This window comes from Gossypium arboreum, chromosome 5 (genome assembly GCF_025698485.1).
Source record: "Gossypium arboreum isolate Shixiya-1 chromosome 5, ASM2569848v2, whole genome shotgun sequence".
In the NCBI taxonomy this organism is placed as follows: domain Eukaryota; kingdom Viridiplantae; phylum Streptophyta; class Magnoliopsida; order Malvales; family Malvaceae; genus Gossypium; species Gossypium arboreum.
The window spans coordinates 80,002,349-80,073,902 of record NC_069074.1 but is presented as its reverse complement, the minus strand read 5'-3'; the positions used below and the strand labels follow the sequence as shown (position 1 = coordinate 80,073,902).

Sequence of the window (71,554 nt, the reverse complement as noted above, 5' to 3'; positions counted from 1 at the left end):
AATTGACTATTTACCATTTTAACCTTACTTAACTTTAAAAATAACAAAATTCCAAAACCATGCACATCCACTAACTAAATTAATGGTCGAATTATCATATAAGGACATCCACTGTAATGTTCTATAGATATTTAACACTTTTAGCTAATAGAACCCAATTTTTGCACTTTACGCGATTTAGGCCTTTTTCACAAATTGAGCACATAAACAATAAATTTTCTTAATGAAATTTTTATATCATAATTCTAACATGCTGTAGAACACAAAGTAATATTAAAAATAAATTTTACGAAATCAGATTTGTGGTTCCAAAACCACTGTTCCGATTTCACTAAAAACGGGCCGTTACACAAATAACTATTTTCAATTTTCCTCGATACCATACCTTGCATAACAAAATGCATATGTAAAAATTAAAATTATTCAATTTATAGAAATAAAAACATAACATGAACTAACTTAGTATGTTCCATATGAACTTTGTAACACCTTCTACCAGTATCCGTTGCCGGAATAGGGTACGAGGCATTACCAGAGTTTACTGAGCATTTTCAGATAATTCTGAATAATTTATTATTCATATTCTGAAAATAATCATAATGTCCCTCTATTGGGCCCTTGAAGCCCAAAACATACATTTAAACATTCAATTCACATTCATGTCACATAAATGTATAATTTAAACATTCAATAACTTAATTCAAGTTGCACGAACTTACTTCATTGCTTATTCGTATTTATAGTTTTATTAATCCGAAAACTTTTTCTTTTTCACGTTCAATTCTCATATTTGAGCCACCCGAATCTTTATAAATAAATTTGATCATCATTTTTATTTATTTCATATTCTAATACATTCAATTAATCTCTAGGAAAAATTACCATTTTACCCCTAAACTTTTGATTAATGACGATTTCATCCTTAGACAAAGAAAAATAAAGTTCTTGTAATTAAATCCTTGTTTCGAACCTAATTATTCTTATATATATTGATAAAAACCCATAAATTCTATAAAATAACAAAATTTTCCACAATTTCAACACTTTTTAATTTAATCCCCAAAATATGTTTTCACCCGATCTTGATCTAAATTAATAGTTTCATTCAATTTTATAATTTAACTAATAAAACAATTCATTTCCTTCATTTTGGTCATTTTGACATTTTTACAAAATTGCCCCTACAGTTTTTTTTCTTTTATTCAATTTAGTCCCTGAGTCTAAAACATACAAATTATCCATTTTAAATGCAAACCTATTAAGGGTGGCAACAAACAACAGTATGTATGTTACCCGGATGAAATATGAAATACTTCTCTAAACATTTCATCCCATTTGCTTCTGTTCGTTTGGTTACAACTCCTAAGTCTTTGAATCTCAAACTTACTTCATGCTTCATTCGGAATTATTACCTTGTTGCTCTAACTTCAACAAGAGCTTCATATTTCATCCGGAATAATTACTTTGTTACTCTAGCTTTAACAAGAGCTTCATATTTTATCCGGATAACTTAGTTATGTTTTTTTTTTTCTGTGTGAAAAACCCAACAAAACCCTTGCTAGCTGAAAATTCATATGTTTATTTTCTTCCTTCTCCTCTCCATTCCACATCCTAAAGTATATAGCATTATTATAAGTAACATTATCTATGATCTCACTATTTACTTATAAATTTATTTAAAGTTGTCCATTCGTGTCATAGTCACTAAATTATTTTTAATTTGAGCTACAGAGATTCAAATTAAGATCCGTAAATTTTTCCTGAAACTTGACTCACATATCTTTCCACCATAAAATTTTCAGAATTTTTGGTTTAGCCAATTAGTCCAGTTTATTCATTAAAGTTTCCCCTATTTCACTATCCGACAGTTCTGACCTCTCTTCACTTAAAATTAATTATCTTACAGTACAGAACTCGGATAATGTTCTCGTTGGTTTATCTTGAAAATATACTTATAAAGGATTCTAAAAATATAATTTTGAGTCTCTAATTATTTTTCTCCAAATTTTTGTGATTTTCCAAAGTCAGAACAGGGGAACCCGAATTCATTCTGACCTTGTCTCACAAAATTTATTATATCACATAACTTACAATTCAATTGCTTACACCGTTTCTTTTATAAGAAACTAGACTCAATAAGCTTTAATTCAATATTTTTTTCATCCTTTGATTCAATTTCTAAAATTTATGGTGATTTTTCAAAGTTAACCTACTACCGCTGCCCAAAACTGTTTTAGTTCAAGATGTTTATTACCATTTTTCCTCTAAATTTCACTCGTCATACAATTCAGTCATTACTCAATTAGCCCATCACTTAAGCTAATTTTTCTCAATTAACATTTTATTCCATCATTCTAAACTATTACACAACCTTTAAAAATCAGAATTTCAACACTAAACCTTAATTCACAACTTTTTCACAATTAGGTTCTAAAATCAATTTCTATTGAAATTACTTGATAAAATCATTAAACAACAAAGTAAAAGCTTCAAATCTATTTTAGTTCATCATAAACAGCCAACACTTATCAATGGTAGCTTTCAATTTTGTCCATAAAATCAAAAACTAATGAATTAAACACTTGGACCTAATTGTAAAAGTCACAAAAACATAAAAATCTCAAAGACAAGGGCAAGAATTGAACTCACATATGTCAAACTATGAAAAACAGCAACTTTCAGACCTCCCATCGCATTTTTGCTGAAGAATAATGATGATATCTCTAGATTTTTCAATTTTGTCTTGTTTTATATGCTTAATTTGCAAAATTTCCAATTCTGCCCCTTGTTCACACTTGATTTTTATTTTTCCTGCACACACATGCCGTCCAGCCCAATAATGGGTGTTTAATTTCCTATTTAGTCCTCCTTTAATTATTACTAGAGCTATTTAATCACATTTCATAATTTTGCACTTAATTCAATTTAGTCCTTTTTACCCAATTGACTACCAAAACCTTAAAATTTCTTGACAAAACTTTAATACTGACTTACTAACACTCCATAAATATTTCTAAAAATATTTATGGCTCGGTTTATGAATTTGAGGTCTCGATACCTCGTTTTCAACCAATTTACCTGATTAATTCTTTTAAAATCGCAAAATTCACTAATTCAAAAATTCTTTTAAATTCGCGCTTGGCCCATAATTATTATTTATTAAAATTTCTAAACTTACTCATTGGATTTTGTAATCTCGAATCACTGTTTTCTGATACCACTGGAAAATTTGGCTGTTACAAACTTAGATGGCAAAACAGTAACCAAACGAGCTTTTAAGGACTACTCGGTAATTTTTGTTTTTCTGTGACTAGCCTCAATTTGGTTCAATTCTTGATCTATACAATAATTTTTTTCAATTTAAAAATTTCAAACATCTCATATCATCCTATTATAAGCATGTATCTGTCCAATTTTATTTTTTGAATGTCCCTTAAACTTTTGCATTTTATTCAATTTAGTTGTCACGTCCCAAAACCCGGCTTAGTAGAAATTGGGTTAATGTAATCAAGAGTGGTCACGTCTTGTTTTTGAATTAAGGTTGTGAAAATTTTGTCAAGTGAATTGATCTGGTTCAGTGGTTAAGTGTGTTGTTTGTTTCTATGGGGTTCTAGGTTTGAATCATTTCCTTGAATTTTTATTAACTTTGTCCTAACCCCTATCTTTGAACTTATAGCTTATATATTATTTTCGTGCAACTAATGATAGAATGAGTTTGCTGATTCAGTGGTAAGGCTTTAATTTATCCTTTGGTCCTATGTTCGAGTCCTTGTGTGTGCAAAGTACAATTGTTTCTCTCTCCCACTCCCTTCTTGCCATCCCATTTTTCTAAACTTTTCAATTTTCCCTATTTTGCTTCTACAAGTTTTCTGTTGTGTTCTTTGTTCCTAGCATTCCACTGTTTTCTAGTTCTTGCTACTTTTCATTTCCTTTCTACTAAATACCATTATTTCTATCATTTTACTGCTCCATTTGTCTATCTTTTGACTTGGCATGAACTGGTGTTATTTTTGTTTTAGCCAATTCTGATCGTGGGTCGTAAGGATTTTTGTTTTAAGTTTGGTGTTTTGTTTAAGGGTTTTACATTTTTGGATAGGGAACTTGCTATATTATGGTTTAATTTTGGGTTATATGAAAGCATAGTTTTAGGAGAAGTTTCAGTTTAACTGATTTCGATTTTGTTTAGGCCAAAGTCTTGATACGAATATTCCTCCAATGAATTAAGTGTTGTAGGCTACTATTTCATTCAAGGGTAAGTGAATGATGCTTTATTTTGGGGCTATCTCATTTCATTTAGGCTTTTTGTTAGCTGTTATGCCTGAATTAGTGGCTTAAATTTAGTGAATCATTGCGAAATGGTTGGTTTTAAATGATGTTTTAGGTACTAGAATTACGTCTGTAGATTTGTATCAAAAATTGGCTAGGTGTGTAACGAAAAACAGAGAACAGAGCGTTGCTAAAAATTTCACAGTCGACGTTACATGGTCATGTGCCAGACTATGCGGGCAACACGGGCTGGGTTATTTGGGTCGTGTAGGCTACACAAGAGTGTGTTAGGACGTGTGGGCCATCAGACTCCCATTTTTCATAAAGTTTAGTTGAGGTCGTATTTAAAGTACAATTAGAGCTTAGTCACTTCATAGGTTCTATAATGCGATATGTATGTGATACGAGTATGAAAATTGATAATCTACTACTATTTATGTAATCTCTGAAAGCATGATTTTATGTTCTGATTAGCTAAGTATATACAAGTACTGCTAAGGTATGTTTTTGCTCAATTCCCATTGCATGTGACATTGTGGATTTTCTTATTTAAGTGATTTGTAAATACTGAAATATGATATACTTGTTCTACAAAGCATGAAATTTTATGCTTATTGGTTTCTATTAAAATACAAATGCATGTTTAGCATGCTTACTACTCTTTTTTTTATACTTGCACGCCATGTCACATTGCATGGGGTTGGGATAATATAGAAAGAAGAAAGTTCGGGCAGTTTAATGATCTACACCATCTGGTGGTTTAGCCACATATCTAGTTTGGCAGCTCGACTGCAAATATAGTGGCTTGACCACATATATCTGATTTGGCATTTTAACTGCAATTTGATAAGCCACCGTTGCTGAGCAACCCAGGTGGCAGGTCATCAATGCCAAGCAACCCAAGATAACTTAATTGGTGTGTTTTTTGATGGAATAGTTCTGGGAAGCTCCATTTTGGTGTCTAAGGGAGTTGGGTAGGAAGTTTTCTAAAAAATCTGCATTTTGTTTTCGAAAATTTTGCATTGATAGCAATTTTGCCATTCGAGTCTGATTAAACTCTCTGCGATACTTTGATCTATTTATTGTGCCATTTGTGTTCTCTGTTTTAGTTTAGTTACACACAGAGCTTTATAGCTCACCCGATTTTTCTGGCTCATCATGTATTCAGCAATCTTAGAATCGGACGATGTGCAAAAGCTCAGATTGGTTTCTCAGTAATTTAAGTATGATGGTTCATATTTTTAAACTACTTTGGACTTTTTGGGTTGTAAATCTATTTTAGACTTTGTTTTTGGTTTTTTTTTTTTTGTTCATCGATTTTTGGTATTCTTTTCACACAAAACTACAAAATCATAAGAGTTAACAAATTGAAAACTCGGTTTCAACTAAAACTTTGAAAATTTTATGTTGCTAGACTAAGGAAATGATTTAGTGATTTTTCTATAAAATAAGTGTTTTCGAGTATGAGATTTTCTAAAGAGTGCACGAAAGGTTTAACTAAAAATTATTATTTTCTAACCATTTGTTTTCTGAATCTTCGTTTTCCAAAATAAGATGTGTTACGGGAACAAAAGGTTAAATTTTTAAATTTATCAATGTCACATTCACACTTGAGTCATAACTTCTAAGTCGGGTGTGGAGTGTTACATTAGTCCCTAAAACCGAAATAGTCATATCTTTCAAATTTGAGCTTCGTTTTCTAGTCCGATTTCAATCTCATCCTTTATAAACTCTCTACTATCTATTTTTATCAAAGCCTCATAACAGCATTACAAATAATTCATTTTAGTCGTTACATTACAAACTTAACATTTAAACTTTACAAACTAGTCATTTTTCATATCTAATCTCAAAATCTAACAATTTAACATTAAAAACTTCAAGAAATCATCAATGGCAACTTTTGAAAACTTTAAAAGTTTTGCAAAATAATACATAAGCTAACTAAATCAGGTCTCCACGATCTTAAAAACATAAATTTTACAAAAAAAAGGGGCTTGAAATAGCTTATCAATCGAAGGGTTTTGAAACTTTTAAAACCTCTTTCTTCTCTTGAACATTCGGTGAAAGAAAGAAAATTGAAAAAATATAATAAATATCTCCTCTTTTTTTTTTACTTTTATGTTTTTTATACATTATTTTTTTAATTAAAAAATACACTTACCAACCATCCATCATCATTAAAACCCACCTACTAAATAAAAACAATGGTTTAATAATTAATGTGGTCCTCAAGCCTTTTATAAATTAAAATTCTATAATATTTAAAATTTTTACGATTTAGTCGCAAAACCTTAATTAATAACTAATTCGGCCAAATTACCCATCTAAAATTCAATTCACTTATAAAATAACTCTGTAAATATTTAATAACAATATTTACAAGCTTGATTTACAGAAACAAAGTCTCAAAATTGTATTTTTCGACACTACTGACTTTCGAGTTATTACAGTACAATTTGCTTATTCTATGCATAGGTACTAATAAATCTCAAGGTTTCAAGGAGTGAAATAGCATCTAGATCGCAGCTCTTGACTCAACAAGTTTTTATAGTCTCATTATGTTATCGATAAGTGGCATATAACTAAGGTTGAGTTGATATTAAGTTATGAAATGTCATTTTGATATTTAAGTTTGGAAATGTCACACTTGAATATGACCACTACGTATAATCTAATAGTATAGTGATATGGGTTTTTATCCAAGTAAATGACTCGATGTTAGACGTTTTAATGAATAGATATGAACTAGGAGTTAAACCTTATTAGGTGGTGGTAAGTTGAAAGTAGTGAATTAACATTTGAACTAACGCCCAAAGTGTGTAATGGTAAGAAATTATTTCTAGTCAATCACAAACGTTCAATATTTAAGATATAATATTTAATAAATATAAAAAAATAAAGCCTAGACAAATCACAAATTCTGAATTACAATTGAAAATAAAATAAATTAAGTTAGAGCTTTCTCAGCTTAAAATGAATGACAAGAAATGAAAAAACAAATGCAAACCTTAAAACGTGAAATCCCAAAAGATAGTTCTTCAGAAGTTGAACCCTAGCCTAAAGAAAATACATAAGAATTTATGATTTTCAGAAGTTGAACCCTAGCCTGAAGAAAATACACAAGAGTTTATGATGGTTCTTACTGAGGTATCCACCCAAAGATATTTAATAAAAATAAATCCTATTATAAATAATGAATTTTAATTGGAAACAATAGCCTTTTTTTATACTGGAGCATATCAAAATTGTATTAAAGAAAGGATAATTCCAACAAAATATTGTGACAAAACATCATAATCCCTTAAAGCTGCAAATAGTAAAAACTCAAAGTTACTTACAAACTTTCAAATGCAGAAATCTGCAACAAAGGAGAAATTATTTTATGGACCTAACTGGTCCAAAATGTGAATACTGTAACTTGATTATATAGATTTGAGGAGGTGTCCACAAGTATACGGATTAGGTTGTAATATAGTTTTACAACGAATTAGGTAAGTACTCCGAGGATCGTACCCAAGGGAGACGAGTACTAAATTAAAGTTAGCCTAAACGCAAATAGAATTAATTAGTAGTTTAACTAAATTATATTACGATAAAACATAAGGGAAAGATTTTAGGGTTTTTATAAATAAGTAATTAAACACTGCATAAATAAAAGGGACTCTAAAAAACTAATTTCTAAACTCAATCAAATTAAGATATGGGTGAGCAGCTCGCATTGGTATTCATAATCAACTATCGTCTTCGGCTTTCTTGTTCAACCAACTAGTCAATTCCCTAATAGGATCTTCCGATTTGTCTACTGAAATACTGAGTTGGCAAGAACTACTTATCTTCCGAACTCATAGTCCATATCAGCTCAAGGTTAACGTGTTCATGGATAGGCCATACTAAATTTGGGTTAATTCCCACCTTGATCACTTCTTAGGGTTATCAAGCCTAGGGTTTAGATTCTTCCTTTCCTAGACAATTGATTCGTTAAGAAATACCTACAAAACAGTTAATTATTCATACTTCCACACGCTAATCCCCATAAGAGGATTATTTCCTCATAGAATCCATAAACATAATAAACTTGATGATAAAGATACGCATGAAAAACAAATCAAGAATAAAGTTTGGAGAATCCTAATTATATTCGATTGATGAAGCACAAAAATCATCAAACATTTGATTATGTCTACAAATCAAGTTTTCAGAAGATCATGAACGAAAAGAACTAAAAAGAAATCTAAACCCTAGGAGAAAGAAAAAAAATTGAAAATTAAATTACAAAGAAAAAAAATTAGAATATTGAAAAGCTATCCATTAATAATTGTTTAATAGCCTATTTATAAAGTTAGGGTTATTATCGTCCTCAACCCTAGGTCAGCTGACACTCTCGTATTTAACTTTTGATTGTGTGGACCAAAACACCCCTGGGTTGTAAGTGTTTCCTATACAGGACCGATGTCGCGACACCCTATTGCCTGTAACAAGACATCAAAGGCAACATGCTCAAGTCTAGGGTAGCTTCAAGGGTGTGTCGCGACACCGAAGGTAGTCTCGAGATTCTTATATTCTGTTCCCTATGTTGTGACACCGAACTTCCCGTGTTACAACTCAATGACCAGTATTGAGTTTGTACACCCTCTGATGGTCTCCTGCACACTCGCTGAGGACATTAGCTCATCTTTAGGCCTCATTCACACCCTAAGGTCAATAAAAAACTCCAAATACACTTTTTTTATTGGATTTAAACTAAATTATAAAAACTTAACTAAAACATAATGAAAATACTTAGATTCAAGCTCCTCAAGTGTGAAAATTAATTTAATCTACTACACCAAATTACGATAGATCAGGACCCTTCCTACCACATTATCTATGGCCACTTTCTAATTATTTATTGACATTTCAACAATTTTTTTCAGGTCAATAACACATAATTTTGGTACTCTTTTTACTCTAAACCTTTAACTATAAACCCTAAACCCCAAACCCAAACCTAAGTCTCTATTCCTTGGTAATCGAAGCCCAAAAATTATTGAACTAGCCCATGTTTGACTAGCCAAATAAACAAATGACCTTGCATATTTCTATCTCTTCCGTACTTTTCTTCTTTATTTTTTATTTTTATAAGATAAGTATTTCGCATTTATGATAAAATCAATTTTATGAAGATTAATTCGTTGTCTGTTTCTGTAAAAAAAATCCTACCTAATTCACTAATTCGTGGGAAGCTAGTAAACCCCTATAAATGAAAAATGTTTTAATAGGAATCTCTGAATCCTAAACCTTGAACCCGAACCTCAAACCCCAAACCCCAAACCTAAATCCAAAATCTTAAACCTTAAACATCAAACTCGAACCACAAACTCAAACCTTGAACCCCGAAACTCAAACTCAAACCTCAAGCTCAAAGTTTAAGATTCTAGTTCGAGGTTTGGGGTTCAAAGTTCAAGGTTTAAGATTTATGGTTTGAGTTTAAGTTTAGGGTTTAAGGTTTAAATTTAAGGTGTGAGGTTCGTGGTTTAAGGTTTAGGGCTCAAGTTTAGGTTTAAATAGGTTTGGGGTTTAGGGTCTAGGCTTGAGGTTCAAAGTAAAGGGTCAAGATTCAGGTTTCAAGGTTCAGAGTAAAAAAGTTACAAAAATTATGTGCTAATGACATGGAAAAGTTGTCAAAATGTCGTTAAACAATTAGAAATAGACCATGACTAATGTGGTGAGAAGGGTCCATAAAATAATTTCTCACAACAAAGGTACAAAATATCACCAATATTGGACAAAATGACCACACCAATATTGTTACCCAAATTAAAAAACAAATTACTAAACTTCCTTATTTATGTTTAGCTAATCCAAATGTCATCAAGATAGTAGAAACAGAAGCTTCTGAAATAGGGTATGGTGGGATCTTAAAATAAATTAGGGGAAGAAAATAGCCAATAGTCCAGTTTACTTCCATACATTAAAATCCAACTCATCAAAATTATAGTACTATCAAAAAAGAAATTTTATCAATTGTTTTATGTATTACGAAATTTCAAAGTAATTTATTAAACCAAAAAATTCTTTTACAATTTGATTGCAAATTAGCAAAAGATGTTCAAAATATTGCCTCAAAATAGATTTTTGCAAGAAGGCGAGCAATTTTGATATTGAATACATCAAAGGAGAAACTAACTCTTTGTCTGATTTTCTCACTAGAGAGTTTGTTCAAGAATGCCACCCAAACTCAGAGACAAAGGAAAAAGAAAAGGAAAAATAGAAGAATTATCCACAAAAACTCAAATTTCCTCAAAACCAATTAAGTCATGGTGTGAAATTTGCCTTGAAGAAAAAAAAATAGGGATCATCATCTAAATCCTCAAAAAATGCATCCCTTCAAGATGCACCAGATCCAAATGAAATTGGTTCACAAATCAAGAAACGATTGAATGTAACACCTTATACCCGGTCTCGTCATTAACCCAAGCTATATGGTATTACAATTATAAAACTGTAACATTATTCATAATTTAATCAAACATAACCAAAATAGCTCATATGCAATCATTTTCATGCTATTTAATCAAATTAGAACCTAAATTGAGCTTATGGAACATTAAAAACAACTGGGATCAATTCTGGGTTAAAATGAAACTTTTACAAAATTTCGAGAACAAAGTGTAAATAGGAGTCATAGAGCAATGTGGCCAGGCCGTGTGAAAGAGACCAGCCCATGTGGCTAATCCACACGCCTGTGTTCTTAGGATTTGAATTTAGGGTCACACGATCGTGTTACTAGGCCATGTAACTCTTTGAGACCGTGTGGACAATTCTTGCACCAAAAATTAAAAGATCACACGGCCGTGTGGTAGCCCGTGTCACAAGTCATGTGTGCCCAAAACTATCTTTAAAATCAAGCCATTTCACATCCAAATGCTTAGGCTCCAAGTAATGCACTAACCAACAATCAGACCTATCCAAAATGTGCCTAAACAAGCCAAAGCATACCAATTTACAATCAACCTGTGTGCCTAACCAATATGCCCTCATTGGAACCACAATTCAAACATATATACAACAACCATTCATTCAAAAAATGTACACAATTTGGTTTCATCCAAACATCCTTTAAACTTTAGATAGCAAACATCAAAGTTCATCTACAAACCAAACTTTTAAATATTCAAATGCCTTATTCCAAATGCATAACATAACATAACCAAAACAACCATTTGAATGCATCTAGATATCACCTTATGCATCCACCATCACAACCAATAAAAATACTAAATGAGATTTACATCAATATACACATCTTATACTTCAATTGACACAAAACATATTCATGATACGTATAACATATATATATACCAAAACCCTATTTACATGCCACTTATAACCGGCCAAAATAAACAAATAGCTATCAAATGAGTTGTCAGATAGTGTGATCTCCAACGACGTTCCAATTGACAACAAAAGTTTGACAATCTACAGAAGAAACTTAAACCTAAAATTTAACTTACCATAATTGTAGTAACTTAAACATTTCACAATTAATTTTATAAATAAGGTCATGAGTTCATTTAATTCCTATACACAACAAATCTCACGAGGTTAGTGAGTTCACATCATGTCATAAACATTACAAGTAAACATATTTAAGACTCACATTTCATTTCAAATTTCTATATTCGATGTTCCATTACATAAATATATTTTCATATAACCAAACATAACATGTTAATAATCATATATCAAGATATAAATCATCATATATTTCTATTCCACTTCCATTTCGATAATTAACTGCTTTGCTCGGAGAACAATAGTGACTTCAGATATATGGGAGGGTAATGCTTACAGAAGCTAACAAAAGGACATTAACTGATACACAATGCTACTTGTACAAGCTTCAGAGAATCCACAACACATGTAGGATCTTAAGCTATTGGTACAGTATCCATCACGTACTTGCTAAATAATTGTCAAAGGATGCCATAACGTCTTTCAGATATGGTCTTAGTCCCTATTTACCATGATGCCATAAAGTCTTTCAGCCATGGTTTTACTCACTTCTATCATGATGCCATAGCGTCTTTCAGCTATGGTCTTACTAATTTTATCCTGATGTCATAGCATTTTTCAGCTATGGACTTACTCATTTTATCTTGATTCCATAGCATCTTTCAAATATGGTCTTACTCGTTTGAATCATGATTAACCTACTCATATACATTTCATATGATATACTATTCAATTCACACATACTCATTTACCATGCTTTACAAATTAATCATTCATTTCCAATTTCATGACTTACCTCAATTAATCATATTAACTATAATATATATGCACAAACACATATATAATTGAATTCAAATTATTATAAACATAATAAACCTAATATGAACTTACTTAAACCAATTCTGCAGCAAAAATGACTCTAAAGTCTAATCAACAATTTTTCTTTTTCCGCGTTTGTCTATCCATTGATTCGTTTCTTAATCTATATATAATAATTTTATTCAATATTCAATTCAAATATTTTTAAATACTAAAACTCACATATTTGACGTTTTATTAACGTTTTACACTTTTACCTTTTATTCAATTTAGTCCTTAAACATTAAACTTTCATATCTATCACAATTAAATCAACTTTATGCTAGCTAATTTTTCCCTATGCAATTACAGCCCATATTTACTAAAATATCACAAGAATTTCATTCCAAGTTTAATTTTATCAATTTAGTCCTTACACTTAAAATTAACCAAAATCACTTAACAAAATAGCCTTACAACATTTCCAAGCTTCAAAATATTCCATTTAATATCAAGAACATCCAAAAATCATCAATAGTAATTTTAACAAACTTAAACAGTTTTGAAAACAGATACAGGTTATCTGGATCTAGTTGCAACGATCTCAACATAAAAATTATAAGAAAGGGATGAAAAATGGCTCACCATGCAAGAGAATATCAATGGCCGAACCTTGGAAGCCTTTAATAATGACTTCTCATGCAATGTTTCCTTATTTCGGTGAAAGATGATGAATAAAATAAAAATTGGTTTTTATTTACTTAATTTCACACATTATAATTAATTAAAATTATTTTAACATAAAGAAAATTCACTTAAAACAAAGCATTATGGTCCACTACATTACACTAGGGCCTAATTTCCATTTAGATCCTTAAACACACATTAATGATGCAATTTAGTTAATAAACATCAATAGTGATTAACTTTTACATCTTTTACGATTTAGTCCTCTTTCTTTAATTAACTAACAAATCACTAAAATTTCCAGACTGAATTTCAATACACCTATATAATAACTCCGTAAGTATTTAATAAAAATATTTACGGTCTTGATTTACAAAAATGAGGTTTCAAAACCTCATTTTCTAAAACCACTTGACTTTAGGGGCAACCACTCGTACTTTACTATTCATTCAATTAGCAAAAATTATTAAATCAATATAATATTATAATTGACTCGTAAATATTAAATGATAATATTCACAAACTCACTTGTCGGACTTGTGGTCCTAAAACCACTGTTTCCGACACCATTGGAAAACAAGTTGTTACATTGAGTCCCTTTCTAAACCCCTAAAAGTGGCATTAGTCTTTTCTCAATTAGAAGAAGAAATTCCTCTCAAGCAAATGGCTGCTGAAATAGTAAAGATTTCAAAACATAAATAGATTGTTTTATACAAACAAAAATCTCTGAAAATTATTTTAAAAGAAACGTCTCTCTAAGATGTTTTCCAAAAAGAACATCTTTATAGACTGCTACCCAAAAATCCTCACAATATTTTCCAAACAAATGTTTTGAAAAAACTTTTATTGTAGAGTTGGAATTTTCAGAAAAACCTCCACATATTCTTAAAAAATAACTTTTCAAAGAATGACATTTTAAACCATTAGACTCTCAAAAACCTCGACAACATTATGAAAACATATTGGCTCAAACTAGATCAGTAGTGTTCAAACATTACACAAACCCAAAAGATCCAAATTTTTTCACCCATTCAACAGCTCAAATAGTTAAAATTCTTCGACCAAGAGATTGGGGTGAAAACTCAAATTCTCCAAAGAAATTTCCAGCCAAATTTACCACCAAAATAGACCGTCACCCATATTTCATATATTAGTATTACCAAACGACCTGGTACAATGCCTTCCTAATGAGTAATTAACATATGAGACATTCATGACTCATATATTTCAAATATGGTATCCAATTCAAATTCCCAAATTAGTTTCAATAATAATGGAACTAGTATGGACTATCATCTTTCGATATCCTACCAGAAAAAATTCAAAACTTATAGCCCAAGTTCTTTGACAAATTACAGATCGAATCGAACAAAAAACACATCCATTTTTTCTCAAAATTGTGTATTTCTTGGATTGTTTACTGAAATTACTCTTATGAATAGGATCCATGTGTAGGAATTCCATTATTAGTTCGAAATTTCAGAACAAAATGGTGGGACAAATTTAATGATGAAAAATATGATTCCAAGTATTTGAATAATTTTTTCAACGAAAATCCAAGACTATGTAAGTCCGTGGCCCCAGATCAAACTACAACAAAATTTCTTCAAGCAAAATCGATTGCTAGTGCAATGTTGGCTCAAATCGAAAACCAAGAAGGAATAATAAAAATTCATGATCGAAATGCTTAACTTAATGGATTTTGGATCAGAAGACAAGAAATCCTTGACGTCTTCAATCAAAACAGTGGATCTTGTAGATAATACCACTTCAGTAACTATCACCAAAACCAGAAAAAATAAAAAATAATGACAAGAGATGAATGAGTCCCTGCAAAGCAAAAACAAAAGATGAATAGGGAAGATTCTATGCAAGAAAAGGCGAATGAATAGTGAAAACTCTTTGCTATGAATAATGGAGACTCCCTGCAAGAAAAGATGGATGAACAATGAAGTTTCCCTACGGTGAAGGTTCCCTCCAATAAATAGTGAAGATTCTTTGCAAAAAAAAAAACAAAGAATAAGAAGAAAAAATACAAAATTCAACACTAAGATTCTCTGTAAAAAGAAAAAAATTTGTAATTAAAGAATATATTCTCTGAAAAGTAGCAATTATGTAATTTTGATAATGATGAAAGGGATAAGATTCCCCAAACAAAGATGTTGTAAAGTGGTAAGAGCCCTCTATAAAAAACTCTCAGTTTTGTAATAAAAAGGCACAACTTTAAACACTAAATTCAAAAAATCAAAAATTTGTTTGTCTAAAATTTTCTAGCTTTAAAAATTTTATTCTATATTTTAGGATATTTTAAATATTTTAGGTTGTTTAGGAGTTTTATGTTTCTTAGTCAACAAGAAAGTTTAGTTCCACTATAACTACTTATTATTTAGATTAATTAGAGGTTTCTTATATTTGAGAGTTTTAATTTGATGTAATTAGGTAGGCCTCTTTCATTATTCATTATTCACATACCTTGATTAATAAATTTTAACTCTATGAGTTATTTCTATTTGTGAGATTTCCCTTTTGATTATTTTACAAGTAGGTTTTCTTCCTGGTTTTCCATTTTGAAGCCATGAGAGAACTTTTCACCTTCAAATTTATTAGGGTTTTGCCTTAGGGGGTTTGGTTAGAGCCATTTGTGGATCTTGTAGAAGATCATTTTTCGAAGGGTTTCATAAGTTATTTTTATTGAAACTTTGTTTCGAAGGGTTTCATAAGTTGTTTTTATTGAAACTTTGTTCTTAAAAGGGGGACAATCTTTCCATCATCCATCTTATTTTCGTTTTCTTTCATTTAATATTTTTTTTCCATTTAACATACTATTCAATGGTAGGGGCAACAAACTAATATTGTATTGATGTTATTCTATTCGAGAAAGATTCAGATTTGACTTGAAAGAAGACATAAAACGAATTAAAAATAATGGAAATAAAGAGAAAAAATAAAACATAAGATCAAGAAAAAATATATATTAAGGGAAGAGGACGATGGTGGGAAGGTGCGACTAGTTAACTTTGAAATCATTTGTAAAGTTTAATAGTTAATTTTTAAAAAGTATAACTAAATTAATATAATATATAAAAATTGATAGTCAATTTTTAATTATTATATTAGTCTACTTTTGTTGAGAGTGACTAAAATAATCGAAATATATGCCCTATAAATTACAAAATATTTGAGGCTGAAACATTTTTTATACTCGTCTATCACTCTAGTTTACCAATCATGATGTGTAAAAAAAACAAACAAAAAAAAAAACTGCAGCAAACATTCCTTTTCTGTGAAATAAATTGAATTAAATTAAATTAATCAATTGGATTTTGTTAAATCCCGTCTTAGGGTTTCCAGTGAAAATAAAATCTAATTCCTTTACAACAGACTTTTCCCCTCTTTCTCAAATCAATACATCGAGAACTATTGAAAATTGAAAGGTTAGTGGTTATAATTTTGTTTGATTTTATTTTTGTTATCAATTTGATAGATTAATTTTTATAAAATGAAACGTCCAGTGTTTGGTACCCAAGAAAGTGATTTTCTTGCTTTTCGCTGAATTTTTCTTCGTCTCCAAATATGTAAATAGCTATCTTTAGGTTTTATACCTGCAATTTTTAATTATAATTCATATACGTAGAATTTTTCTCTTTAATTTTCCAGGTAAGGAAACAGTTCGTTAGGTTGAAGTTCTATAGTTGCATTTTACTTTTAACATTTGGAAACTTGCCTGCTTTTTAGTTTCGTTAATTTGTTTGTTAAGTCTCAAAATTTATTCATTATTTGATATAAATTATATTTATTTGTTCAGAACTCATTCACATTGATTTTAAAGAAGGATAGTCAATATAGTTATGTCTGGAAGAAATCGTGGGCCACCGCCCCTTCCGATGAAAGGGCCTCCTCATCCTGGATTACTGCCTCCAGTACATGAACCCCCATATGCTAGGGGGCTAGGACCAATGCCACCACATCCGGCTTTACTTGATGAATTACGAGAAACCCAATTTGGGTTGGGTCCTGGAGGCCTCCCTCCCCACCCTGCTATCTTTGAGGAACGTCTTGCAGCTCAACTGCAAGAGATACAAGGCCTCCTAGCAGATAACCAGAGGCTGGCAGCTACTCATGTTGCATTAAAGCAGGAATTGGAGGCTACTCAGCATGAGTTACATCGTATGGCTCGTTATGCAGATTCTTTGAGAATGGAGAAGGATGTTCAGATGAAGGAGATGTATGAGAAGTCAGTTAGATTGGAGGTTGATCTTCGTGGTGTGGAGGCTATGCGAGCTGAACTTGTTAAGGTTAATGCTGATATTAAGCAGCTTAGTGCTGTGAGGCAGGATCTTACAGGTCAGGTACAGGTCATGAGTCAAGATTTGGCTAGATTTACTGGAGAATTGCAACAGGCTCCTGTGTTGAAGGCAGAGATTGAAAATGTGAAACAGGAACTGCAACGTGCAAGGTGACATTTTACCTTTTTTTTTCCTTTACTCTTTTTACAGGAGACTCCCTGTGAGACTGAAAAGTAGTTGCACGAATGAAGTGGATGTTTATGTTTGAATAATATGTCTTTCTGGATATGTAGAGCTGCCATCGAGTATGAGAAGAAAGGATATGCAGAAAACTATGAACATGGTCAAGTGATGGAGAAAAAACTGATTTCCATGGCTCGGGAGCTGGAAAAACTTCGTGCAGAGATTGCGAATGCAGGCAAGAGAAGTCATGCTGCTGGTGTTAGCGGTGGTAATCCGGGTATGTATACCTTTAATGAGATATTTGTTTCAGTTAGTTTTTTTTTTTAAACAGCATAAAGGACTTTATCTCCATGGCCTTTGCTTCCTGTTGCTGTTGGAGTTTTATATGCTGCTCTTTCCAGTTTTCTATTGTTATGATATGATCTTTTTTTACAAGTTAAGTTTTTATTAGAAGTTGGGTTGGTTTTCAGTCAGGTTTGAGGCTATTATGTGCTGAAGGGCGTAGAATGAATTAGTTTTCAGAATTTTGATCTAATTTAGTCACTCAATCTGCCTTGTAATCTTTTGAATGCTGATTTCTACTGGCTGAAGCTCCTTGGCATCTTATTTAACATAGGGTCTAGTTAGTTGTTTGATTAGTTCACCTAGTGAGTCTTATTATTTGAGTAGTGATGAATGATGATACTTAAGCTTGTGAGGCTTGATGTACTGTTATGGACCTTGATTTTTCTGTTTATGTAAGTTCTATTAACAGTATTTTATTTTTTCAAAATTTTCAGCAGCACCTGGTTATAATGTAAATTACGGAAACGCTGAAGCTGGATATACTGGAAACACTTATCCTGTCACCTATGGCATTAATCCTGTAAGTTATGCTGTTTTATACACGTGCTTGACTGTTTTGATGTGTGTGGATTTAAATTTATATGACTTGTATGTGAGCCGTATTTGCAAGTTGTATGTACATGGATAAATGTCTTACAAAGAATGATTGGCTATTTTGTCTTTTCGTTTGTATTTGAGGTTCAGGGTGGTGTGGATGGTTATTCTCAGTATGGACCTGGTGCTGGTACCTGGAGTGCATATGACATGCAGAGAGCTCGAGGACATCGCTAGTGTGGTTTTTAAAAGCATGCTGAGATGATTCATCTGGTACTTCTGGGCAACTTATTAGTTCTCTAGGCATGGGTTTGAAGTATTATGTCATGATAGGCATCCTGGAATTGTAGCCAAAAAAGTTGACAATTTATATTAGCTTGAAATTGCAGTATGCTGTTTTCTGCTTGGTATTATCTGTGGCAAATATTTTGTCAATTTATTTATGATAAAAAGTATTTCAATTTGATACTTTGCTCTTCGTAGATATTTTTATGAATTTTAAATTCACTATTCAATTTGGGGAGAAAGATCAGATTTTTGCCGTGCCTTTTTGAGGCTAGATATTTTGTTTTGAAGAATGGGAATCACAAAAATTCCCGTGGTTGCCTATCAATGTGTTGTCTCTTCTTCCTCTTCCATATCTTTTGAAATATAGGTCTGTTCAATTGTACTTTATTTGGAGAAAAGCCCCAACTGTCATGTCTCTGGCACAATTTAGCAACATATTGATCAAATTTAGCTAGCCTTTCTAGATTGTCTTTGTTCTGTTTTCTCAAGGGTCTCTTCCATTTAAGCTTACTCTTACATCTATGCTTACCTTCTTTGTGGTTCACTTGGGGGTTGCCTTTACCTTGGTTTTACCCTTTAATTTGGCGGCCTTGCTATGCTCTTGCATTTTTGCTCCGTTAAGTTCTGATAGAGTTACTTAAAAGGTTCCATAATGAACTCTGCAAACAGGCAAAGGGTTTTTAGTTTCCATAAAACTGTGTTATGAAGAGTAATCATCATTCCATCTTTCCTTTAGGTGTTTAGTCTATTTTACTGTAAACTTAAGGTGATGCTTGCCCTGATGCGGAAAAAACAAATTGAGGGGAAAAAAACAGATTTAAAGCTTATCAAATGACTTTCCCTATTCTACTTCTAGAAAATATTGAGTCTGTTTTTTTGTTTTCCTTGGTTCTGTGTCATTGACTCAGTTCATTTAGGTCCTCTAAAGTTTTTCTAACCCAAGGGGAATTAAATAAATTCTTTGTTTGCCAAACATGGTCTGGTGTTGCTCTTAGAATTCCAATTTGAGTAGGATTATGTTTCTGGTAGTCATATAAATTTTCTATGTAGTTTTTTTTAGGTAGAAGTACTTAACTTTTTCCCTCTATTTCGGTGCTTAGTTTCGTCCAATCTTTCAGTTTAACTGAGTATAAGATAATAGAAGAATACACTAGCAACTTTTTCCTGCAATTATGTCCATTTGTTCCAAAAACTAGCCTTAAGACCTTTTGCAAGACTGTGCCATTGGACTTATATTTCTAATTGATTTGATTTCATCTATAATTTCATGGGATGCATGGGGTGTGGGTCAAGAAAACTGAGTTGCTTGGAGTCAGGACTGATTGATTGATAATGGTATGTATGTTACATGGCTTTGTTCAATGTTTCAAAAGTTTTTCCATATATTTGGAGGATCCTTAGAAGTTTGTAATCCGATAACCATGTCTGGATATGCATCAAACATGAGTACTTGAAGAAAAATGAAAAGCAACATAGTGAACAATGTCAACATCAGATATGTTCTTCTAGTGTTGGCAGATGATATGCTTTTCCTAAGGTTGGCGTATGTAGATTTATATGTGAGATTACCTATAAAAACAACTAAAGGGTGTGATGTAGTCAGCTTTAACTGGACAGATTTATCAGTGAGAACAAGTAGCCCACTGCTGGCGTTGGCCTGTTTTAGCATTGATTTTACAAAATTTGCCACCTAGGATACTAATGCAACTCATCAGGGTTTGCGACTGTTCTTTGGAGATCACTGCCACCTTTATCAGAGATTTTTCAAGGAGAGTAGAATCATACTTTACCATGGTGGCTATCATCTGGCCTCCATTTTTGTATTTGTATCAGTTACGCCTCACTGACTTCTTTCATCATCTGGTAGTTTGGTTACATCAATTATTTTATTGTACAGTCTATACCATGTTTCCTCCCTGGCTAATGTCTATAATTAAAAGTGACGAATGTTGTTCTCTAGAATTTGTATGTAGCTCAACTTATGCTCAAGTGTAAAGAAAAAGTAATTGCTCTTGTTATAATAAATAACAGTGTCTTAGTTTTGTGTTTTCAGTTCTTCTGTAAGTCTAAGAAATATGAGAAACATCCTAGTTAATTGTACGGAATACATGGGACAGGACTGGAAATATAGAGTTGTAGGGTTGAGTAACACTAATAGTGTATGATTTGGCAATAAAGCAGGTAATGAAGTAATGCAGCTCGTATTTTGACCTTATAATCTATCTGGGAGTTTGAAATCTATAGACTATATGTCAGTTTTTAGATGGTAGGCCATTTTATGAGCGAAAAGCTATGTGCTTCAGGATTTCTTAGAATATACTTATCTCTATAGCAGTGGCTACTGTGTTTTCCACCCTATGGTTTCTCATGTTCCTTGAACTGATTCTGTGCATAATCTCAATGCCTTTCCTCTTGATTAACATCTCATCTGGATTAACTTCCTTGGTTGCCTACATGAAGCATTGTTACTACCATTAGTGTTGCAGTTGCTTCCCTTCTCTATCTTTAAAAGCAAATTGCTGGTATTTTATTTTTTGTAAACTTTATCATTATTGGTTCTTTTCTCCTTAATTTCTCACATTTCCATGGGTGAAATGTTAAAGTGCCTACTTGTCAAATAAGTGTTCTCTCACTAACTAATCTTCTTTTTCTAGTTAGTATTCTTCCCATTTTCCTTTATGATTTATATTGCCTGTTTGGGTCCTAGAGCAATGAATATAAGAGAAGCATTTGGCTAGCTTTTGGTTGTTTCTGTGAGTACTAGTCTGTTTGTTTCTCAAATTGCCATATTTGAATTTTAATCCAGTCAGCCCTGGCTGTTTATCTGATAAGCTCTTAGCTATTGCTTAGTTTTAAGTATTGGACTCTGTGGTCTTGGGAAGATTTAAGTTGTTTTATGTCGGTGTGTGATCTCTAGATTTTATTTTTATTACTCAATTCTCATGCTCAGTGGAGGAATTTCCTTTTGGTGTGCCTGTGAACTTCTGGTCTACTTCCCTCCTCTCTTTCACTCTCTCTCGCTTTCTCTCCCTTAATACTACTGCTTCTACTATTAGTCTACTGCAATCAGATGAATTTCCATGGATTACTCATCTGAAGTGGGAGTCCATTTTCATGTTACCTATTCTAAATAATTGTCTTAGTTGTTGTGGGAACTGTTAAGTTGCTGAAATGTGTTACAAGTTAAAAAGTGGAGCAAAATATTGAGAATAGAGGATGTCATGGATTACTCATCTGAAGTGGGAATCCATTTTCATGTTACCTATTCTAAATAATTGTCTTAGTTGTTGTGGCAACTGTTAAGTTGCTGAAACATTACAAGTTAAAAATTGGAGCAAAATATTGAAAATAGAGGATGTCATGGTTTGAAAATACCTCCTTAATGGCTTTATTGTGGGGAAATGTGGTCATGAGAAACTCTTAAACTTCTTTAAGGGACCATCCATGTCTTGTTCAATTTGGAAAGACAGTGACTAAGCGCTGGAAGAAGCTTATTCATTGCATGAGTTATGCGGCATTGGCAAGACATGGTCAACAATGATGGTGCAGGATGAGTTCTCCAGTCAAGTAAGTGATGTAAATTTCTGAGAAAATCACCTTCCTTTCATTTTTTCACATTGATGGTTGTATTTTTATAAGATTTTCATTATTTTTGCTCCTTTAGACTTAAGTTCACCAAATTTTCTTTTTAGTAAAAATTTTTATGGTGTTGCAATCCATGATTAGGTAATGCCTTGTAACATTCCTAAATTGTCGTATGTTTTGACTTTCATACTGAGAAAATATCATGTCTCAGTGTGAGCTGTGGTGATGATTTCATTACTTTTTCTGCTGTAGCTATTTAGAATACTTCTTATGTGTGTATTACCTCTTTGCGACTTATTTTTTCCTAATATATAACTATTATTAATTAGTGGAGGATGCTTCAGTTAATTTAGTTCGTTATGTAAATATGTAGCAGGCTTGGTTTGTGCTTGTTAATGTTAATTTTATTAGACAATCATCATTTGGTCTCAGGAGCAAAGAATGCTTGAAACATAATTAGAGAGACAACTTGAGGAGGGGGTGCTCAATAGATTTGTGGTTAAGAGCCAATGATTTAGGTTGGTGTGCATATTGTAGAATGAAATAGCTGTAAGTAATATCCAGTAGGAAAGTAACGGCTGTATTTTCACCTTAGGGCTGGTGTTATGTAGATGGGTCATGATGATGAAATCCTGCCAGCTAGAAGCGTATGCCATCTTATATATTTTAATAATTGTAGAAAAGCTAAAGTTATACGTTAAATTGGAATGCCTTTTATTTTTTATGTGAAGGCTAGTTCTCTTCCTGGATTTGGGACTTTGACTTCTTTGACATTAAAGTTGTTTGATTTTGCTAGACATTTTCCATTCTTTTCTTAAAGAGCATTTATCATTTTGCTCTGTCTTTTTTGTTGTAGTACCATCAATTTTTCTGATCTGGAATTGTCAGTTATAACATGTGAGTTAAATTGCCTTGCCTCTTGCTGCTATTCTGGCATCTGTGCCTGATATTTGATGTTTTCATATTCTATAACTTCTTGTGCCTTGTAATGCTTGGTTATATGCAATCTTGTTTAGTGTTATTATTTTATCAGCTATCAAGAACTTTCATGACTGCTTTCTGGTCTTCATTGGTAGTAATCAGTCAAACATTGTAAATTTTATCTGTTGGCTTAAGGAAATATAAATGTGATGCTTATCTAATTTGATGATTATTTTCTTTCTTTCTCCCTTCCTTTTTAATCTTATACCCTCTTCAAATTTAATATTTGCATGTCATATTCTTACATTTTTTTAACTTTTTATGCTTGCACATTTTCTAGTAACTTATTCTAGTTATATCCATTTCAGGTTTATGAATTTGCACCTTCCAAATTTTCTGTTTCAGCAGTTATCCATTGATGTTGGAGTTCCCTGAGGTATGTTAGCTAGCATAAAATTCATTGTTGTTGTATTTTTTCTGGAACGGTTAGCCTCTAGCAAGACTAGGTTGGCTGTTTGTGTAAGGCAAAGTAGGTAGTGTCCCTTTTGTAGATTTCTTATTGACAAATAGCCCACAGTAATAATCACTTTAGATGTCTGGACTTCTATTTGATGAAGATTTTTGCGTCCACTAAATTCATAATTATAGTTTTTTAAGCAAACCTGCCCATGGTTAAATATATGAAACCCTTACTACTGATAAACTATCTAATAATATTTTTTTATACATCATGAATTCCAGCTGCATTATGCATTTGTAGATTAAATGACACCTAGGATATTTCTAGAAGAGTTGCAGCAACATAGGAAATATATACCAAAGTTGGAAAACTTAAGAAACCTAGAATTTCAGAATGTATATGCATGTCCTTGCCTTCCAGTATTTGTAGATAGTGACAACTAGGGTTTTTCAGGTAGAGCTGCAGCAAGATAAATGGATAAAAATAGAAATAAGGGTTTCCTTGATTTTGCTGGAGCTAAAGTTTTTTTTTTTAGTGAGAGGTGTAGATTTGGCACTATGTCTTGGGGAAACAAGAAAATACCAAAAGATTTATGATATTTTAGTTTCAGTAATTTCACCAAATCACTGAAACAAAATGGTTTCTTAATTTTCAAGCTCATGATATGCGATGGTGATGAGGATGAGGATGATAACTTTGCCATGGTGTGCAACAGCTTGTTTTAGCTGTATGACAGACAATCCATTGAAGGAAGAGGTGTTTTTTAAGGTCTTAAGCTTTTATTTACTCTAGCTATTATGAATGGAGATAGTTTGAGATGTTTTCTAGACATCATGTGAATCAATATCTTCTTATTCCCATTTTGTAATGCATTCTATGATACCCTTTCCCACAGCCAGGCCGGACTGCTAAACTCAAAACTGCAGGTAAATTCTCTTGTCGTCATGTTGCTTTCCTCCCCCCACATTCATACCTTGTTCTGATTTGTGCTTTACGATGTTATTACCACAGGTTGTGCTTCTTCCTGAACTTTGTGCTGCATTCTTAACCCAGTACTTCTTGGAACTGGTTAAGACTCTCCATTAATGCCACCACCTGAAGGCAACTATTGGTTTTCTGTGTAAAATGCAAATTGCGCAGAATGCTTCTGTATTTCTTGCATCTGGTCAAAAAGTTGTGCTAGCTTCATCCCTTCATGCATCGCGATATTTCTTCGGCTATGCAGGTGTGCAACCTTTTTCAAGCAGTTCAAAGAAGTTATTCTTGGTTCATCCCTCATGCAATTGAAATTTTCTTCAGCTATATACTATCAAGAGCATCCAGGCTTGACATGGCGTCATCATAAACCGTGCTGGTATATAAACTGTTTGAAGCAGGTAGATTTCAAAGAAAGGAATCATTCTTTGGTTCATCCCTTCGTGCAGTAGAATTTTTCTTGGGCTATATCCTTGCAAGGGTACTCGGGCTTTGATATGGTTTCATCACGAACCATGCAGGTATGCGAACTGTCTCAAACAGTTAGATTTCGAAGTTTTTCTTTAATTCATCGGTTATAGTTGTTTAACATGAAAACTTACTAGTGTACTATTTTTATTCTAGCATGTTGGTATTAGTTTGTATTACGTGGCCTCCGGATGGATGAGTATTGAATATGAGCATAGCATGTTTTACTGTTCAACTCCGATATTTCAATTATTTTCTTATATAGTCCGAGGATCATATTCTTATATCTATTTTTGAATATGTATCGGAATACTAGTCTGTATTTACATTTGCAACATCTGATTTTCCATCCAAATCGGGCCTATTTGAAAATATTCTTAACAGTAGGTGTAACCTTGTGAAAAAAACATTGCAAAAGGTAGCTAACAATTAGGGCAATTTGTGGTATTATGCCACTCGAATTAAATACAACACCATTTGTAGTGAAATGAGCCTGTGTTGCAATGTGCTACAACATTGAATTTATTGCTCATTCAGAAAATAATAGAACAATAGAATAATTGCATACTTATAACAACACAATTTGAACCAATATTTACATAATTCTAATCCTTTTTATCGAAAAGATTATGGCATTAACCAATTTGCTGTAAATAAAAACTGCGTACGGTTTATAATGTTATATACATTGCATATGATATTATGCATTCTATATTTAATCAATTTTAAATATTATTTGTTAATTCATGCAAAATAATATTTTTATTTGAATTATTGAATATAATTAAAGTATATTAACTTATGAATTTAAATATTATAATAGAATATTTTCAAATCATTTTTAATATATTTAACTTACAATATAGTTTTAATTTATATATTAACCAGAGAGTGGATGGTTTAAATTTAACACTGATGGGGCAGTATCATTAACTAATCAACATGCAACAATCAGGGGTGTTTTCAGATATGCAAATGCGAACTAGGTATGTAGCTTTTCTGTGGGAATGAGTAAGGATAATATTTTCAAGGTGGAAGCAAGAGTTGTGGTTGCATGGGGGAGAGGATTGCGACAGGTTGAAGTCGAATGTAATAATGCACTTCTAGTTGAATTGTTGTTGGTTAGTGGATCTATCGATAGCAGAATGGTTGAGCTGCATTTGATTCATAGTATCCTTAATCATGAATGGAAAGTGCGGATTCGCCACGTTTCTAGATCTCAAAACGTAGTTGCTGATCATATGGCAAGACTTGCGGTATCTAGTCCTCCAAGTATAGTTGTTTTTGAAGAATCTCCAATTTCAGTCCAAGGAATTTTATTAGCTGATAAAAGGAGCTTTCATGGGTCCTAAAATATATGTCTTTTTGTAATAACTTTAAGTTATTCTTTTCTAAAAGAAAAAAACATAACTAACTTTAATATATTAATAAGTAATTATTAAGATGGTTAAATTTCTATTCAAGTAATAATTCTATTTTAAAATTAGCATGATATTTTCGTAACTAATAATTATAAATTAAATTATAATATTGTTTATACAATAATAATTTTTGATACAAAATTCTAATATTTTTAAATGAGTGATAATTATCACTTGTATTAAATTATAATTTTTTAACACATTATCACAATTATTTTACTTGTAAACTTTTTATTTTATTTTAACATGAGAATTTAGTAATATGATTAAAAAGTAAAGGTATTCTTATCTTGTTTTTATAAATATTATAAATTATACCTATACTAGAAACTAAGAGGGGAGTGATTTGTGCGAGGCAAAAATGAAAAATTGAATGGCTCTATATATAGACTACATTGCGGGTGTTTTCGTAATTTTAGTTTCAAATTTGGAATTTCGAAGCTTGAAATTGTCACCTTACAAGACAATTAACTTTTTTTTTTTTTAAGTTTTATAGAGATTTCCGATACAGGTTAGTCATGTGTTCTATCCCTATTGAACCCATCATTTAACTTAGGGTAGATTTGTAATGGCAATATGTTTACTAGTGGTTAGTGTAAAAATAGTGATAACTATTAAATTAGATATTGTAGCGATATTGTAGCGTAAAACAAAAATAAAGCTGAACGCACACCACCCAATCGCTCATCCAAACTCATTCTTAATGGGTTCAATGTTCAAATTTTTAAAGATTTGTCATGTGTTGAATCACAAATGTAGTTAAATCTACCTACCCATCTTTCGACGTAACTGATTCGCTATTAAATTCTTTTCTTTTAAATTTCATGGTGGGACGTGTAGGGATTTCACAAGATTGTGTCATATGTTCTACCTGTTTCATTTTTTTTAAATTTCGAATTTATGTCATGTATTAAAAGCACAATAGACTTGCCATATTAGATCACTCTTAGAGAGGGGAAAAATATACTTTTTTACATAATTAAAAAAAAATTTAGTCGAGACCAGAATGTTCACCGCTGATAGCAATGACTAATCTCCTTGTCGTATGTGCTCTCTAAAAAGATAAATGACTAGCCAAAAATATGCTTCATTCTCGAAGGTGAGAATTAAATCTCCAACCTTATAATTAAAGGATAAGATAAACAACCATCAAACCGCACTTAATATAATTTAAAACGAATTTTTTTATCTACAATATTTTTATAATAAAACCAGAAAGAGGCAAAGGACCATTTTATTATATGCATAAAAAAAAACAATAATTGGCGGGTTTTTTTAAGCTCAACACAGCTAAAATCAAAGGTTCTTTTTTTTTTTGTTCATTCTTTTCCCCGCCAAAATTTGTGTGTTCGATTTTAGCGGTAAATTCCCAAAACAAAAGATTTGGTACTTAACATCAGTTCCCACCATCTCTACTTGTTTTCATTTCAAATTTGAAATCAAATCCCCTTTTAACCTCCAAACCCAAATCCAAGCTTCAACTCTTTTCCACAAATCTCCAAAAATAACCCAGAAAAAGAAAAACCATTACTTGCAAAAGAAAAATGGATAGCAGATTTCAAGTATTGCCTCCACTCAAAAGATTTCGGCTTTTGCAACAACAACAACACGAAGAAGATGAAGTGTTCAATGGCTCTAAAACTAACTCTTTTCCTCTCCCGGCGAAGAAAAGGAAGGAGACCAGGGATGTTCCTCTGCCTGAAACTACTTCATATTGCTTGCCTGCCAAGAAGAGAATATGGGCTTTCCAACCTGATTTCCTTTCCGGTAAGCCTCTTTTGCCTTTTGATTTGAATGTTGAGTACGAGAAGCAAGTTGAAATGGAGGAAAACAAGAGCAACCCAATTTGTAAAACTCCCCAAAAATGCACTTTTGATACTCGAAATGAGATTTTCCAGAAAACCAATAAAACCCCACTTGAAGATCGTCCCCCAAAATGCATCAAAACTAGGCAAGAAGTAGGGAATAAAGAAAATCAAATCCCAAAGGAAAACCCACTTGTTAAAAGCCCCAAAAGTCACCAAAAGTGCATCAACATTAGCCCTACAAAAGCTAACAAAGAAGTAGAAGTAGAAGAGGAGGAAGAAGATGGGATTTTATGTGATATTTGTAAAAGCACAGATGGGGATCCAAAAGATCCCATTGTGTTTTGTGATGGATGCGATTTAATGGTACATTCCACATGTTATGGGAATCCATTAATAAAAGAAATCCCAGAAGGTGATTGGTTTTGCAGCCTTTGCTTAGAGAAACCAAACAATGATAAACCCTTTGCTTGTTGCTTATGTCCAACCAAAGTAGGTGCAATGAAACCCACAACTATTGATGGTAAATGGGCTCATTTGGTTTGTGCACTTTTGGTACCTGAAGTGTTCTTTGAGGATCCTGAAGGAAGGGAAAGGATTGATTGTTCAAAGGTACCTGAGAAGAGATGGAAAGGGAGATGTTATGTTTGTAAGACTAGGAAAGGGTGTGTCATTGAATGTTCTGAACCTAAATGTGGATTGGAGTTTCATGTCACTTGTGGATTGAGTGAAGATCTTTGCATTGAATATAAAGAAGGAAAGAAAGGTGCTGTTGTTGCTGGGTTTTGTAAATCCCACACTGAATTGTGGAAAAAGGTACTTTCTTTTAGGCTTTCTACACAATGTTTACTTTATTAATGCAGTGAATAGGAAGGTGTCACTAATGGGTTTTGTTTCTGTTTGCAGCAACAACAGACAGGGAAGTTCAAGATTGTAGCTAGAGATGAGCACAAGTAATCAAATGTGGCAATTTTGTAACTTGATGAGTTTTATAACTTTTGTTGGTGATTTCTTTGGATTACAGATTCTATAAATTTAGGTTGTTTTTTTCTTTTTCCTTAACTTGAATATGTGATGAAGTTGGAACAAAAATTTTGTTTTAAGTTTTCAATTCCCAATGTTTGTTTCTACACACTTCTCATCTTTGTTGCTTATTCAGCTTAATTTTGTAATTTTGGTGTATTGATAAAATGTCAAATTTAACTTTTAATATTTATATATTTTTTATCAATTTAATCTTTACTGTCTTTAAAAACTAAATTTGATGTTATGTTTTTTATATTTGCAAAGATATTTAGGAGTATGGTATTTGACCATGGATGACTGGATAATTCATTAAATTTGATGTTTTAAATAATTAAAATTTGTTAAATTAAAATGGATAATGTGTAGCATTACTCTCACTAAGAATTTCAAATATCAATTGGTTTTATCGAAATTTTATATTTAATTGAATTTTTATTGATGATAGATTAATCAATTAAGGTTTTTTTTTTTTTTGTTATTGTTAATGATCAAATTTTGCTTTTGACAAATTATATCATATGATGATGGCACATGACATACCATTTGACGGCATATAATAAAAGTATAAAAAAACTATTAAAATTATTTAAAAATCTATAAATATTTAAAATGAAAAAAAACTATAAAAATATGACATTTCGTTTTCTCTATATTATAACTCAATTTATTCTTCTCAATCACAATAAATTATCTCACTTGATACCACCATTACACTTCAATCACTATTACTTTTAACCAACTGCCTTCCTCAAATCAGATAATCACATAAAACCCTTAAAACCCTTATCATTGATAATGGTTGGATGCTTAAATTTATTTGGTCTCCTTTAGCCTTTTAAATAATAGATGAGTGGTTGGAATAATAGTAAGAATTGGAACATTCTATAATGATTCAAATCAGTTAAAAGCAGATCATATCCCTAATAATATACTTCAATGATGGCCAATGTATTTTAAGATGCAAACATAAATCAGCTTTAAATAGTACAGCATTTGACATCAGTTTTTTTTTAGGTCAAATCTTACACAATACAAAAATCATTTTTTAGATCAATTTTCATGTTACCCAAAAAACAAGTAAAATCAAGTTGGAAAATTTCTCTACAACTTGGATTTGTGTTCGACAGTTGGCTACAGATACCTTGACCACCAGGTTGCAGCCATCTCCCATCTTCATCTTTCATCATACCCAAACCATACATCTTACAATTTTCAAGTTTTAGGCTTCTTTGGTGTGCCTGAATTCCCTGCCTCAGCCTTGCGCTTGATTCCCAAGAAATGCTCAACCTATTGAATTGGAATATGAATTAAACTAAAATACTGAATTCTGATATCATCCCCATTAATGATGATTGAAGAGTTTAGCATCATAATCACTAAAAGTATCCAATAAATAAAAAGAACTAGACCTTCACTTGAATTCCAATGAAAAAGATTCTATGGCAATGAAACATGATTGGCTTTCAGTAAATGTATAAGGTAAGAATTAACTTGCCTTTCTATCACCAAGCATAGGCGTCAAGCCTCCCGGAAAATCCTTCTCAACAGTAGCAAAGCCACTTGCAGGATCACTAGTTTGCCTGGAAATAAATCACATGAAAGAAATGAGGTACAATTGCAACCCACAACTGAAAATGTAATAAACAAGCAATCATATTAATTAATGATCAAAATTATATGCAATGGCAACACATATCACATAGCATAAAATGGTAAACCAAGCTTCATTTTGCACAAGGTCAAGTCCCTGTAACTGCACATCAAACCTAATAGTCACAAGAATTATTACCAACAGAGCGGATCAAGTTGATTTCCAAGTTCATAAAATATCCATTCAAAGAAAAAAAAATACCATAACAGAGAAAAAGGAAGAAGAAGCTAGATAATAAACCCTAGTTCCAGGCAGCTAATATGATATGTGGATTTCTTTCAGTTCTTGAACTAAAATGTTTAAAACCCAGCAAGCAGAGATCATGAATTAACCCAAGGAAAGAAAGAACATACCCTGGTTTGACGTGACCACTAAGGACAAGGTAGGGTGTTTTCAGCTGAGCTTGAGCTTCCCTCATCCTCTCCACTGAAAGTGAAGGTGTATCTGAATTTTTCATTTGCTTCAGCTTCAACTCTTCCTGATATTGCTTCATTCGCTTTTCTTGCTTCATTTTGCCAGGCCCCTTGCCATGAAATTTATGAGAAAGCATCCGGAAGGCTTCCTTAGGAGTCACCTGGAGAAGATAGGAAAGTAGTTATTTGTAAGTCCAAATGCAAATATAACACATTCATTTTATAAATATATAAACGTCGGCACAGACTTAAGAAAGCAATAGACCAGATTGAAGTACTTACAATTCGACCAAATTCATCTGTCCTTTCAATGCGAATATCTTTAAATCTATTATCAGTTTCGTGATCATCGTCTACAATGCCAACAAGTTTGCTCTTTTTCTTGTCCATGTTTCGGCCACCCCATTCAATAGTTTCTTTAAGTGTTCCTCGATCTTTAAGCAGCTTCAGCGCACCTGATAATCCTTTGCCAACCGCAATTTCGTGAATGGTTTCATCTGGAACAACCTCATTGTTGTCCTCATTAGCAGGTTTTTCATCAGCACTAGTATCAACGACCTCTGTCCATCCACCCACCTCGTTTTCTCCATTTTCTCTATCTTGTTCAGAAGCTCCTGGCACTTCATCCTCATCCATGAAGACATCTTCACTGTCAGGCTTATGGGCTTCTGAAGACCAAATTAACATTAACTGTTATTATTTACCAGAAAGAAATTAAAAGCATAAACATCAAATTCTTTTCTTTTTTTTTTCTCTATTGAAAGAGAAGGGGTCAAGTTAGCTGGTGTAATAGGAATATGTGTGGCCAAAATAGAAAAGACGGATATTCAAAAAAAAGATCAAAATTATGATAAAAAATGCATATTACTGGTAGAAAATCTAGAACCTAAAACTTCCAGGAGACTACCCTGACACAGGAACCCATGAAGCTAAATATATTCCAGATTTTAGCAGATGATTTAGTAGCTGGCAGAAAACAAGAAAAGAAAAAATGTGGTCATGTTATAAACGATATTATAGTGAGTAGATTTTGAAAGAAACCAAACCTTCATCAAGCTGAAGACCCCATACAAACTCCTCCATCTCTGTGATCACAACCTTGTTTTCTTGTGCCTCTCCAGTTGAGGTATTTTGATCATCTGTAGTTTGATTGCTAGCAGATGTGGCAGCAAGGAGCGCTACAGCTTGTGGACCTGATTTTTCTTCTTGCTTTTTAAGAGCCAACCTCCTTGCTTTTTCAAGGGATTTATAAAGATCCTCTTCATCATCAGCAAAAACCTGATTTTCATCTTCCTCAGGTTTAACTGTAAGAGTTTGTTCGAGCCGCAGTGATTTTGATGCCTCATCTGCTTTGGCAAATGCTGCTTGGTATGCATTATTTCTCTTTTCAGCCTCGGATCTGGCCTCCTCTTCTTTAATTGCTTGTCTTCTAGAGTCATTCCTAGATCCAAGGTCTCCAGCACCCAGCCCGGCAGAGACAGCTTCTGCTTCAAGGGCATCTATATCCAACTTCTCTTTCTTCCGCAAAGCTTTCTTCTTTTTGGGCTTTTTAAATCGAAGCATTTCCTCTTGGGTGTAATAATCCGATGAAACCTTCCCAACATTATTCAGATCTTCAACACGGTTATTAGTGGGAACACCTAGTAACCTTTTACGCAGCTGCCAAGTGAGGGAAAAGAAAATAAAAGGAACACCATTAGCAAAAAAATGTTAAAATATGTTTGTTATAACAGCTCAAAAAAAATCATTTAAAAATCACCTCATCTAATTTCTTTTCAGCTTCACCAGTAAAGCGCCCCCTTTCATCCAGAGTTACACCCTGAAAATAAATATAAAGTAAAAACAGCCACCAATGATCAAATACCACTTTTCTTCCAATAAAATACAAGGAAACTTCAAAAGACAATATTCTAATTGAAATTCAAGAAGGAAAAGAAAGATTTCGCATGAGGACAGAGCTTATAAACTAACCTCATCTGCAACTGGATCATCATATTGTGGCAGTATTTTTTTCTCAGAACCAGGATCTTCGTTGAACCTAAATTAACATAATCCATATTAAAGGTAACTACTAAATCTGCTAGTAGGTAAATTACACAGGCTCTTCATTGAACCTTAATTAACATAATCCATATTAAAGGAATATATTAAACCTGCTAATAGGTAAATTACACACCCAAAAAAATTGAATACATTGTAATATAGAGTTAAACCTAGGTTAGTATTAAATTCAACCACATAGCTAGAGAAGAATGAGAAGCGAACCTATAAGTTTTTAGTTTTGTATTAAAGGCAAATTATATGCATACACTAGAACTGAGCACATGCATATTCACACACACAGATTTACACAATATATATCAGAATCTTACTTATCATCATAAACCCCGGTTTTCTTCTTTGCAGCCTTGTAAGCCTCATCCCGCTGCTTCTGCTCTCCAATTTCAATATTTTCAAGCATATCAACATCTGTCGGATCAGACCAGAAAGCTCTGTTACACAAAAATCTACGTCATCTCACAAACATAGCCAAAAAATACATGAGTAGCACCCCAAGACTTGTTTACCTTCATTAAGGTCACCATCAGCAAGTATGCTCTGATCTTTGAGTGTTAAAACGACAGCTCCACCATCCATCACTTTGTCAAGGCCATGAAGAACTTTAACCCCTCCTAGATCATCTGTTAATGGATTGTCAGTAACAATAAATGAGCCAATCAGCTAGATGCTGAGATACAAGTAAAAACAGTCATCACACTTCAAAATGAAACATTAGCTCCTATTCAGGACACTGAACAATACCCTAATTTATCTGATCTATTTATAATTAATGGTTCATTTGTTCACCATAATCAGTTGCAATGTTTGGTTTGGACATCATAACAAAGACAAAAATGGACCATTGTGGCACTAACAGTATGCTGCTCAACTCTTTTTGTTCAACATTCAATGACTACATTTAATACATAATTGGCATTATTTGCAACAAGAGAAGTTCAAAAGGAAAGTGAACATACGACTAGGGCGATTATCAGCTTCCTCATCTTCATCTTCTCCTTGAACGAAATTATCCTGAGAAATTTATTCCATAGAATTAATTATTACAATCATTCATATCACTTGCAATAAATAACCATGAGAAGAAACCATGTATTGTAGAAAAGAAAGAACAAAGAATATCTACCTGCTCTTCAAAAATCTTTGATAGCTGCAAAGCTTTCTCCTTTTCAGCATTCCTTTTGTCCTCAAGCTTACGACTTCTACTAACCCATGCTGAAACCTCTGAGAGACCTTCAGATTTCTTTTTCAATCTGACCTCTTTCATTCTGAAAGAGAATGTAAAGGCAATGATAAATACTTGCACTAGGTTAAGCCTTATAATTAAGAAAAACAAACAAGACCTAGAACACATTCTCCCAAAGCAAAGCCCAAATACGTCATCAAGTTCAGAAACCAATCTGTCATGCATTTAGAGAACCTTTTGGCCTGATCACCAAATATTTTAAAGACTTGAGTATATCATAGCCATTCCTTATAAAAATGAAGTTCAAAATTACCTCATGATTTAAAATTTTCCATCTACTAGAATATGCTACAGAATTCAAATAGCATAATCCCTTCCAGAGCTACTATTTTACATGACAAATCTACCATAAAAAATTATAAAGATGGAATGAAGAAGAAAGAACGTCTAATATATAGACAATTTAAGGTCAATTGAGAATAAATGATTCATTCACCTCACTATGCGCTCCTCGAGCTCTGATGAAGATGCCTGCACTAAACTAGCATTGCTTCCAGCATTCAGTTCAGCTTCATCCTTATCTCTACGATCTTCATAGTCTAACGCAAGTTCTCCATCTTTGCTTCCTTCATAATCTTCCTCATGGTTTTTGACCACATTGTCCCTATCTCTTGATCTCTCCTTCTCTAGGTCCGTCTCTCTATTTTTCTGTTTACTTCTATCTTTTCCCTTCTCTCTATCTCTATCCTTCTCTCCTTCCCTCTCCTTCTCTCGATCCTTAAGTTTGTCTCTCTCCTTTTCCCTTTCCTTGGCCTTGTCTCTTTCCTTTTCCTTTTCTCTGTCCCTATCTCTACTTTTGTCCTTTCCCCTTTCCTTCTCAGACTCCCTATCCCTCTCCCTGTCCTTATCCTTTCCTCGATCCTTTCGGTCCTTTTCTCTCTCACGCTCATGTTCTTTTTCTCTATGCTTATCCCTGTCATAATCTTTCTCTTTTTCCCTCACCTTACTATCTTTAGCTCTGTCTTTCCCGTGCTCATCTCTGTCATCCTTCCTCCTCTCCCTGGTTGACACTCTATCCTTCTCCAAGGAATCTTTCTCCCTTTCTTTCAAGATCTCATCACTGCTTCTCTTAGAACGGTCCCGTTCTCTATCCCTATTTCGATGATCCTTTTCTTCTTCTCGACTGCTCTTCTTCTTGTCCTTACTCCGATGCTTTTCGGTTTGCTCTAATTCATCACTGTAGGCTCCTCCAAGCCTGCGTTCTCTAGAAGCATCATCTTCCCTATCATATCGATCCTTCTCCATCGCAAATAACAGAAACAGTCAAAAACTTATCTGCAAAGAAACCATGAACAATATGTGATTCATTGTCCAAACATAATCAGATGTACAACCCAAAATCATACCAGTGGTGGGGAATCAGTATATGATCAAAACCACAAAAGTAAAGCCAGAACAAGCAAGCCTCTATTTGGTTATTGCTTTTGCTATTCACCTTTTTTTTTCCTTCAAAATTTGCAAAAAAGGAAAAAAAAGAAAGAGAAGAGTAGAGATGCAAAACCATAGGCAAATTCAAATTACAAAAAAATAAGAAAAAGGAAATCTATATAAAAATAGAATCATATACTTCTCTAATTCTTTAAAACCTACTATTTGCTTAAATCCTAACGCCCTCTTTTAAACTGGTAAATGATCAATCAAACAGTGCCTAAAGTTGTGAAATCTAAACAGTTCTCAGTTTCAAAAAGATAAACACAATGAATAGTAATTTCTGTTTTTTTTTTTTTTAAGGTTAGGGTGAAGTATGTAAATTACTAAAAGCTTCCTTAACAAAACTCACCAAAAAAAGATACCCATAAAATCATCTAAAACACGAAAATAAAATTCCATAGACCCATAAGTTGTTGTTGACCAAATAGAGAATACAAAGAAAAAGAAGCATAGAGAGAAAAAGGGAAATTGAAAATAAAATAAGCGAAACGGATGTTACCGGAAACTCGAATGAATGCCAAGAAGACGCGGTAGCGGTACCGGTAGCGGCGGCGTATGAGATCCGGCGGCCGGAGATGAATTATAGGTGACGGAAGTTTTCGAGAGTAAAGCTAGTTTGGCACAAAGAGAAGAAGGATTTCTTCGCAAAAATTCTGCACTCCTGATTTTGAGAAGAAAAGGGTTTAATGGGTCGGGTTGGTATATTTTGGATTGAGACGGTCATTAATTGGGTTGGGCTTTTGGGAATTTTTTCTTTAGGGGCTTCTTAGAGTTTGTTTATGTTGTAACTTTTAAATAGACCGAAAATTTGTGTTTAAACGCATTTGAACTTATATTATTCTAATTGTTATAATAGAAAAATAACATTGTCAATTGAATTAAGGTTGAATCGATATTATTATTCCTTACTCTTTAAAAAATACGAGCATCTCTAAATAAAGTTAGGCTTTAATTTCAAATTGCGTTTAATATAAGAGTTAACATATATTTTGCTCGTACACTTAACCATTAGTATTATATTGGTAGCTAAACTTAATTTCATCATATAGATAATTCTGCAATAGTACATGATACTGACAACCAATAATACAGAACACGTGATAATTTTATATTACGACACGTGACAATCCTATTAATTTTTTAAATATAAATTTAAAAAAATTGTAAAAATTATTTTAGGTTAAGAATCATCCTAAACAAAAGTTGTCAAAATTCATTCTAGAAGTATTTTTTAGTAATATATTTATATTTTTATTATAAAATAGCATGCTTTTATATATTATTATTTTTAAATTGAAAAATATATAAAATCTAAAACAATTATATTTCTAAAATTATAAATTTATAAAAAATTATATTTCACATCAAGAATGAATATAGACAAATGGTTATTCTGGATGTATTTTTAGCAATTTTATTTATTTTTATTCTTTAAATACTATGTTTTATATTATTATTTTGAAATTAAAAATATATAAATTTTTTTAAAATATATATCATTTTAAGTTTAGAATAAACAGGGATAAATGGACAACTTCATTTTATCCGATTCATTCTAGAAGTGTTTTTATATTTTATTGTTTTTAAATTTTTATAACAAAATTGATCATACGAATATTAAAAAATAAAAAATCAAATAATACTATATCAACATTTTACAAAACTCCAGCAAATTAAAAGAATACCATAACATAATATATAAATGGTAATAAGTAAAAATCATAAAATTACTAAAAAACATAAAATGATATATAATATCATCTAAATTTTATCGTTATTCATTTTAGACATGAAATGGTTTTTTTATTATAAATTTATAGATATTTAAAATTTTAAAATATATAAATTTATTTTTAAAAACATTCAAAATGAATAAGGATAAATAATTATTTAAGTTTATTTGAATCTTGGCAACATTTTATCTAAATTCATTATAGTTTTTATAAATTTTTATAAATATATAAAAATAATTTAAAAATAATTTTAGATTTTATATATTTTAATAATAAAATATGATGTTTAATAAAAAAATTCAAAATATATAAATTTAGTAAAAAATTATTTTATTTAATATTTAGTAATTTTATATATCTTTATACATGCTTAATTTTCTCATAATATATGTTACATATCATATAAAAATAAAAATAATGTCATAAAATTGAAAAATGAGCTAAACCAGGCTTGCCTTATATTTTGTTTTTCCAAACCTTGTTCCAATTAGGCCATAAATATACACACGAATTTAAGCTAAAATCAATACCAATTGGAACCGGTTTATTAAATATAAAATTCAATGATAAAACATATATTTACACATAACATAAATTAGATAATGGAAAATAAATAAAATACCAAGATCCATCTTTCCTAGCCTTCACAAAGAATATCCTAACTGTTTCTGAGAAGTCAGATGATTGTTCAAAGAAAGGCCACCCCATTTCCGGGAAGTCGATGAACATTCGTAGCTATTACCTTGATAACGAAGAAGAGTTTGACCCGATGCTCCCGGTTAACTTCAATTTAAGACAATCTATACTAAACTGTACCTACAGTCCTATGGGCAACTACAGCCACAGCAGCAGCACCGACTGCACCAAACTGGGTTTGTGCCTGCAGAATTTTTGCATCAATGCCCAATCTATCATTTAATTGCTCTGCCTTTGCTTGCGGTTGTTGATACGGGTTGCTCTTCATGCCGACAGCCATTGCTGGGGATTGGCTTGCGGCCATGCTGAACTGTGGTTGCAGTTTTGCTTGTTGATTCATGTCACTCTGTATTCTGGATTTCTCTTGATTTATGGTGTTGGTGCTGGAACGGGGCTGCGGAGGAAGGACTGTGGTTTGGTGAAAGACCTTAGCATCGTAACCATCTTTAGTATTCTTTGGATTCTCATGTGTTATGACAGATTCGACAACTCTCCCGGGTTTTGCTGTACAAAACAAGAGGAGAACAAACTTCAGGATCAGCTAAATGGTGAAGCAAGAAAAACATATAATTGGCCGTATGCCTATGATCAATGAGTAAACGTATTTTCACATTTCGTGCTAGTGAATATGCCTAAGGAATGTTGGAATCTTCAACAATGTGAAATTATTGTAGAAAAATCCACTTCCGGGTTTCAAACAGCAAACAGAGAGTGGGGCCCGGAGGGACAACATATGAAATAGTTTTCAATCCAGTACAGCAGGCAGAAACAACAGTAAAAAGAACAGAAAGCACCATTCATACCTGCTGGCACCTTAGTTGGAGGACGTGCTAACTTTCGATTACCAGAAATTGCATCAGTTACTTTTTTGGAAGCCTCTTCGGTAACGTTTTGATTCTCACACAAAACCGAAGCTGACTGCCTATTCAGAGGTATTGTACTGGAATGAACTGTATTCCTGCAATAAATAGGACACAAGTCGGAAATTGGAATATCGCGTCACCATAAGGGGAGAAAATGTGGTAATTTGTTTGAATCCATATGTTAGTGGGGGAATGCATAAAAATTAAAAGAACATATTTATTTTTGTTTATCATGTTCATATGCATATATTGATCACGAGACTAAATTTCTCTTCACCCTATCATAAAACCGTAAACCCCAGAGCAGTTGAGAATAATTGTATAAAGAACATTTCTGATTAAAGGAAAATGTTAAAACATGAAATACCTCGGTAGGGACGTGTGCTTCCTCTCCGGATGGAAAACCGGCACACTTCTACCACTGTTTTCTTCAAGATATGCAAACTGCTTTCTGAATTGACCAATGGCACTGCGATAAAACCAAAATATAATCAAGCAGATTAAGAGTGAAAAAATACGAGAAACATAACAATTAACGATAAATGCATTAAGATAAGTAGGAAAAATTCAAACCTCGGATAAAGAAAATTAGTTCCTTCATTTCCGTTTATATAGTCTTTGAGCAGCTGAGGATGATATTCTAGTATCTCTCTGTAAATTAATTCCCTAACATCCTCCTTTACCAACCTTCGCCTCTCAAACTCGAACTCTAATTTCGAGATTTGCTGACAAGAAGGTTCCCTCTCAATTTTAGCCAAGCCTTTGAAGTAAGGATCGGCTAATGCCTATCACATTAAGACAAAGAAGTACAATTAATGTAAAGAACACACAAACATGCATCAGAAACCTCCACGATTTTTTGACTCAATTGCATCCAGGACACCATATTTATAGCATTAAAATAAAAGATATGACACCTCCTCAGCGGTTGGTCGGTCTTTTAGATCAAACGCCAACAGCCTCTGCAATAGCCGCACTGCTAACGGGTCTACATTTGGGAACTTCTGTGAGAAAGGCACAGGTTGTTTTATCCGCATTTCTGTCAAGTATTTTCGTGCTTTATCATTTCGGACCTGCAATCGTGTGAAACAAACATCACCATTCGCACTCTATAAAAGAAAAGAGTAAAATATCACCCTCCAGAAACAAAACATAAACACACACATAAAAGGAAAGCGAGAAAGAGGCCATACTCCAGAAATAGTTTCAGGTGAAGGTGTCCCCAAAAGATCAGTGATCAATTCCAATTGATGAACGACACTTTTTCCAGGAAATAGAGGCTTCCCCATCAATACCTCGGCAAAGATGCAGCCAATGCTCCAAATATCAATAGCCGGTGTATACTGCAGACAGTTACCAACAAAAATTAGACTTGAATACGTAAAATTAAAAAGCCCCGCCACAAGTTAAGCACTCTCGAGAAATAGACATAACTAGACAGAATTACCTGAATGACAGATATTTCAACTTCCAAGAGAGTTCATAGTCCTCCCTGAACAACAATTCTTTTAATCTAAGAATTACTGTTCACTAAAAGGCACTCAGGTATCATTTATATAAACAAATTTGTGGTGATTCGCTAAATACGACATAGTTCAAATGAGACATGGTTAATTCAATATTTGGCAATAAATGTGGTGATTGGCTAAAAAAGTCAACCCTCGAAATAAAACCAAGACATTAAACTAGAAGAGGCATACCTTGGAAAAGAAAAATCCACACAGCTCTGGTGCCCTGTACCATCGCGTAGCAACATAGTCCTGAAAGGAACATAGGAAAATAACGTATAAACACGAGTATCAACTCTTCTTAGTGGTAGAAAAAGAAAGCATGCACCCAAAACTACATACCGTCCAAAAGACGGTGGTTGGGGTGTCACTAAATGCAACTCTTGCTAGCCCGAAGTCGCAAACTTTAAGCTTGCAATTGGCATTTGCCAGTATATTCTTTGGTTTAAGGTCACGATGGTAGACATTAGCTGCAACCGAGAACTTAGCAATCAGTGTAAATTTGCAATTGCTTTCAAGCACCATATCCCAATTAGATGGCAAAAACCGAGGCAAAAGCAATTTACATCTATGAGGGAGAGACTTCAACCTTCCATTAAGAACAGTAACAAGCCAAAAGCCAATGAAAAATATAGCCTTAATTACAGACATGTACGAAAGACAATTAAAGAGATGAAACAATTGTTTACCTGTATGCATATATTTCATTGCACGAAGCATTTGGTAAAGGAAAAACTGGTGGTGTTCACGGGTTAAGTCATCATTAGCTTTGATGACTTCGTGAAGATCAGACTCCATGAGCTCAAAAACAACAAATATATCATTGAACTCCCTCTTTGACGGTGGCAACATTATATGCTTAATTTCAACTATATCAGGATGTCTAAGAAGTCTAAGCAGCTTGACTTCACGTAAAATCCTTAAAGCATCAGATGTGTAGTCGAATACATCTCGTATTTTCTTTATTGCGACTTTCTTACCAGTATGAGTGTCAAGTGCCGCACAAACAACTCCATAGCTTCCCTTCCCAATGACTTCAATAATTTTGTACTGGTTTGCATCGCCATATTCAGTGAAAAAGTCCTCTTTTAGGTCCTGAAGAACAAAAGAGAAAAACAATCAGAACCGCGCATGACGGGACCATAAGTAAGTTATCTATGAATTAAAGAAAAGAATAAGAAGCAGCAGCGAGAGGGGAAAAACAGAATCGGGCATTACTGGATCATACAAAACATGCAACAAGTGAATTTTCTATGGAGTTAAGGACAAAGAAAAGTAGCAACAGCAGCTAAAGAATGCAGCAGAGAAGCAGTAACAAAAATAGCCAAAACAACCAGCATACCATAACTGTATAACTACTAACAAGCATATAAGATAACGGAGTCAGTTAATCAAGATAGATTGATCCAAAATCTGATTCAAATCCAATATAACACTTATGGGTACATAAGAAATGAATTGAATCAATTCCTTCTAATGAATCGATCCATTACAACTTCGCATATGGGATACAAAGGGAGCTAATAGGAAATGATAATCTGAATCTCACTCAAAACTAAAGGTCTAAACAGACTTGATGTTAAAAATGAATGAAGACCTGGAAACATGAGTATGACATTATCAAGAACTCAATAAATTAACTGCATTTAAGACGTTACAAATGCACACAAATCTTTGTTCGACTGCCTGCAAAAGATATCCATTGAACTTGAAGTTGCTCAAATGAAGCCAAAAGCCCAAAACCAAGAGTCTTCCTACAGCTTCTAATAGCATTTAAAGATGCAAAAAAAGATTGACATTCGGAAATGGATCCAAAGTCATTGCCCAAGGGGAACATTCCAAATATTTCTCTTTGCTTGACAATTTCTAATAGTAAAAAACCAAACATAGAATCCATCGAGACTAGACTCATTTCTTGCTGCCAATCATAGCTAGAAAGGAAACCAATATCACCTTCAAAGAAGAAAGCCAAATCAAAAAGAACCAATAAAGTTATTCGTGTTTATCATATAAAAAACAAAAGCATCTTTACAGTAATCCAAAACAAGTTCAAAGAGAATAAATTTCAGGAATCATTTACAACATTAAGCCTCGCAATCATTTTAAATAACAAAACTAATTCAAGAATTTAAAAATCCACCACTTCTTATAAGTTAAATTCCTCTTTTCAAAATATGGAATATCTTGTCTACACGACTGGTAATGAAACATGCTTTAACAGTTCTGAAACTTCAAGTTGATTTAATAACTTATCAAGTACAAGTCAAGGTCTTTTTCTTTGTTCTCTTTCTCTTCTACACTAAGAATTGCTTCATTTCAGCAAAAAAAGAAAAAAACTAAAAGTGATCTTCTCTAAGCTCAGTTCCAAAATTAATGCCAAAACTTAACAAAAAAGAAGAATCTAACCCCAAATGTCAATTTATCTCCTTTCACAACACCTCCAAAGGATTATTATCAACTTAGAATCCATAACACCAACGCCTTATCCATTCTATTCAAACAAAGGAAAGAAAGAAGAACCTTAAATTTTCAATGTATGCTCAAGACAATCAAAAAGTTAAAATCTTTTCCACTTTCAAACACAAAAGAACTTAGAATTCTAAAGCTTTAAAAATAAAAGAAAAAAAAACAACATATTTTATACCAAAAGAAAAGAAACCAACCTTCTTCCACTGATCCTGCTGCATATTTTCTTCAACCCCAAAAATATCTCCTTTATATATAGAGAGTTCTTCTTAACTGAAAAGTCACCCAAAGAACAGAAATAGAAACAAAAAAGGAAAAAGATTTGTCTGAGTAGCCAAACACAAGCAGACTAGAAAGAGTAAACCAGCCACATTTGCCTAAACCAAAGTTTCTTTTTTAATTAAAAAAAGAACTTATTCAGAAGTTCCTGAATTCTGGGTCGTTTGAAAAACTGAAAGATCTGGGAGAGCTCGAATGTGATTTTGGTTTTCTGTTGTCTTCATTAAACTTCACTTTATATTCCTTTCAAAAAAATATATTTTATATTCAATGAACATTTTTTATAAAAAAAAAGGATTAATATCATATTCAAATAATTTGCTATCCACCAGTTTTTTATTCTGAATTTCATTTTTCAGTTTAAGCCCATTTTAATAATTGCTATTGGTCAAATTCTGCTATTAGACCTGCACTTTATATAAGTTAGGGATTTAGAATTTATATTTTAATTTGGTCATTTTTAGTGTCTATATTTTTAGAATTGGAAAATTTTAGTCCTAACTAAATGGTAACTATTAAATCCATTAAGTTAAATTCTTTTATTTTTAAAATTTGATACGTCAAAATTATTATCAGACGTGGAATGCTATGCTAGTTTGTTATTTTCATATACTGCTGACAAATAAAAAACCAATTAATAGATTTAACTCGTGTCGTTTACATTAATACTGAAATTCAAAAAATATAGTGATTAAGAATGATAAGAATGATCCAATTGGAGAACATAGACAAAATCTACAATGTTACAAATAATACAAGACTAATAGCATATTTTAACCAAACAAATTTAGTTGATATCGTTTGTTCAGGATTGAAATTTTAAAATTTGAAAAGTATAGGGACTAAAATTGATTAAATTAAAGTATAGATACTAAATCTATAACTTACACAAAGTACAGGGCATAACAGCAGAATGTGACCATTACTATTTTCCTTTATTTATAATCGCTTTTTGATAAATTTTTTTTACTTTGATGTTTTATATTTTAATATTATTTATTAACGATAAATATGGTTTTAATTTTTTAATAAGTTTAGATTTTGTAACATTTATGATATGGATGAATGGAAATATTTATCTTAAAAAATATATTTATAAAATCATTTCAATAAATTATTATTGACTGAGTGGCATGAATTTTTAATTATCTGTTTGATTCTTAAATAATAATTTTATTAAAATTATCTAATAAAACATTATTATAATAAAATTAGATTATCCTTTAAATTAAATTATTTTATATATAATATAGATAAAAATTTTATAGCAGATTTTACAATTGAACTCGATACCTATAAATATCAAAGTACTCTTAAAATGTATTTTAAGAAATTAAATACTTCTATGATTTCATGTGTTTTTCTTTTATAAATTATTATTTTTTCAGTTCTCTAATTGACATTTAACTCAATTAAATAATCTATAATAATATAGATACTTAGAGGAATAATTAATTAAAGTTATATACGAGTAGCTAATAAAACTTTGGTACTGTTGGCTAATGTTATGAATTTTAAGTATTTAAGCTCTAATCTCGTTGTACCTAATTGCGTATATTTGGGTCTCCAATTTTATTATGTGCATTTGTGTAAATGTGAGTTTTAGTTTGGATTTTTTTTATATTTTTCGTTTATTTGTATGTCGTAATTTTTTTATAATTAGTTGGATATATAATTATATTGAATTTATATTTTCTTGTATTTGTAATTATATATTTTTTAAATATAATTAATAAATTTGATTTATCACAATCAAGAAACTGATTTTACTAGAAACAACTGGAAAGCAACTAGCAATGATGTGATGGGATGGAAATATTAAATTGACAATTTACATTTGAAAACATTAATCTAAAACTAAATTAATTTTAGTAATATATAAATTAATATTTGGAAATATTTGGGTAAATATATTAAGTTTGAAATAAGAATTTAGGTAAAAAGATTAGGCTTATTTAAGATATGGTTGGGATTGAACTTTAATATTAAGGCTTTAGCTTTTTTTTTTTAATTTTGTAATATATTATTTTACTTTCATATATTATCTAATTACATAAATATTGAATTTTAAACAAATTTATAATTTTAATTTTTAAACATTAAAAATAAATTAAGTTGTTCATTTTTATTTTAAGTAAAATATATTAAATTAGTAAATTGTGAATAAAAATAGCACAATTTTTTTAAAAATAAAATAAAATATTAATATGGCTAAAAATATTTAAATTAACAATTTAAAAATAGAGAAGGGCAGAGGTAAATTTTGAGACACATATTTTAGTTAGCTTAAATTTTGACAAGTGTAAATAATATTAATTGCGTTACATAGTCGAGTCCTATGAATATTTCTAATTGTTAAATAGGGTAAAACACACTTCCCTCATGTTTAATGTAAAATTAGTTTTTTTTCTTATACAATGCATGAGTTTAACTTGTGTATAAAAATATTTAAAATATAATATATATATATATATATATATATGATGTTTTGAATCTATTACGTGCATAAAGATTATGAAGTATAAATATTAATATTAAACAAATTAAGTATGCAGAAATAAAATTATAAACATAAAATTGAATTATATAAATGTACTTTTATATCTCTAAATCTTACTTTAGTGTGTATATAAATATATATATATATATATAATATGTATGAAGTATATAATATGAGTAATTTAAATAAAACTTGGTATATTTTTATATTTTAGTATGTTAAAATAGATTCTTTTTTAGAGTTGTCATCGTATTAGTATGTCAAATGGGTTGCTTATAAACTGTACCGCATAGACTTTTTTTTTAACCTCATATATTATAGTATATGTATATATATATATATATAGGGTGAGTATTTAATATCTTGGTAGTATATTTTTTGTTCCACAGTAATTTCAAAAATTGATATCTATTTTTTAATATTTTATTATACTTTTATAAAATATTTATTAACCTCTAATTCTACTTATGGAATCTAAAAACTTCAGTGTAACAATTATTTTTCATATATATATATATATATGTATATTTATATATGATACACTTTCCACCTATAGTTTGAAGAAAATCTCATAAACCTGCTTGAGATCTATTTATTATGCAAATTTTAAATAAAAAGTTACTTATATCATTGCTATTATTTATCTATGTAATTTATATTTATTTTATTCATTTTCCATTTTAATTACAAAATAATAAAATTTTATTTACATATTAAATTAGTATAAAATTAAATATATTTGAATTATTTGATAAAATTATATTTAATTTGGTTATATATTAACCTTTGACATAAATTCATTAACTTATTTTTATGTAAATTAGTTAATTTTCATTATTAATTTAAAAATTTTAATGGAAAAAATTTGATTAAAATATTAAATGAAAAATAAAATCATTTGAAAATTAATATTTACTTAAATTAAAACTAAAATTTAAATACTCAACATGTATTTACATAAAAATCTTTCAAAAACAAATTATAATTATAATTAATAATAATTTTTAAAAATAAATTTATAGCTAATGAGACCTTAGTTTAATGAAAATATTAAAGTCCTAATAACTTTTAAATCTTAGGTTTAAATCTCACTTTGTATAAATTGTGTATGGGTTTTCAATGCATATTTATTTTGGTTTATGTCCCACTATAGGTGGGCTCTATATAGATTTATTTTGATTTATGCTTAGATATATTATGGTTATAAGTCGAATCGAACTTTACAATGATCAATTCTAATTATAGTTACATGAATGTACTCTTTATAATTACAATTGTAAATGTACTTGTAATTTTTTAAAAAGAAAAAAAACTTACACATATTAATTGAAAATACAATTATGTTTAGCGTATAATTATATTAGTTAATAATAAAATTTATAATTTAATTTTACAATAATTAATATATTTTTATAAGTAATAAGGTTTTTATTATTTTAAATTGAAAATGATTGAATATAAAACTTAAAGATAAAAAATAAAAAAATAAACTTAAAAGTAAAGCTATCCTTCTATTTAAAATTTATTTAATAAATAAATCTTTAAGGTTTAGTGTATTTATCATCAAAACTTAAAAGGATAAAAGCATTTTCCAAACCATAAGGGATAAATGGATTTTATGGGGTTTCAATAATTTTCTCTTCAAAATATTAAAACTCTTTTATTAAATATTTTCTTTTTAATAATTTAATCGTCATATTTTACACATAAATTAAAAAATTCTAATTGTTTAATATATATTAATGTAAATAATATTTTAAATCAATATAATAAAGATACCAGATCGATTCAAAATTTTACATACATGATAAGTATAAATATATTGATAAATTTAATAATTGAATTATTAAAATATTAAATACATAAATAATACGAAATAATATAAAATTACTTTAATTTTACACTTATGTAAATGAATCCTTCAGCATCTAATTTCTTATATTAAAATCTATGAAAAGATGATATTAAATAAGTAATTAATGTTTTAATTAACCACTTAAAAAATTTGCCAAACATCAGAGGGCATCATCTTAAAGCCAATAATGTTGCTTTCACTTTATAACCACCTTAAAGCCAATCAGTTGTGCCCTCATTCATGGGGAATCATTTTCCTCTTCTCATTTTCTTTTTGGTCCCTTTGAAGAAAATAACCAACTTTATTTATTCGAATTTTGTTATTTTTAGACTTACAAAAACAATTACAATAAATAAGGAATGAGTGTTTGGTACACTGACAGTATATTCTTTTTTATTTTATAAACAACTTTAAAAAAATGACATGTGTCTTTTTTAAAAATATTTTATTATATATTTATAAATACTTATTAATTCCGTAACTCTATTTTGTAAAATCTAAAATTTTAAATAATTTTTTTTAAAAATTGAAAGGATGATAAGTAATCTTTAAAATGGAGAGGAAATCTAAAGAAAATGAATGAAGTTGGTCAAATTTTGGTTAAAGCTGTTTAAAATTGGAAGAACAGAAAAAATTTGGTCGGTGGTGACAGTTTTATTACTAATACAAAATGACGTGATACTTACGTAGTTACAGAATAAAAAAAATATAAAAAAAAATCAAACCCACGTTTAAATCATTAAAATAAATTTGAGAAATTTTAAAGGTTGTAAATTAAGTTATTTATTTAAAATATTTAAAAATTATTGAAAAGACATAAATTTTTATTTTTAAAATTAAAATTTTAATTATTTTCTAACTAAGTTAGTATCGAGTTAAATTTTACACTTACGAACTAAAATATGGTATTAATATCGAAAGCTTATATAATTATGGATTGAGAATGAAAAGCAAAAAACTTGTACATGAATCAAGCTTTATAAATACTTCCAAAATCAACTTATCATAACCCTATTTTTGTTGGTACATAAAGATAATGTTAAGGAAAGCTAAACCCACAAGCATCATGTTGTAGAAAAGGGAGGAAATCCTCTGGTGGAGCTTCAAGAAGGACCAAACCTACGTCGGTCACTTGTGCCAAATTCATTTAATGGTCTGCAAATTCACAATGAAAGCCAGACACTCTTCAATCAAGGTGCTGAACGGATAACAGTCTTCAGGTGGTTTGATCAAGACGTTTACCATCAACATTGCATCTTGGAATACCCAGACTTTCGCTAATTGTCTCAACAATCGATTTTAATTCATGAATTGATCACATAATGAAACTTTAACTTTTTAATGGGAAAAGTTAATTTTCTCTATGGGTAAAGAAATCAAAAGTAAAACTCAAGTTCCCACAAAAAATAGATTTTAATTTGGGAATCTCATTATATTTCGATATAATAACTACACTCAATGATGATGTTAGTCGCCGGTTGAGTCTTATCTCGATTGCTACAGACATTGTTGTCAGGGCAAGAGAACGTAGGTTCGAATGTGCTGAAGTGCATTATCCTCCTATTTAAGTATTAGAGATTGGGGTTATGGATATCTAGGCATTATGTCAAAAAGATCAAATATGATCGGAACATATTGTTTTTAAAAAAAAAAGCTTAACTCATGGACTCTATATATAAAGAAAAAATCACAAGAGTTCTACTAGAACAAAAAAATCAAAATAATAATATATACTGGGCTTACAAGTCTTCTTTCATGTATTAGGTACAATTATATGTATTATTTAATCTTTAAGCCAACTCATATAATTTATCCAACCCAATAATCAATTTTTATTTCCAAAATATTAATTAATTTTGTAAATTTAATTATTTCCTCAACTCAATTCTAATTCCATTAAACTCATCATGACAACTTTACTATACTAAGATCCGAGTAAATAAATTTAATTGTATTATTCAAGAAAACTACAATGACAATTTAATTTAGTTTTTCTACTTTGAATTGAATTATTTAATTACAATCAATTAAATAATAGTTCAAATAAATTAAATTAATTCCTAAGTTATCTCTTGCTCCCCGTGAGAAACTACGTTCATTGTGAATAGCAATACTTGCAATCTATTTCTCTTTTTGTTGTTTTCATTGATTCAACATATCGATTCTATTTGCACTCCGAATATGGTTGTGTTGAGCTAGTGGAGGAATCAATTGGACATATATAATCACGGTTCAAATAATTTGTAATTCTTCATCTATTGGTTACAACATTATTTTGTCATGTAGTTTGTAACATCCCTAACACCCCTTAAGTCGGCAATAGTGTTATTTGGAGATTGCGTGTGTTAGAATTTTCAAAGCAAATAAAATAGGAATTATCAGTGTTAGTAGAAAATGTAGTTGGGAAGCGGAGAGAATTGAAAAGACTAATATAATGAAATATATTAATATAGGGTATACGTTAAATCGTACAAAGCGCGAAAAATGTTGGGAAAAATTGTGAAAATTTAAAGTATAAATGATTAAATTGAATTAAAGGGAAAAAAAGAAATGATTAGAAGTGTAATTATATCAAGAGAGTGTTATGAAACAAAGATGGAATTATAGAGAATGATAAGGGGCAAAATGGTCTTTTTCTTAAATAGATAATTATGATGAAAACCTTATAATTGTTGGTGAAATTAGATCCTTTGGATGGTGTTGGAAGTTGAGAATGAATAATATCCAGATAAAAATGATGATGCTTATAATAATAAACTATAATTATAATATTTTATTCAAATAAATCTAATAGCTTTTTATTAAGAATAGTGTAGAAATCTCATCATTTTTCTTCCATTCTCACATTACCTTCATTCATGTTTGAAGCAAACTTTGCTTTTATTCTAAACTATTCCTTTCTACCATTTTCAACCATTCCAAGCTTGATTTCTTCAATTTCTTCTATGTAAGATAGGTAAGAAAAAGTACATCAAGAATTTTTACTATACCTAATAAAATATAAGTATAAAATTATGTTAGATTAGTTATATTAATATTTGTGTGATTAATTTATTTATGAATTTGTTAATATTTAATATGAAATTAATTAGATAAAAGTGTTGATATCAATTGAATTTCCATTACAAAGTGATTTGAGTAGTGTATTGAAACTATGGAAAAGGGATTAAATTGTAAAATGTACAAATTTGATATGTGAATTAGATATCATGTTTGAGTACTTAAATGAAGTGATATATGATAGTTTATTAAATATAAAGTGATCTTGAAGTGTTATAAAAGTGGTAAGGAATTTCATGATGATGAAGACTTATAAAGAACATAAAAAGTTTATAAGTGGCAGAGACAATGAGATCTCAGTATCCCTACCTCTTTTCAAGTAAATTTTAAGGACGAAATTTCTTAAGAGGGAGAATTGTAACGACCTAATTTTTAATGGTGTTGAATAATGCGATTTCGAAACCTCATTTTCGTAAACCGAGTTCGTAAAAATAAAATAGTAATATTTACAGAGTTATTATGAAAATATAATAAAGATTTGTAATAGGCCCAATTCGCTCGTCCCATTATAAACCAAAAATAATAAATATAAAAAAAAAGAAAATAAATGGCCCAAAATTAGTCAAAGTCCAATTTTTTTTTTACAAATAATAAAATAACCCAATTAACCCAAATAAATCCTCAAACCCAATAAAAATATAAAACCCAATTAGCCCAAATAACCCATTACCCCAAGCCCAAAACACTAAGGATTTTTTCTGCAGAAACCCTAGAAGTTTCAAACCACCATGACCTCTAGTCGATTCTTCCACTCGTGCCATGCTCCACGAACGACTCCTCCACGCCATACACACCTGCAACAGAAAATAACCACAAGTAATGGACAGCAAATGACAGTGATGAAATTTGTATTTTTATTTTATTTATTTATTTTTGTTTTTCGGCTATAAAACCGAGAAAAAACGGCGTAAATGGTTTTTTTTTCTTTTTTCTTCTTGTCACAAAGAGAATAGCAGAGAAATATATGCAGATACTAAAAATCCATTCGAAATTAGCTTTAAGGTGATTTTAGATTGTATTCTTCTTTGATTTTCATTTCTGTTTCGTCATTCTTTATCTATTGCATGAAAATAAATTTATAAGAAAGAAAAGAAAGAAAGAAGACTTATCTGTTGCTGAAGGAGGCTTTGAACTCCTTGTTTGCTTCGTCGAAACTGAAATCAAGGCGAAGATTTTGAAGCCTATGAGTAAGGCTTTCAGATTTGTGGTCGAACGGGACTAAACTTGGCCCTTGTTTCATGGCCGTTAGCTGAATAAGGAGGCAAAGCAGCAGTGGAAAGGTCTCTTAGGTTCGGCCAAGTAAATAGGGAATAGGTTTTAGGGTTTTTCTTTTTTTATTTTAATTGGCATTTAAATGGCTGCATATTGAATTTTAGGCCACGTTTGGTTCAGTGTAATGGAATAGAACTGTAATGGAATAGAGTTGCAATAGAATAGAACTGTAATAGCAATTCAATTGTTTGGTTGAATGGAATGGAATAGAACTGTAATAATATTCTTGTGTTTGGTTGAATGGAATAAAGTTGTAATAGCATAAGAAAAGAAGCTAAAATGACCAGAGTACCCTTAGAAGAAATTTTGTTAATAGGATGATTATTGTTATTAAATTTAATAGGATTATTATTAGATATAATTTAATAAAATAATAATACATAATTTAACCCTATTTTAATAAATTTATTATTAATTATAATTTAACAATAATAATATATAATTTAATAATATTCTTAATATAGCAATTATTAAAATATAAATTAATAAAATAATATATAATATTACAAAAATAATATACAACCTACTTTATTATTTTTAAAATATAATGCATATTTAATGTGTTAAAATATTATTAGCAAAACAAATAATTTAGCATATATATCATAATCTCTATGTTACTTAAAGAATAATTAGAAAGAATAATTTAAAGAATATATTGTCTCAAATATTTTTACTCATAGACAGATATTGATATTGATATACAGCAAAAGAACTAATGAAATTGTTATATTGTGTATATATATTTTAACATATTTTCGTTAATTTATTTATACTGCTAGACGTGTATAATATAAAAATTTCATGTAAAATGAACAATATAGATTTAAATTTGTAATCACAAACTCTCATGCAACTTCATTTTTACATGTGCCAAACTTCACAAAGAACATTGATTGAAAGTATCTATTCACAAAGAATAGCATTAAGGTTCCTTTAAAATATTGACCAAGAGTATTCTATAGAATCAAATATGATAATACAAGACTATTTTAATCTAATATATATTAATAAAAACTTATTAAACATATAAAGCTTCCCTGCATCAATGACTGAATGTATTTTAGAAGTTGGAAAATACAAAGCAAGAATACCAATAGACTGAATATACTTGAATAACATGCAACCATTGGCTCCTCTTCTTGAAAATTTGTAAAGCTTTTGCAGTTGCAATCAATGGAAACTCAGTATCCTAAGCTACCCATTTGTTAAATCCAATAAATTAGTTACAGCAATTGGAAAAGGACCAACGATGGCTACTGCATACACTTCCCTATAAAAGAAAATAGTAATAATAACAACTCAAGGTCAGGGTCAATACAAGCCAACATAATAACATACAATAGTGAATCAAGGCAGAAAAGTAGTCACTTGAATATCTTTCAAGTAGCCTCTAAAATGAGATAAGATACAAATCAAAAAAAGAAAAGAAAAGAAAAGAAAAGAACATATATAATGAGAAACCAAAAAGTGTTTGAATTCAATCATGGCAGAACAATATTCACCTTGGCATCTTTCCCCTAATCCGTAATGTAAGATATAACATAAATGTGAATGAAACATAGAATGTTGAATCAATGGTGAAATACATCTGCATTGTTCATTAGATAAACAAAGGCATTAGAATTCAATCATGGCAGAGCGATATTCATTTCGGCATCTTCCCCCCAAACCGTAACATAAGATATAGATACAAGTTGGCTAAAAGAGTGTCCAAATAGTAAAAGATGCGAGACAAGTTAAGTACGGCCATTGCAAACCAATCTGTTACTGCATCAACAGAGAGCTCTCCCTCAAACCCATACAATAGTGTCAATTTAATATATCAGCAGTACAGAAAAAAAATTGTAACAAGTACAGAAGACATTTAATTACAGTAATTGGAGATATAGAAAAATGTATAATGTAAACATAAAAACAAAGATATTACTTTTCACTATATAAAAAAACCAGTGCTTCATGTATTTTACTTATCCTTTATTAGTATTTATCCTTTTTCTCTTTTGAATTCAAACCTCAAATGTATCTTACCGGATAAGACAGTCTGAAGTTTTACAACCACTGAAGGAAGACTTATATACATTATTATTAAGTTAAACTGAAGGTAGAAGTGCTTGGTCATGCTGAAGTTAAAGTTTCAAAAGGATAAATGAAAAAACAGCAGTTTCCAGTTGTGAGTGGTATAGCATCTATTTGGGGGGAGAAGAAAGTATGCCGAAGAAAACTTAGCTAGTTCATACAGAAAGAAACATAAATTGCTTCCATTGAGAGAATACAATATGAATTCCTCCATCATTTGGCTGCTTCATGGCACCAACATTTCGCTCAATAACTGGCATAATTGGCAGCACAATAGTGGGGATTATATCATCTTCATCACAAAACCATGACTTTATCATTCCAGATTGCTAGGTGTAAGGCATACACACTGCTGATATTAATGCAACTGACAACTTTAATATAAATAAGTTCAGTCTTCATCGAAGAAAATCAAGCGAAGTTATGTTCATCTAACAATTTCTACCAATCAGGGAACTCCCTCTATATTCCAGTAAACTGTCTTAAAAATTAACACTAAAAATAGTAATAGGGAGCAAAATTATATTTTAGCAGGTTATAAGAGTACCACTAACCATTCCTAAAGAAGAACCGGCCCACTAGTTTTCTCTCAGAAAGGTAGGCCGAAACTTGAACCTCACCATGTCATAGATAACTAAGAACTGTCACATCTACATTGTAATGAGCAAATAAATATTCTTACTAGATCCCAAACTTTCAGCAAAAGAGCATACCAATTCTTTTCCACGAATTAGCAAAATGAACAGATTGACTGCTGCCAGATGAATACACCTAGATGTAAATACCATTAGAATTTATTATGATTTAGTAAATCATTATGGGGGGTTGAACCGCAGATAATCCATGATAAAATTGCATAAGCACTAACTGGTAATAATAAATCTAAAATCCATAACCAAAAGCAAACAGAACATGCATATTCACCAGTGTAAAGGCTCCACAAGAATTCAAGCTAAATGAGTAGTGTGTTAATTCACAACTGTAAAATCTACTGCATATCTGCTCATATAATCCACAACTGATACAAGACTTGAGTTTAGAAATTCAATTGAGAGAACTTTACTCATTCAATTTGCACCTCTACATGCATGTATTTCCTCATGAGTCGAATAATAGATGAGGTGAATTTGGCAAATACCTGGCATTCCTTGTGTGGCTTGGCTTTTGAAATAACCCTAAAAATAATAATTTTCTTAAGATTTGGGCATCGTTTTAGCAGCTCATCTACCCTCCTCCCTTTTCCTTCTCCTGAAAAATACGAAAAGGTATACATATACAAACAAATATCCGGTAAGGGAAAATATGTGCAGAATCGATTAGCTTCAGGTACTGTACCTGAAGGAGAATCAAATTGGATGACTTGATTCAATTTGTCTATGATTTTAGCCGAATCTTTGAGAGGAGGAGTTGACTCGAATAATGAATCGATCTCCTCGTGAACAGTTGCAGAATCCATTTCAATTCCCCTTGGACAAATCATCAGAAACAAAAAAAAAATCAATCAAAATGCAAAACAAACCCTAGTTGAATTGAACTTACAACAAAATCCAGTTGATTTGGCCTTCAAGTTGATCCGCTTCCTTTTAGATTGATTTGAACTTGAGATTGTCGAATGACCAAAAGAAAACAAAAGTTGAAATCGTTAGAGAAAATTTAATCTAAGAAAGGGTATTTTTGGAGGAGAAAAAAAGGGTCATTCGATGGAGAGGTTGGAATAGCCATTCGGCACCTCCTCCCCGGAATGGCTATTCGGCGATTTTTAGAATGAACCTGTAATCTCCATTCGACATTTTGAGCATTCAGCCAACCAAACGACTGTTTTCCTTTAAAGTTTTGAACCGTGTCGTAATGGAATAGCAATTCCATTTAACCAAACATAGTGTTAGTTTTTTAGAATTGATTGTATGCAGAATTCAAAACGGTGACATAAGCTGGATCCACGCTTTGGTGCTTCAGATGGTTAATTTGCGCATATAGTCCTTTTCTTTCGCATTGACTTTTTAATTAGTCCTTATTCACATTTTATTTGTTTTAAATTTCTCCTTAGAATTTGCGCGGCATTTCAGTTTAGCCCGAATTTAAACATTGTGCTTTGAGACTCGGTATATTTCCAATTTCGATCCCTGCATATTCTCGCACATTGCATTTTAGTTCTTTTTTTGATTTCAATTGTTTAATTTATTAATTATCCCTTTCATTTTAACTTTATTTTAATTGAGTTTCTTTATTTCTATGTAATTCATCATTTTTTTAAAAAAATCCACTTAGTATTCATTTTTAATTCTTATTTATTTATTTTTTAGCTACTTTGATAATTTTATTTTGTTTTTAAAATCATTATTGTAAAGTTTTTATATCATATCACTTAACATTTTGTATAATATTTTTCTTAATGTTTTTTATATTATTATATATATATATATATGATTCATGATAGAATGCTATGTATATTATTAATTTTATATTACTTTATACATGTGATTTCTTTTAAACTTACCCTTATATTTTGTTATATATATTTTTTATTATTTGAAGGAAAAATCCATATATTTTATGTATCATTTAAACGATTATTATTCACATAATTGGTACATATATTTGATCATATTATTTTAAATATATATATATTTTTTTAAAAAAGGAAAACCATTTGTATATGTAATAATGTTGTTAAAATATATTACATTATATAGCTTATGATAAAGTTAATTCAATCTTATAGTTTATATTTTAATTCCATGATATTTTATATAATTTCTACTTGTATTTCTTTCCAAATTTATTATATGCATAATTTATTCTTTAAAATATATATATATATATATATATATTATTTCTCTGTTAGTTAAGATTTTTCATGTACATATAATTTTATTATATATTGATCTGTTCATCTTTCATGTATATTGTTCATTCCTTATTTTTATTGTATCTTCATTATATATTGTTTACATCGATTTTTTTTATTATTGTATGTATATTATCACCTTTAAATAGATATGTATTGTTTTTAAAATATTTTTGTATGATATTTGCTTCAATTTCTTCTTTCACAATATTTTTATTTTAATATCCATTTACATATTTTTAAGTTTATTTTATATATGTAAACCATTGTCAAACCCTAGCATGCATTATTTATTTGTAAGTTTTTCATATAGTTTTTAAATTGTTGTGTATTATATTAGCTCTTAGTGTCCATATTGCTCTGTATATTATGTGTTGTGTTTTATTTTTCATGTTATTTTATATATTATTATTGTATATTGTCAATCAATCTTTTGTACTATTACTTCAATTTCTGTTCATCTATGTTCAAAACTTGTTATATTTTATTCTAATTTATTTTTTGGATGTGAGCTCATTGCCATTGTGTGTATGTTAATTTGTTCTTTTTTGTCCACTTGTATAATATTTCATATATGTATATTGATTCATGTTTGTAACTTTGATTTTTTTTATATTATTGCACTGTGGTTCAAGTTTCAATGTTTTGATTGATAATAGTCGTTTTTTTTATTTTCAAGTCAAATAAAAGCATTTTGAGCAAATTCTTAATTTTCTTTATCATTCAAAAATTCTGAAATAAGGCCATATCCAATATTTGGGGAGTTCGGAAAATCGTGCTCAATCGTACTGGGTATGATTTTTCCGATGAACTAAATATTTGGATAAACTTTTTACGAGTTTTCAAAAGTTAAAAATCAATCGCATTTTAAAGGTATAAGGGATCGTATTCAATCGTACTGGGTATGAAACTGCATATCTTTAAAACGAGGGAATTTTGACTACTAATTTAAACTATTCAAACATTTTAAAAAGGTCATACTTTGGAAAATCGTTTCTTTAAAAAAGGTCTTTTGAGATAAGGATAGCATCAAATCAATTTGGTACCAATTTTTGGGCGTAATGAGGGTGCTAATCCTTCCTCATGCGTAATCGACTCCCGAACCCTTTTTTATTTTACAAGAACTAAATTTATTTGTCATTGAATAAAAACGTTTTAATAGGTGGTCCAATCACACCTAAATCAAGAGATTGGTGGCAACTCCACATTTTCGTTTTCAAAAGTCGATCCTCATTATTTTCCAAATAAAAAGGGTTTCGACAAGATTGATTAAGTAATTTAGCCGGAATAGTAGTTAATTAAAACTTAGAGACTAAATTGTAAAATTTCAATTGCTATTGAGTTTTAATTTAGAAAATGCTTGAGGACCTAGATAGCAATTATCCAAGGGACTTAAATGGTTATTAAACTATTGTTTTTATATTGTTAGTGAGAAGTGATGATGACAACCATTAGTTTATAATCATAATTAATAATTAAATGATTAAATTAATTAAGTAAAATATGATTAATTAGTTTAATTAAACCTTGATTAAAGTGTATATATAGACAAGTTATGTAACAGCCCGATTTTGGGCCTAGTCGGAACAGTGGTTTCGGAACCACTAACCCGAGGTTGAAGAAATTATTTTTTATATTATTTTATGTGTTTTGGCATGATTATATGAGTGCATGAAAATTTTGGTGAAATAATTTTAGCGTTTGTGAGCTTAATCGCGAAAAAGGACTAAATCGCATTAAGTGCAAAAGTCCTATTTTGATAGCTAAAGGTGTCAAATAGCTAGAGAACCATAATTTGGGGTGTTTAAAGTGTAAATAGACCCTAAAAAGAGTGCTTGGCTGGCCATAGGGACAAGAATGGTAAAAAAAAGTCAAATTAGGTGGGTTTTGGTAGCTTATTTGACTAAAATAAAAATAAAATAAAGAGAAAAAATATCATTTTTTTCCTATCTAATTCTCTATCGATTTTTTAGAAAAATTAGGGGTTTGAAAGCTTGAAAATTTCAGCAAATTTTAGCCCTCACAAGTAAGTGATTTTGATGGTCTTTCTTGATGATTTTTGTACTTTTAGAACCCTTGTAGCATGAGCTTTCAAATGAGGAGACTATTTTGCAAAATGGTTGAAAGTCTAGGGTTTTACCATAAGAGTGTTCATGTTTTTTTCTGAAACTTATGGAAGAAAATGAATCATGGTTGTGAAATAAACAACTTTTGTGAAGTAATTTTCATGGAAACCCTAACAAAGGACCATTTTGCATAAGCTATTAAATAGGTGATAAATGTGTGAAATAATGAGAATTGTGGGCTTCTTTTAGTATAAAAAGGATTCGGCTAGGCTTGGTTAATGAGAAAATGTAATGAAAATCGATTTCCAAACCTAAGGGTAAAATGGTCATTTTGTGAAAGTCTAGGGGCAAAATGGTTAATTTACCAAAAATGTGAATTGTTAATTGTGTAAATTTATCTAGTGATTAAATGGATGAATTTGTATTATTTTAGATCAAGAAACACGAAAACTGGACTGGGACTGAGGGAAAACCAAGCTTGTGGATTGAGCCGACTAGTCGTTTACATTTTGTAATCCGAGGTAAGTTGTGTGTAAATAATGCAACTACATTGTTATTATGTATGAATGAATTTTTATAGCATAAATCATTTGATTGTGGAAATGATTAAGCATGATGATAATTGAGGTAGTAGAATTCCCGGTTGAACCATAGGAATTATCAGATATTCATGCCATGACATTTGGGTCATTTGTGTGCTAGTGTAAGATATGTCTGGGACATGCATCGACCACAATATGAGAGCCAGTGTAAGACATGTATGGGACATGTATCGACCTCGAGATATTTAAGCTAGTGTAAGACATGTCTGGGACATGCATCGGCCTCACGATATACAAGCTAGTGTAAGATCTATCTGGGACATGGCATCAGCATGTTATGTGTCAGTGTAAGACCTGTCTGGGACATGGCATCGACACCAATAGATGAAAGCCAGTGTAAGACCTGTCTAGGACATGGCATCTACCTCACTATATGAAAGCCAGTGTAAGACCATGTCTGGGAAATGGCGTTGGCATTTTAACCCATGTTAGGGCGATAGAGTATCCGATAGTATTTCAAATGGTTCAACAAAAGATTTATGATCTATATCGAAATGAGAAAAGTTATGATTATGTGATGAGTGGTACAAGTACCTATTTGGAATGTATGAGATGTGGACTCTACATATGCAATATGAATTGTATTGGGTGATGATGAGTAAGTTGTATTTATGTCTAATTATAGTAGTCATAAATAAGTTATGAAAGGTTATGAGCATATTGTTTTGTGATAATTAGTTGACGTTTATTTTTATGCAACTTACTAAGCTTTATGCTTACCCTATTTCCTTTTCATTTTCTTTTAGTGCCGCCATAGTAGCTCAAGGATCATCGCCTACGTTAGAGAATCCAGTCACACTATCATCTGAAGCAATTGGTATAGTTAGTTCTTTTATTTTGATTATGGAATGTATAGGAACATTGATTTTGTTTGGTGTCACATTGTTTTGGGGCCAAATGTTTTGGCTTGGGATGAACCCTTCATTTTGTATAAAGCCTTGGATAATGGCTAATATTTATTATTGATATATGCATATAATGATATTTTCATGGATGAGTAAAACGCATGAACGAGTTAGTGTCTTATGTGGTTGATTAGACCTTGTATTGTTGTGTGGTTTTGTCATGTTAGATGATTGTGTAGGTTGGTGCAAGTAAGGGTCGCAAAGAGGCTTGGTAAATAGTCTTATTTTGTCCACACGGCGTGTGTCTAGGCTGTGTGTGACACACGGTCTGCCTCATGGGCGTATTATCTGGCCGTGCATCCTCTGCACGTTAAATTTGCAAGTCAGTATGCATGGTAGTAAACACACGGGTAGAGACACGGCCGTGTGTCTCAGCCGTGTGAAGGGCACGACCTAGCACACGGGCATGTGCCTTGGCCGTGTGACCTTTAAGGGTTGTTGATGTTAGAAACAGAATGTCCAAGTTTTTGGACACAGGCTGAGACACGGGCATGTGCCAGGCCGTGTGAAAACCCCTGTAGGTTCAAAATGAAAAATAAATCTACAAGGGTAAGGGGCAAGGGTGTATCCCTAGATGCCTTGGCCGTGTGAGCCACACGGGCCATCAGCACGACCATGCTCAAGTTCCACACGGGCGTGTTGCCCTTCCACACGGAAGTGTGCCCTGTTTCAAAAGTCATTTTTATATAGTTGGTTAAAGGACCCGAGCTAGTCCCGAGTGGTTTCCAATGGATGTTTCGGGTCTCATAAGCCCATGTTAAAGAAGTTTAGACATAGTCCGAAAAAGTTTTAAATTTGAGCAGGTTTTGGTGACTCGAAAACGTTTGAATGCATGTGTCTAAGTGTGGTAACACCTCGTATTATGTCCCGGCGTAGGGTACAGGTGTGGGGTGTTACAAGTTAGTGGACATGAATAAAAAATTTTCATATTCTTCCTAAAAGGTCATCCCTCCATTGAAGAAAAAAAATGAAGAAAACCTTCAAACAATCGACCAACTATTCAAGTAAGATCCTTAAGCTTCTTCTTTTTTTTTAATATAGATTTGTGATCATAAGATCTTGATCTAGTGAGCTCATGTATCAATTTATTCAATTGTTGAGTTTTTAGAAAATTGTCATTAAAGAGAAATTGATGAATTAGGCTTGAATTTGATAGATATTAAGCTTAGATCATGATAAGAACTAAATTGTAAAGTTAAATAAGCTTGCTAGTTAACTTTGTAAATTATATACCAAATTGAATAAATTGAAAACATTTCACAAGCTTATGCTATAAACAGAAAATATAGGATCCCTTATGAGAGAATGTGAAATCAGATTTTGATTCGAAGCTAGATATCAAAAAATATGCCTATTTTGAGTATAGGGACTATGTAACAACCCATTTTTAATAAATCGGAATAATGGTTTTGGGACCACAGATCCGAGTTCAGAAAGAAAAATTATTTTAATACTATTTTATGATCTACAATATGACAATAATATTGTGTGAAAATTTCGTAAAGAAATTTTATCGATTACATGTTTAATTTGATAAATGACCAAATTGCACAAAATGCAAAAGTTGAGTTCTAATAGCTAAAGGGATTAAATAGCTATAGAACTTTAAATTGGAGGTCCTTACATGGTAATTAGACCATTAAAAATACTTAGTTGTTAAGGATGATGTTTCATCCATGCAAAATAAAATAAAAAAAAGGATGACATTGGAAAGATGAAAAATAAAATGTGATAAATTAACTAAATAACAAAATATCATCATTTTATGTCATCTTCTTCTCCAAAATGCATGGAAACCCTAGGAAAGAGAAAGCAAGCTTTCTTGGCTAATTAGGTAAGTATTCAAGTCCCGTTTTTAGTAATTTTTATATTTTTGAGATTGGGATAACCTAATCTAGCTATTTTGGGGATTAATTTGTAAAGTTATCAAAGCATGAAAATTTTTTCCATGGATGAATATGCTGAAATTTGAAATTTATGGTAAAATATGGAAGGTTGTTGATAGATAAACAACTTTTACAAAATGAATTTTAATGAAAACATGATTTAGGGACTAAATTGAAAAGTTATAAAATTCATGGAAAATTTCTAAATTTTATGAAATACATGAGCTGTAAATGTTACATGTAAAAATTGGCTAGACTTGGAATAAGGATTAAATTGCATGAATTTCATTTTCCGAGCCTAGGGATGAAATCATCATTAATTAAAAGTTTAGGGGCAAAATGGTAATTTTTTCTAATATGTGAATTGGACTGAATTGAGTTTAAATTGTATTAAATTGATGTTAAATTTACTCGTATAGATTCGGATATACCAAATTTGGAGTTAGAACGAAGAAAAGAGAAAAATGTCAGATTAGTAGATTTTACGTACACGAACATTTGTCAAGGTAAGTTCGTGTAACTAAATTGTGTATATTTATATGCTAGAATTAAATGTAGTGTATGTGAATTGTATAAATATTATACATATATGACATTTGAAACATATTCGACAAAGCCCGGTAAATGATAATGCCTACAATAAATGATATTGCCCGATAAATGATAAATGATAAAAATGTTACTTTTATACTTGAAATAAATATGGAATGCGTTTATGGGAATTATAGGAATGTTATAAATGCATGAAATGTTCACATGTTCAGAATTTTTTGAATAATGAAATTCGATGGATATAGGTGATTTCCCTATATTGAATGTGATCCTGCATATGTTGCAGACAGGATTTATCTCAGACGAGTAATCCTGATAAAAGCCCTCTCAAGTATTCTGTTATATAGTTCCTACGAGCATTCTGATAGGTAGCGATTCTGCATGTGTTGCATACTACCGCAGCTCTTTGTGAGCGTCATGTTTACACAAACGCAGCTCCTTGTGAACATCCTGACATAGCTCGTTTGAACTCCCTGTGATATGGCTATCCGATGCTCTTCTTACATGGCTCTTCATGAGCAATCCTGATAGGCTTTTTGTAAGTTTCCTAATTAAAAGTTCTTTGTGAACTTCCTGATTGTGACTCTTATGAGCACTCCTGATTTAGCCCAGATAAGCTTCCTATTACATGGCTGATCTGGGCACCCTAATATGTGGTTCGAGAGTGTGCTCTCTGGTAACGTACCCTAATGGGTACCCCTGAATATAATTTGACAGATCCTGATTTGTACACCTCGAGTGTACTACCTATGTATCCATCGATATTTCAGATAAATTCAACGGGAAAAATCCTGACATAAGAAAATATGAATAAGAAATGAGTTATTACATGTATTTGCCTGAAATACATGAAAATAATGATACATGATATATGGAAATATGAGATGATGATATATCTATATGGAATTTATTTGATGAATACGTTCATCTATGATTATAGATTTGTACACCTTGAATGTACTACTCGTCTAACATTGATATTTCAAATAATTTAATGGGTAAAGTTTTGACATGAAATAATCTAAACTCGAGATAAATTATTATGAATATGTACTTGAAATACAAATATATGATTTATGCATGTTATATGAATACATGATATACAAAGTATATATATCTGGAAATCTGATTGTAGTTGAGCCCATATATGTTTCTGGATGTTATTATGGAATATATGACCAACAAGGGCAATGAGGATATGTGTAGGGCTTGAGATCAAATTGATTGAATGTGCCTTACATGTTTATCTTGAAATAGAATGAATGGTAAGTTAAGTACCATGTTATACGAACTTACTAAGCATTATATGCTTAGTTTTATTTCCCTGTTTTATAATAAATCAGAAGCTCGTTGGATTGGAAGCTTGATGGATATCACTCACACTATCTATCAGCCCATTTAGGTATATAAGGTAAATCAATTATGGTTGTAATGGCATGTATAGGTTAAATTGGTCATAATGGTATGTAAATGTAAATGTAAATGGTTATTGTAATCTAGCCATTGGAATGACTAGTGATGATTATGTTTTGGTATATATATATTAAGATTATTTCATGGTGATAACATAAGTGTTTATTATTAATTGATTGAGAAAGGTTAAACAAGTATGCTTATAAAAGGTGAGATTAAAAGCATGAATGCATGAAATAATATATCATGTTAGATGAATAAAATTAGCTTGGTTATCATACTTGAATTGGTTGATATATGTGTGTAAGTGATTTAGCAAGTTGATGGCAAGGTTTGGGTGAGAAATAAGGCTAGGAAATGACATTATTTTGTCCATACAGGTAGACACATGGGCGCGTGTCTTAACCATATGTGACATACGGCCTGACACATGGGCATGTGGTTTGGCCGTGTTTCCCTTGTATCCTAAAATTTAGAAACAGAATGCTTAGAATTTGGCACACGGGCGTGTGTCTCAGCCGTGTGTGCTACACGGACTAAAACACTGGCGTGTGTCTTAGCTGTGTAAAACCTGCACCTTAATGTTTTGCAAGTTAGAGAGTTACACGGGCTAGGGACACGGTCGTGTGATCTATATCATACACCACACGGCCTAGGACATGGGTGTGTCACTTAGCCATGTGAGCCACACTGCCTATCCACACAGGCGTGTGACCCTTGTATATGAGAGAAATTGTGAAATTTTGCGAAAAATTTCCTGAGTTCCCGATTTAGTCCCGACTTGATTTTAACGTTTATAATGGGCCTCGAGGGTCCATTCAAGGGACAATATGACTAGTTTCAGAAATGAACAGTATTTAACATGAATTATCTGTAATTATTCTGTAAACTTCGGTAATACTCTGTAACCCTGTTCCAACGACAAATACGAGTTAGGGGTGTTACAAACTAAATTGAATAAAATGCAAAATATGAGTGACTTTGTATTTGGATATGGATTGAATGACATATGATATCATTTTATTAGCTTGAATTATCGATCGTAATGAAAGACGATGATGGGCTGTTGTGAGAGAAATGAAAACCCAGACCTATAGAAGCCTTCGTTGGTTCTAGTAGCGAGAAGCAAAAATGATGGAATGAAATCTGGTATCATTTTATTGACTTGAATTATTGATCGTAATGAAAGACGATGTTGGGCTATCGTGAGAGAAACGAAAACCAAGCTTGCGTTCCAGCACCTTAAAGCCCCTCACTTAGGTTACAAGCTCGGCTTCTAAATTACCTATAGGAGTCTTCATTGGTTCTAGCAACGAGAAACGAAAATGATTCTCACATTTAAACAACAACAAAGATATCGCTTCTAAATTCTTGGAAATATACTACTGCAAACAAAATCGTTAGTACTGACAGGAAACCAAATTAAGCGTAAAAAAATAAAGCAATCACTGTGTCGTGGAAGAACTATTGCCTTAGAAGTGATTTCGCCCTAATCGGTGTAATCGGAAATAGATGTCACCTTTCAAGGTTAACACATTACTTCCAAATTCGTACACTCGAATGAGGAATATGGAACTCAAAAGGATTGCTCTTCTCATAAAAGTTGGGAAACAAACTGGAAGAAACTTGGGTAAACCACACAAGGTTCAATTCCCAATCAAGATTGGAGGGGTCACAGACGTTCCCGCTTAAAACCTAACCTCTTAAACAGAATATTGCACTAATGTATTTTAGTAAAACATCAGAATTTTCAGAGAGCAAGAACAAGAGAGAAAAGAGAGAATTGAGTTTTCATGTTTTTCTTTGTTGTGAAAAATGAGTAAAATAGCTTGCTATTTATATTATTTTTAGAAGGGACAAAATGATAAAACAACAATATCAATTTCCAAAAATAGTAAAGAATTTTCCTCAACAGAAAATATTTTGCATCAGTCAGAAAATTTTCCTCAACCGAAAAATATTCTAGAACAGAAAATATTTTAAAAAATATTTCTGATTTTGTATTACCAACAAACTCAATTTAATGTAATAGTTTAACTTAATATTAACTAGGTAATTAAATTATATTTTATCTGTTTTTGGAGAATTTGACTATTTGATTTATTATCTTTAAACCTTTCAACATATGCCACTCAAGTTCGTGTAGATCTTAATTTGAGAAGTTTTAGATATGAGAATCTAATATCTATTTACGTATTTAGTTGTTTTTAATTATATATATATAATAACGAGGGCTTGACATAACTGGCAAAGGTGGATGTTTTAAATTCTAGATATTTAAATTTAAGATCCTCATACCCAATTATATGTATGACTCTCCAAATCCTGTCATATTTGGAGTTTTAGTTCACTTAATAGAGTTAATTCTAGTATAGAATGTTCTAGTTTATAATTGTTTGATTAAACATTTTATTCCAATTTTTAGTTCGTAATTTAATTCTATACTTTATAATTGTTTGAACAGTATTTATAATTTATACATTATTGTATCTGTAAACTTTTTAAAAAAATCAATTTTATGTATGCAACAAATCAATATAAAATTTTGCTATTTGAAAAACTATATGGTACATACTGAATATATGAAACTGTTTGGTACAGATTTTCAATATTTCAAAAATCACAGTCGATTAATGAAGCCTTTTATTAGTATTCAACCGGTATTAATATAATCATACATGTAACTTAATGTGGTTCATATGTATAAATAAATTTTAAATTTTGATTCAATTATACATATTTTAAAAAAATTAATACATATATTTATTTTCAAATTGAATTAATATAATTGTTCATGTATACAATATATCAATGTAAAATTATACTAATTTGATAATATTGTTAGTTATTTGTAAAAATTATATCAAATCAAAATTTCTTGTCTAAAACCGCAAAAGAAATCAAAATTTATAAATCACATTACAAATTAGATCAAAGTTAGTTCTTACCAATTGGAAGGACTCCATATTGAATGGTATATTCTGAACGGGATGGAACATCAATTCAACCAAGTACCAACGAGTCTAGTCAGATTTTTACAACACTGGTATTTTCATCCTTGAGTAAAATCTCTAAAATATATATTAGAAAAATCAATATTTAAAAAAAAAAACGCACTCACAAAGTATTACTATTTTTAAAACAAAATTCATCCTCGTGAGAAAAGAATGCCAAATCATCATTACCTCTCATTAATCAAAGGAAAAAGATCAGAAAAGAAGAATAAACAATATACAACAGAGGGCTGGTTCAAGCTTAGATGAAGCAATCAAAATCCACTTGACTCAACTAACGAAGAGTAAGATTCATTTTCATCTAAAGTTGTAGATTTCCTACCTCCTTTGTTTGATGTTACATTTCCTGTAGTTTTTGACTGTCCAACTCCCACATCCAGTCCCACAATTTCAAACACTTCCAGCTTCTTAACCTTTGCTGTTTCCATGTCACCATCCCAGCAAGTTTCTGAAACAATTTCGAGCGCCTTTTCGGTTTTTTCCTCCGACACCAGGCTTCCATTCTGCAGCAGGACGAGGTAAACTTGTTCTGCAGTGGCTTTGCGAATCTGGTAGATAAATGACATTTTAAGAAACAAAAAGAAATACTATAAGCAATCCCGGAGTAAGTGTTGATGCGGATAGATATACATTCATGCCCAAATAAATTCAAGGAAACTGAAAAGTTGGAATTACACATGTTTCTATTCAACAAACTCAGTCAACAAAACAGACCTTAGGGTACCGATGAGTAAGGAATGTAAGAATATGAGAAAAGGCAAGGGCGTTGATAGGATCGGAAACTGAACAAATGTAACCAAGTATTGCAATGCCTGCATATAACTTAGAGAAGTCCTTTGATGCTTTCAATTCAACCGCCAGAGAATCCAAAACACCAGAACAGAAAGCCGAAGTATGCGCCTGTAAGTTAAAAATGCATTGCAAAGAAATATTCATAAGTTTGACATCTAAACAAATAAATTATTAAACCACAATTATTCCTCAACTTTTTTTTTTTTTTTTTGCAATATAAAGGAACTGATAAAACTTCCAAGCACCACCAAAAAGTCTCCACAATACTGACGGTAAGTGGAAACAGCATGTATTGGCATTTCAGGCCAGTAAGGAAATCACTTATACGATCCTCAAACCACATATGTCAAAGCACATTAAATGATCTCTTTGAATTATGATATGGAAAAACAAATTTTTAATAATGCCACCATAAAGCAAATATCAGAATTTATCTAGTCTGGGAGAAAATTGAAATGACATCAAATTTTAAAACTACTCACTTTATGAAAGAAAGCTCAGCTTGTTTATAACACAATGACTACGAAAGAACCATCTGATTGCCATTTGCATCTAGAAGTTGTGAGATATACTAAGTCGATAAATATAAAGCATGAAAACAGTTTGTTTCGACAAAAGAGAAGTAAAACATTGTTGCTAATAACTGGATAGAACAAAAAAAAACCAAACAGCATAACTGCACAGGCTCAGGAGCAAGAGGGAATTAAAGAAACTAACCTCCATATCCAAGAATATCCTTTTGCTGAAAAGAATCTCAATTGTCTGCAATAAATGCATCACCAAATACATGTATATGAGAAAAATAAAATAATATTCCATAGTTAATTCATATCAAGAAAAATTAGAGGTTTCACAATACAATGGAATGCTTCTGTTATTTCTGTTCCTTGGTTCGCAGCAAATATCAAAACAAATACATAAAAATACAGTGTTTGAATTCAAAGACATGGTACAACAATTTCTCTGAGAAAGGTATCAAGAGGTTGAGTTACCTTCAATGTGGGTATAATAACCCTGTCACATCGCTTATACTGTTGGAGAATCCAAAGGATGTCCGTGGATAACTTGCACAATTTGAGTTCTTCATTAACATCTTGATCGACATTAAGATATTCCAGAAAAGCTGACAGTGATGCCTTCCTCAAAGAATCTTGCAAGCCACCAATTGAAATAACTAAACCAGACAGCACTGGTCTGCTATAACAACTGAATTGAAGTAATTGAACAAATCGCGAATATGAAAAGGTAGGTACCTACAAGCAAGAATATAATGGCATTTTAATATAACATCCAAAAGTACCCAAATCAAACTGGACAACAAGTGACACATAACTACTTACTCCCCACTTTAGATCTGTTTCGTTTGGAACAATTTCTTCTATCTTTTCCCTATATGGTATAAAAGGAACGAAAATTTCCTTGTGGTACAGAATCCTTTGGAGAGCCTTAGCAGCCAGTTCTCTTAGTTTATCCATCTTTTCTACGGCTTGCTTGGAGATCCCTCCCACTAAATTGGTAGCAAGATTTACATCAAAAAGCAAGCACATTTGATTTTCTTCAACAACATTGTTATTAGGTTGCTTCGACATAGATTCAAGTATGTCTGGTTTCCCGGTAGAACTCATGGAATCTCTCTTACAGAGGATATATGTACATCTTTCTAGGCCTTCCATAGCAGCCTCACGAACCCAGGAACCCACATCTCCTCGGTTATCAACTGAATAGTCCTCAAGAGCTTTAAACAAACTAACCATTACCTCATTCTTCATGAGATGAAATAGAGACATGTTGTCTTCTACAGAATGAATATCAGAACTTTCTCTTTCCTGAGCTAATGTCTCACAAACAGATGCAAGTCCTTTGACAGCATTAACTCGTGCTTCAGCATCTCTATCCTCAGGGTTATCCTACACAGAAAACAGACTTATATCATCAGAAATCCCCACATAGGGCTGTAAATGAACTGAGCCAATCCAAGCATCAGCTTGTTCAAACTCTGACAAAATTTAAACAAGCACAAACAAAATCATTCACCATGCTCAGATTATTTATCGTATTGAACTTTTAACAAATTCAAGCTCTTGTAATTAATCACTACAAAAGATTTTAATCCCAAATATTAAGACTTGGGACTCAGCTCAGCCTAGCAATCAATGCAGCCAACCTAAAAACTATATGCCATTTATGAAGGAGCCAAGTGGCCCTTATGGTAAAATCGAATTGGATCAAGTTTGGATTTGGGAGGATCAGGCAGTTATTTGGGTTTAGGTTAGATTTGATAGGCCTAGATGAATATAACTGAGCCATAACTGAACTAGTTTAGGAGCCTTTCAACAAAGCATCCGATCACTTACACTCTTGCATCCATAGTTCTTCAACCAAGAAACTTATTCAAAGTGAGAACTTGTACCTCAATTGCACAAGAGCTGCAAAGCTTCAAAATCACATCCTTCCATTGATTAGCCAACATTTCATAGGGGAGAACACCCAATGCCATTGCAGATCCTCTTCTTACAGCGACATTTGAATCATTCAAGAGTTGTAGGTATTTCAACGTTATATTATTACTAACCGCACCTTTATTATCAGTAGCAACAAGGTATGCTTGTACAAAGTGTTTTAGGGCTTTCACAGCTGCAGTCTGTATGTCAGATAATAATTTAGATTCTCAATTCAAGTTATTAAATTAATTAAAGGGAAAATTCAATTTTAAGAAAAGAAAATCTTATGGCTAAAATGCACCTGTATCTGAGAGTTAGGGTGCCTTAGATTCTCATTAAGGGAGTCAATCAAACTTCGTTTTACTTTCTCTGGTAAAGGA

At 31.3% G+C, this 71,554-nt stretch overlaps 6 protein-coding genes across 11 annotated transcripts in view; 2 read left to right on the top strand and 4 right to left on the bottom strand.

The window, feature by feature from the left end:
- The first annotated feature begins 16,434 nt into the window (after positions 1-16,434).
- Positions 16,435-25,528, top strand: LOC108453526 (protein FLX-like 1). 3 transcript variants are annotated; one of them, XM_053028695.1, is made up of 10 exons: positions 16,435-16,682; positions 17,054-17,704; positions 17,828-17,994; positions 18,497-18,582; positions 18,747-22,451; positions 23,759-23,826; positions 24,507-24,606; positions 24,746-24,776; positions 24,862-25,075; positions 25,150-25,528. In XM_053028695.1, the coding sequence occupies exons 2-5, from the start codon at positions 17,097-17,099 to the stop codon at positions 18,831-18,833; spliced, it is 948 nt and encodes a 315-aa protein (XP_052884655.1). In that variant the 5' UTR covers positions 16,435-16,682; positions 17,054-17,096; the 3' UTR covers positions 18,834-22,451; positions 23,759-23,826; positions 24,507-24,606; positions 24,746-24,776; positions 24,862-25,075; positions 25,150-25,528. The 3 variants fall into 3 exon arrangements, with proteins under 3 accessions (XP_052884655.1, XP_052884656.1, XP_052884654.1); XM_053028696.1 differs by having other exon boundaries at positions 18,500-18,582; positions 18,747-23,826; positions 24,507-24,776; XM_053028694.1 differs by having other exon boundaries at positions 18,747-23,826; positions 24,507-24,776.
- Positions 25,529-28,049: 2,521 nt separating this feature from the next.
- LOC108451906 (histone H3-lysine(4) N-trimethyltransferase ATX1) lies at positions 28,050-29,611 on the top strand. The gene is made up of 2 exons (XM_017749612.2): positions 28,050-29,335; positions 29,426-29,611. Exons 1-2 carry the CDS (start codon positions 28,259-28,261, stop codon positions 29,474-29,476), a joined length of 1,128 nt encoding a protein of 375 aa, XP_017605101.1. The 5' UTR covers positions 28,050-28,258; the 3' UTR covers positions 29,477-29,611.
- An 885-nt stretch (positions 29,612-30,496) lies between these two features.
- LOC108453334 (SART-1 family protein DOT2) lies at positions 30,497-37,083 on the bottom strand. Its single transcript, XM_017751372.2, has 13 exons — positions 36,844-37,083; positions 35,350-36,188; positions 34,794-34,935; positions 34,627-34,681; positions 34,177-34,290; positions 33,982-34,078; positions 33,581-33,647; positions 33,369-33,428; positions 32,656-33,268; positions 31,892-32,277; positions 31,550-31,770; positions 31,041-31,125; positions 30,497-30,832 (listed from the first exon to the last, which is right to left on the bottom strand). Exons 2-13 carry the CDS (start codon positions 36,156-36,158, stop codon positions 30,758-30,760), a joined length of 2,724 nt encoding a protein of 907 aa, XP_017606861.1. The 5' UTR covers positions 36,159-36,188; positions 36,844-37,083; the 3' UTR covers positions 30,497-30,757.
- A 1,505-nt stretch (positions 37,084-38,588) lies between these two features.
- On the bottom strand, positions 38,589-44,247 carry LOC108449968 (mitogen-activated protein kinase 19-like). The gene is made up of 10 exons (XM_017747369.2): positions 43,808-44,247; positions 41,834-42,239; positions 41,487-41,614; positions 41,337-41,396; positions 40,830-40,979; positions 40,554-40,709; positions 40,210-40,421; positions 40,004-40,105; positions 39,577-39,731; positions 38,589-39,277 (listed from the first exon to the last, which is right to left on the bottom strand). Exons 1-10 carry the CDS (start codon positions 43,829-43,831, stop codon positions 38,883-38,885), a joined length of 1,788 nt encoding a protein of 595 aa, XP_017602858.1. The 5' UTR covers positions 43,832-44,247; the 3' UTR covers positions 38,589-38,882.
- A 9,221-nt stretch (positions 44,248-53,468) lies between these two features.
- On the bottom strand, positions 53,469-56,572 carry LOC108453801 (uncharacterized). 4 transcript variants are annotated; one of them, XM_053028572.1, is made up of 7 exons: positions 56,195-56,572; positions 55,991-56,121; positions 55,794-55,903; positions 55,369-55,426; positions 54,853-54,908; positions 54,082-54,167; positions 53,469-53,849 (listed from the first exon to the last, which is right to left on the bottom strand). In XM_053028572.1, the coding sequence occupies exons 2-7, from the start codon at positions 56,109-56,111 to the stop codon at positions 53,774-53,776; spliced, it is 507 nt and encodes a 168-aa protein (XP_052884532.1). In that variant the 5' UTR covers positions 56,112-56,121; positions 56,195-56,572; the 3' UTR covers positions 53,469-53,773. The 4 variants fall into 4 exon arrangements, 3 of the variants coding, with proteins under 3 accessions (XP_052884532.1, XP_052884531.1, XP_017607600.1); XM_053028571.1 differs by having other exon boundaries at positions 55,991-56,571; XR_001866634.2 differs by lacking the exon at positions 54,853-54,908 and having other exon boundaries at positions 55,210-55,426; positions 55,991-56,572.
- An 11,453-nt stretch (positions 56,573-68,025) lies between these two features.
- LOC108489856 (tubulin-folding cofactor D) overlaps positions 68,026-71,554 on the bottom strand; it is a 12,547-nt gene continuing 9,018 nt past the window's right edge. Inside the window, exons 11-17 of the mRNA XM_053028188.1 lie at positions 71,476-71,554; positions 71,144-71,374; positions 70,074-70,640; positions 69,726-69,986; positions 69,451-69,495; positions 68,656-68,841; positions 68,026-68,489 (exon numbers count right to left, since the gene is read on the bottom strand). The exon at positions 71,476-71,554 is cut by the window's right edge and continues 127 nt beyond it. Of these exons, the coding sequence (XP_052884148.1) occupies positions 68,196-68,489; positions 68,656-68,841; positions 69,451-69,495; positions 69,726-69,986; positions 70,074-70,640; positions 71,144-71,374; positions 71,476-71,554 (1,663 nt within the window). The 3' untranslated portion in view covers positions 68,026-68,195. The remainder of the gene's footprint in view (positions 68,490-68,655; positions 68,842-69,450; positions 69,496-69,725; positions 69,987-70,073; positions 70,641-71,143; positions 71,375-71,475) is intronic.

What these genes read in the sequence shown, in the direction of transcription:
- LOC108453526 (XM_053028695.1), top strand. Translation starts at nt 17,097, where the DNA reads ATGTCTGGAAGAAATCGTGGGCCACCGCCCCTTCCGATGAAAGGGCCT. An exon ending in CAGGAACTGCAACGTGCAAG is followed by an intron (nt 17,705 to 17,827) that starts GTGACATTTTAC and finishes CTGGATATGTAG; the next exon opens with AGCTGCCATCGAGTATGAGA. An exon ending in TGTTAGCGGTGGTAATCCGG is followed by an intron (nt 17,995 to 18,496) that starts GTATGTATACCT and finishes CAAAATTTTCAG; the next exon opens with CAGCACCTGGTTATAATGTA.
- LOC108451906 (XM_017749612.2), top strand. Translation starts at nt 28,259, where the DNA reads ATGGATAGCAGATTTCAAGTATTGCCTCCACTCAAAAGATTTCGGCTT. An exon ending in ACACTGAATTGTGGAAAAAG is followed by an intron (nt 29,336 to 29,425) that starts GTACTTTCTTTT and finishes TTCTGTTTGCAG; the next exon opens with CAACAACAGACAGGGAAGTT.
- LOC108453334 (XM_017751372.2), bottom strand. Translation starts at nt 36,158, where the DNA reads ATGGAGAAGGATCGATATGATAGGGAAGATGATGCTTCTAGAGAACGC. An exon ending in CAGATGAATTTGGTCGAATT is followed by an intron (nt 31,771 to 31,891) that starts GTAAGTACTTCA and finishes TATCTTCTCCAG; the next exon opens with GTGACTCCTAAGGAAGCCTT. An exon ending in CTATGCTTGGTGATAGAAAG is followed by an intron (nt 30,833 to 31,040) that starts GCAAGTTAATTC and finishes CCAATTCAATAG; the next exon opens with GTTGAGCATTTCTTGGGAAT.
- LOC108449968 (XM_017747369.2), bottom strand. Translation starts at nt 43,831, where the DNA reads ATGCAGCAGGATCAGTGGAAGAAG. An exon ending in GTGGATTTTTCTTTTCCAAG is followed by an intron (nt 40,980 to 41,336) that starts GTATGCCTCTTC and finishes AACTGTCTGCAG; the next exon opens with TATACACCGGCTATTGATAT. An exon ending in ACCGACCAACCGCTGAGGAG is followed by an intron (nt 40,422 to 40,553) that starts GTGTCATATCTT and finishes TTAATGTGATAG; the next exon opens with GCATTAGCCGATCCTTACTT.
- LOC108453801 (XM_053028571.1), bottom strand. Translation starts at nt 56,135, where the DNA reads ATGATTTGTCCAAGGGGAATTGAAATGGATTCTGCAACTGTTCACGAG. An exon ending in ATGATGGAGGAATTCATATT is followed by an intron (nt 54,168 to 54,852) that starts GTATTCTCTCAA and finishes TGAACAATGCAG; the next exon opens with ATGTATTTCACCATTGATTC. An exon ending in ATTAGGGGAAAGATGCCAAG is followed by an intron (nt 53,850 to 54,081) that starts GTGAATATTGTT and finishes TTTCTTTTATAG; the next exon opens with GGAAGTGTATGCAGTAGCCA.